Here is a 72,089-nt window from a genome sequence, read left to right on the forward strand (position 1 = left end):
GGTTGCTTAATTTTTTGGTTGCCGGTGTGTCGTTTTGTGCTTTTGTTGTTGTTTTAGGGGGTTAGTTTTGGTTGTGATCTTTTGTGTATGTGTGTATGTGTGTGTGTGTGTCTTTTTTTTCATGTCTTTCTCCTTTTATGTCTCTCCTTTTGTGTGTTTGTCTCCTTAATTCACTTTAATTGTATGTGTCTGTATATGGTTATGCCTGTGCCGTGTGTGAAAAAAATGGCTTAAAGGAATAAGAAAACATTACTACGGTAGAATTTTGACCAGCAAATAATTTGATGGGTTTTCTTAAAGTATGTGTGTGTGTGTGTGTGTGTGCGTGCAGCATATGACGAGGCAAGATTCTTAATTCGTAACCGATCGAGGTACAGCTTTTTAGAAAGGCTCTAACATAATTAAGTACGTCTAGTAGTGGAGGGGTTATTTTCATTGGTGAATTCTTGAACCATGAACAGGAAAAACACCCAAGGTAACCCTATAGGTGAAGTGCACAACTCGTCAAGTACTAAAACGATCGTAACAAGAACTTGAGACGTTTCATAATACGAGTCCCATTATTACGATTTTCGAAGGCTATGCACATAGATGATTACAGGGTATTCATGGGTGGGTTTTCCCGTTTGTGTCGCCGATCGAGGTCCTGAAAAACTATCACCATGCACAAAACACGACTACTACCATCATCATCCTGAGAAAATTCTGCATCACACTAGCATAAAATTGTAACAATAATGTAAAATTACACATACGAAAATCAGAGTTAAGTGAACTATGGACTACACCTTTTCTTGCACTTATTTCCCTTCAACTCCTTAATACTCAGCTCAGTCAGCTGGTTTTCCTCAGATCACTTTTTTAAGCCCTGATCCTAAATCTCCATGCTTTTGATGGTGTGGTACGTCCCGAAGTAAAAATATGCATTGGGTCAAAATCGCCTTCGAACATAAGCCGCGCCGTGACGGCGTTCATTCGCCTTGGCATTTGTTTACTCAAGTCAGACTCGCGACTCGCCGCTCACGCGCAGACCGCTGTAGGGAGGACCAGAAAATGTGCTACAGTTGTGATGGTATTTTTCTCCATGCAAATAGAGTTAACAGGATGTTTGCGTAGCCATATGTAGGTATGTGCCTACATGGGTTTCTCATGACGTGAAGGAAAGAGGAAGAGAGAAAAGGATAAGAAATAGGAGAGAAAGAGGAAAGAATTAAGAGAGAGAGAGAGAGAGAGAGAGAGAGAGAGAGAGAGAGCATGTACCCATGTAGGTAAGTACATACCTACATATGGCTACGTTACACGCAGAGGTCGTGTTGGAGTATTGGAGTAAATTCTGGCACCCTAATGATTTTGATGAATTTCGCCAAAGGCGACACTGATACACCCACGGCAGGTAAACTACTCAGCAAATATTGTAATGTAAATATATATTTTTTTTAAAGCCCATTTTTTGCTTGATTTCACAGGGCTTTCATACAAGAACGATTTTGGATGAGGAGAGGCTGCCGGACAGCATTTATATTTTCTCTCATTTACCAATAAATAAAACCACGCGAACGATCAGGTACATTTTTATTAACAATAGTGTCACTTATATTGAAGCATTATTGTTACAAGCCCCAGAGCAACTTTGGTAATTTACAATAAATTAATAGCTCAAGCTTCGTAGGCCGTGACCCAATACCCGCTGGCTGGCAACTCTGAATATACCTCATTAACGAGTGATTAGAGAGGTAGAAAACAGTGCAAAGATGGAGTGATGGCGAGCTTTTTCAAGGCCGTGGCTTTTTCACCTCAAACCCACTAGACTGGACCCCAAACCAGTACACTTTTTTTAAATATATTTCCACAGACGAAATGTGTTATGAATGTGCGTTTTCATGTGTGTTTGTTTGTGTGTAGTGTGTGACGAAGCTCATATGACTAGCGTGACAGAGTAACTCACCTGACTTGGGCACTGCTTGCATACACTTCAAAGTTCAGAGCAATATTGCCGTTTTGGGTACGAACGTACCAGATTTGGTACTTTTGGGCATACAAAGCATGGGTTCCACTCACTGATCTTTTAATACAAGATAATTAAATAGCTTCTTAGACCACTTAATTACCTTTTCTCCCAATTGAATACATTCTTAGACCACTTCATTACCTTTCCTCCCAACTAAAAACATTCTAAGATCACCTAATGACCTTTTCTCTCAATTAAATAATTCTAAGACCACTTAATGACCTCTTTGCCCAATTAAATACATTCTTAAACCACTTGCTTACCCTTTCTCTGAATTAAATACATTCTCAGACCACTTAATTACCTTTTCTCCCAATTAAAAACATTCTTAGGCCACTAATTACCTTTCCTCCCAATTAAATACATTCTTAGACCACTTAATTACCTTTTCTCCAAATTAAATACATTCTTAGGCCACTTAATTTCCTTTTCTCCCAATTAAATACATTCTTAGACCACTTAATTACCTTTTCTCCAAATTAAATATATTCTCAGACCACTTAATTACCTTTTCTCCCAATTAAATACATTCTTAAGGGGCTCTCACACATTCCCGATCCCGGTCGCGACCGTCCCCGATGACTCCCGATAAGCCGATCGGGGCCTGACCGCCGACAAAATAGGCAATAATCCCCGGACCGGCGGCTTACCGCCGGTCTGCCTGCGGTAGACCGGCGGTTTACCGGCGGTAGACCGGCGACCATATACGATTTTCGATTTCTCCGACCGGCGACTGCAGCAGGTCAGTCGGCGGTAGACCGCCGGCCTACCGGCGGCAGACCTGCTGCACATCGACGAGAAAACACTTCCTTTGCATTTTAATATATTTATAATTACCTCATAAATAGCTTCATACCTAAATTCATTCGTGTGCATAAAACTATCTCTCCTTTCACCCATTCCTCTTCCTCCTTTTTTTCATCTTTCCACCCTCTCTCCCTTCTTTCCTCATTCTCCTCCATCCCTCCCTCTCTCTTCCTCCCTCCCTCCCACCTGTTCCTCCTTCCATTCCTTTCCCTTCTCTCTCTCTCTCTCTCTCTCTCTCTCTCTCTCTATCTATTTATATCTATCCATATATCTATCTGTCTATATATATATATATATATATATATATATATATATATATATATATATATATATATATATATATATATATATATATATATATATATATATATATATATATATATATATATATATATATATATATATATATATATATATATATATATATATATATATATATATATATATATATATATATATATATATATATATATATAATATAATATAATATAATATAATATAATATAATATAATATATATATATATATATATATATATATATATATATATATATATATATATATATATATATATATATATATATATATATATATATATATATATATATATATATATATATAAATATATATATATATATATATATATATATATATATATATATATAATATATTATACATATATATATATATATATATATATATGTATAATATATAATATAATATATATATATATATATATATATATATATATATATATATATATATATATATATATATATATAATATAATAATATAATAATATAATAATATAATATAATATAGTATAGTATAGTATAGTATAGTATAGTATAGTATAATATAATATAATATAATATAATATAATATAATATAATATAATATAATATAATATAATATAATATAATATAATATAATATAATATAATATAATATAATATAATATAATATAATATAATATAATATAATATAATATAATATAATATATATATATATATATATATATATATATATATATATATATATATATATATATATATATATATATATATATATATATATATATATATATATATATATATATATATATATATATATATATATATATATATATATATATATATATATATATATATATATATATATATATATATATCTATATATTTTTTTTTTCACCCATTCCTCTTCCTCCTTTATCTCATCTCCCTCTCTCTCTTCATCCCTCGCTCCTACCTGTTCCTCTTCGTTTTCCTCCTTCCTCCCTCGCTAATCCCCAGGTCAGACACAGGTGTTCACTCGCGGTCTACCGGCGGTCTGCCGCCGTCTGTCGTGGGTGTCGACCGGCGACATTTTTCCATACCGCCGGTCGACCGGGCGCATCGCCGATATCTTTGAAAATTTTAAAGTTGACCGGCGGTGGTCGGCTGCGTCTACGGTCCTCAGGGTCGACCGGCGGTCTGCCGCCGACAATCCCCGATCTTACAGCCGGTCGACCGGCGACCGGCTTATCGGGAGTCATCGGGGACGGTCGCGACCGGGACCGGGAATGTGTGAGAGCCCCTTTAGACCACTTAATTATCTTTTCTTCAAATTAAATATATTCTTAGACCACTTAATTACCTTTTCTCCCAATTATATACATTTTTAGATCATTTAATTATCATTTTTCCTAATTAAATAAATTCTTAGAACACTTAATTACCTTTTCTCCCAATTAAACACATTCTTGGACCACTTAATTACCTTTACTCCCAATTAAATAATTCTTAGGCCACTTAATTACCTTTTCTCCCAATTAAATACATTTTTAGGCCACTAATTACCTTTTCTCCCAATTAAATACATTCCTAGACCACTAATTACCTTTTCTCCCAATTAAATACATTCTTAGGCCACTTAATTACCTTTTCTCCAAATTAAATACATTCTTAGGCCACTTAATTACCTTTTCTCCCAATTAAATACATTCTTAGACCACTTAATTACATTTTCTCCCTATTAAATACATTCTTAGACCACTTAATTACCTTTCCTCCCAATTAAATACATTCTTAGACCACTTAATTACCTTTTCTCCCAATTAAATACATTCTTAGACCACTTAATCACCTTTTCTCCCAATTATATACATTATTAGGCCACTTAATCACCTTTCCTCCCAATTAAATACATTCTTAGACCACTTAATTACATTTTCTCCCAATTAAATACATTCTTAGACCACTTAATTACCTTTTCTCCCAATTAAACACATTCTTAGACCACTTAATTACCCTTTTTTCCCAATTAAATACATTCTCAGACCACTTAATTACCTTTTCTCCCAAATAAATACATTCTTAGACCACTTAATCACACTTTTTCCCAATTAAATATATTCTTAGACCACTTAATTACCTTTTCTCCCAATCAAATACATTCTTAAGCCACTTAACTACCTTTTCTCCCAATTAAATATTCTTAGACAACTTAATTACCTTTTCTCCCAATTAAATACATTCTTAAGCCACTTAATTACCTTTTCTCCCAATTAAATACATTCTTAGGCCACTTAATCACCTTTCCTCTCAATTAAATATATTCTTAGACAACTTAATTACCCTTTCTCCCAATTAAATACATTCTTAGATCACTTAATAACCTTTTTTATCCCAATTAAATACATTCTTAGACCACGTAATTACACTTTCCCAATTAAATATATTCTTAGATCACTTAATTACCTTTTCTCCCAATTAAATACATTCTTAAACCACTTAATTACCTTTTCTCCAATTAAATACATTCTTAGACGATTTAATAACCTTTTTTCTCCCAATTAAATACATTCTTAGACCACTTAATTACCTTTTCTCCCAAATAAATACATTCTTAGACCACTTAATTACCTTTTCTCCAAATCAAATACATTCTTAGGCCACTTAATCACCTTTTCTCCCAATTAAATACATTCTTAGACCACTTAATTACACTTTTACCCAATTAAATATATTCTTAGACTGCTTAATTACCTTTTCTCCCAATTAAATACATTCTTAAGCCACTTATTTACCTTTTCTCCAATTAAATACATTCTTAGACCATTTAATAACCTTTTTTCTCCCAATTAAATACATTCTTAAGCCACTTAATTACCTTTTCTCCAATTAAATACATTCTTAGACCATTTAATAACCTTTTTTCTCCCAATTAAATACATTCTTAAGCCACTTAATTACCTTTTCTCAAATTAAATACATTCTTAGACCATTTAATAACCTTTTTTCTCCCAATTAAATACATTCTTAGACCACTTAATTACCTTTTCTCCCAATTAAATACATTCTTAGGCCACTTAATCACCTTTTCTCCCAATTAAATACATTCTTAGACCACTTCATTACACTTTTTCCCAATTAAATATATTCTTAGACCACTTAATTACCTTTTTTCCCAATTAAATACATTCTTAGACCACTTAATTACCTTTTCTCCCAATTAAATACATTCTTAAGCCACTTAATTACCTTTTCTCCAATTAAATACATTCTTAGACCATTTAATAACCTTTTTTCTCCCAATTAAATACATTCTTAGGCCACTTAATTACCTTTTCTCCCAATTAAATACATTCTCAGACCACGTAATTACCTTTTCTCCCAATTAAATACATTCTTAGACCACTTAATTACCTTTTCTCCCAATTAAATACATTCTCAGACCACTTAATTACCTTTTCTCCCAATTAAATACATTCTTAGACAACTTAATTACCTTTTCTCCCAATTAAATACATTCTCAGACCACTTAATTACCTTTTCTAGCAATTAAATACATTCTCAGACCACTTAATTACCTTTTCTCCCAATTAAATACATTCTTAGACAACTTAATTACCTTTTCTCCCAATTAAATACATTCTCAGACCACTTAATTACACTTTTACCCAATTAAATATATTCTTAGACTGCTTAATTACCTTTTCTCCCAATTAAATACATTCTTAAGCCACTTATTTACCTTTTCTCCAATTAAATACATTCTTAGACCATTTAATAACCTTTTTTCTCCCAATTAAATACATTCTTAGACCACTTAATTACCTTTTCTCCCAATTAAATACATTCTTAAGCCACTTAATTACCTTTTCTCCAATTAAATACATTCTTAGACCATTTAATAACCTTTTTTTTCCCAATTAAATACATTCTTAGGCCACTTAATTACCTTTTCTCCCAATTAAATACATTCTTAGGCCACTTAATTACCTTTCCTCCCAATTAAATACATTCTTAGACCACTTAATTACCTTTTCTCCCAATTAAATACATTCTTAGACCATTTAATAACCTTTTTTCTGCCAATTAAATACATTCTTAGACCTCTTAATTACCTTTTCTCCCAATTAAATACATTCTTAGACCACTTAATTACCTTTTCTCCCAATTAAATACATTCTTAGGCCACTTAATCACCTTTTCTCCCAATTAAATACATTCTTAGACCACTTCATTACACTTTCCCAATTAAATATATTCTTAGACCACTTAATTACCTTTTTTCTCAATTAAATACATTCTTAGACCACTTAATTACCTTTTCTCCCAATTAAATACATTCTTAAGCCACTTAATTACCTTTTCTCCAATTAAATACATTCTTAGACCATTTAATAACCTTTTTTCTCCCAATTAAATACATTCTTAGACCACTTAATTACCTTTTCTCCCAATTAAATACATTCTTAGACCATTTAATAACCTTTTTTCTGCCAATTAAATACATTCTTAGACCTCTTAATTACCTTTTCTCCCAATTAAATACATTCTTAGACCACTTAATTACCTTTTCTCCCAATTAAATACATTCTTAGGCCACTTAATCACCTTTTCTCCCAATTAAATACATTCTTAGACCACTTCATTACACTTTTTCCCAATTAAATATATTCTTAGACCACTTAATTACCTTTTTTTCCAATTAAATACATTCTTAGACCACTTAATTACCTTTTCTCCCAATTAAATACATTCCTAAGCCACTTAATTACCTTTTCCAATTAAATACATTCTTAGACCATTTAATAACCTTTTTTCTCCCAATTAAATACATTCTTAGTCCACTTAATTACCTTTTCTCCCAATTAAATACATTCTCAGACCACTTAATTACCTTTTCTCCCAATTAAATACATTCTTAGACCACTTAATTACCTTTTCTCCCAATTAAATACATTCTCAGACCACTTAATTACCTTTTCTCCCAATTAAATACATTCTTAGACAACTTAATTACCTTTTCTCCCAATTAAATACATTCTCAGACCACTTAAATACCTTTTCTCCCAATTAAATACATTCTCAGACCACTTAATTACCTTTTCTCCCAATTAAATACATTCTTAGACAACTTCATTACCTTTTCTCCCAATTAAATACATTCTTAGACCACTTAATTACCTTTTCTCCCAATTAAATACATTCTCAGACCACTTAATTACATTTTTCCCCAATCAAATACATTCTTAGGCCACTTAATCACCTTTTCTCCCAATTAAATACATTCTAAGACCACTTCATTACACTTTTTCCCAATTAAATATATTCTTAGACCACTTAATTACCTTTTCTCCCAATTAAATACATTCTTAAACCACTTAATTACCTTTTCTCCCAATTAAATACATTCTTAGACCACTTAATTACCTTTTCTCCCAATTAAATACATTAAGCCACTTAATTACTTTTTCTCCCAATTAAATACATTCTTAAGCCACTTAATTACCTTTTCTCCAATTAAATACATTCTTAGACCATTTAATAAGCTTTTCTCCCAATTAAATACATTCTTAGACCACTTAATTACCTTTTCTCCCAATTAAATATGTTCTTAGACCATTTAATAACCTTTTTCCTCCCAGTTAAATACATTCTTAGACCACTTAACCTCTTTTCTCCCAATTAAATACATTCTTAGAACATTTAATAACTTTTCTCCCAATTAAATACATTCTTAGACCACTTAATAACCTTTTTTCTCCCAATTAAATACATTCTTAGACCACTTAACCTCTTTTCTCCCAATTAAATACATTCTTAGAACACTTAATAACCTTTTTTCTCCCAATGGACCGTTTTGGCTATATAGGCAGTGCCACATGTGGCCACTCAACTCCAAGCTGTCCTTTCCATAGAGTTCAAGTTATAGACTAGGGTGCGTATGAGGCTGTCTCCGGGATACATGGCCATGGTGCCACCATTGCCCCAAGCCGATGATTGCACACACTTCACTCCTAGCCGATTTCAGTTTTTCTCCATGTCAAATAGTAGAGTTAGGAAATCAGGTAGGAGTAAAGTGTGTGTAGTCGTTGGCTTGGAGCGGTGGCGGCACCAAGGCCCTGTATCCTGGAGGCAGCCTCAGACGCACTCTAGTACATAAGTTGTATTCTATGGAAAGTACTGCTTTGACAGTTCACCGAGTGGCCACGTGTGGCGCTGCCTGTATAGCCAATACGGTCCATTAAATACATTCTTAGACCACTTAACCTTTTTTCTCCCAATTAAATACATTCTTAGACCACTTATAACCTTTTTTCTCCCAATTAAATACATTCTTAGACCACCTAATACTCGTTTTCTCCCAATTAAATTCATTCTTAGACCACTTAACCTTTTTTCTCCTAATTAAATACATTCTTAAACCACCTAATAACCTTTTTCTCCCAATTAAACTCATTGTTAGACCACTTAATAGCCTTTTCTCCCAATTAACCCTCTTGCGCACCGTAAGTTTCCAATAAGTTTCTGTTCCACTCACCATGCATTTCTCAGGCCCGGTGCGCATAAGTTTCTGTTCCACTCACCATGCATTTCTCAGGCCCGGTGCGCATAAGTTTCTGTTCCACTCACCATGCATTTCTCAGGCCCGACCGGCCTTTTTTTGCCACTGCGATACTCTACATTCCCGGACGTATTTTACTCTCCCAGATATATCGTACCCCAATAAATTTGGTATCAATGGCTTCATCAAGACTTGTAGTAGAACATGCGCAAATAAAAATAGAGTAAAATAAACAATACAAACTCGTTTCAAGTCTCTGTATAGAGTATTGTAGACAATAAATCCTAAGAACCAACTCTTCCCCACATTGCTCCTCCTCCCTCCTCCTCATGCATCTACGCTCCTTAGAAAGGTTGCCATATGTTACCATTAAGAAACTTATCCCAACAAATGACGCTCCCTAATGTGACGCACTTTCAGTGAAAACTTAATTTTAAATCAATTTTAAAAACTTTTATGACGTGTTTCGCGTCATTGTGCGCCAGGACCTTTTACCCTTGATGATGCGGAACGCGTCATTGTGCGCGAGAGGGTTAACCAAAAAAGCAACACATTAACCTAAAATGAAATTAATGTTAACCTGAAAGGAAATTAATGTTAAACTGAAAGGAAGTTCATGTTAATCTGAAAGGAAATGAACATTAACCTGGAAGGAATGAACATAAATCTGAAAAGAAATGAACAATAACCTGGAAGGAAATGAACATTAACCTGAAAGGAAATGAACATTAACCTGGAAGGAAATGAACATTAACCTGAAAGGAAATGAACATTAACCTGGAAGGAAATGAACATTAACCTGGAAGGAAATGAACATTAACCTGGAAGGAAATGAACATTAACCTGAAAGGAAATGAACATTAACCTGGAAGGAAATTAACATTAACCTGGAAGGAAATGAACAATAACCTGGAAGGAAATGAACATTAACCTGGAAGGAAATGAACAATAACCTGGAAGGAAATGAACATTAACCTGGAAGGAAATGAACATTAACCTGGAAGGAAATGAACATTAACCTGGAAGGAAATGAACAATAACCTGGAAGGAAATGAACATTAACCTGGAAGGAAATGAACATTAACCTGAAAGGAAATGAACAATAACCTGGAAGGAAATGAACATTAACCTGAAAGGAAATGAACAATAACCTGGAAGGAAATGAACATTAACCTGGAAGGAAATGAACATTAACCTGAAAGGAAATGAACATTAACCTGGAAGGAAATGAACAATAACCTGAAAGGAAATGAACATTAACCTGAAAGGAAATGAACATTAACCTGGAAGGAAATGAACATTAACCTGGAAGGAAATGAACATTAACCTGAAAGGAAATGAACATTAACCTGAAAGGAAATTAATTATTTTAACCTGAAAGGAAATGAACATTAACCTGGAAGGAAATGAACAATAACCTGAAAGGAAATGAACATTAACCTGAAAGGAAATTAATTATTTTAACCTGAAAGGAAATGAACATTAACCTGGAAGGAAATGAACAATAACCTGAAAGGAAATGAACATTAACCTGAAAGGAAATTAATTATTTTAACCTGAAAGGAAATGAACATTAACCTGGAAGGAAATGAACATTAACCTGAAAGGAAATGAACATAAACCTGAAAGGAAATGAACATTAACCTGGAAGGAAATGAACATTAACCTGAAAGGAAATGAACATTAACCTGAAAGGAAATGAACATTAACCTGAAAGGAAATGAGCATTAACCTGGAAGGAAATGAACATTAACCTGAAAGGAAATGAACATTAACCTGAAAGGAAATGAACATTAACCTGAAAGGAAATGAACATTAACCTGAAAGGAAATGAGCATTAACCTGGAAGGAAATGAACAATAACCTGAAAGGAAATGAACATTAACCTGGAAGGAAATGAACATTAACCTGAAAGGAAATGAACATTAACCTGGAAGGAAATGAACATTAACCTGAAAGGAAATGAACATTAACCTGGAAGGAAATGAACATTAACCTGAAAGGAAATGAACATTAACCTGAAAGGAAATGAACATTAACCTGAAAGGAAATGAACATTAACCTGAAAGGAAATGAACATTAACCTGAAAGGAAATGAACATTAACCTGGAAGGAAATGAACATTAACCTGAAAGGAAATGAACATTAACCTGGAAGGAAATGAACATTAACCTGAAAGGAAATGAACATTAACCTGGAAGGAAATGAACATTAACCTGAAAGGAAATGAACATTAACCTGGAAGGAAATGAACATTAACCTGGAAGGAAATGAACATTAACCTGAAAGGAAATGAACATTAACCTGGAAGGAAATGAACATTAACCTGGAAGAAAATGAACATTAACCTGGAAGGAAATGAACATTAACCTGGAAGGAAATGAACATTAACCTGGAAGGAAATGAACATTAACCTGGAAGGAAATGAACAATAACCTGAAAGGAAATGAACATTAACCTGGAAGGAAATGAACATTACCCTGGAAGGAAATGAACATTAACCTGGAAGGAAATGAACATTAACCTGAAAGGAAATGAACATTAACCTGGAAGGAAATGAACATTAACCTGGAAGGAAATGAACATTACCCTGGAAGGAAATGAACATTAACCTGGAAGGAAATGAACATTAACCTGGAAGGAAATGAACATTAACCTGAAAGGAAATGAACGTTTCGTGTCTTCAACGGCTCAGACAACTCCTCAAATGACTCGGACGATGTAAGAGCTATCAGGGGTATTTTAGCCGCTATATAAGCCGAGTGGCTTAAAACTACTCAATCAAAGGGCAAAAAATGCCTAACGGTGCACTCTGGATAGAACGTAAAAAATAAAAAATAAATAAAAAAATAAAAATAAATAAAATAAAATAAAAATCCTGAAAGTGTCCGATTTACCAGATATCCGGCTTATTCGGGTCCGACTTAAGCGGGGTTTACTGTACTCAGATTTATGGAGGGTTTACTGTAATTTTATTTATGTAGCTAGACATTTCACGACCATCCTCCAACTGTTTATCAAGCTTCTTCATTAACACGAGTGGCTACATCCTCATCCATATATTTTCTTTTCATATTTGAACCGTCTTGGTGTAAGCACCCTGAGCACAACTCGGTTCCCTGGCTATCTTCCTGCTGCCATCACAAACACCAACACTCCAGGTGACACCAGCCATACCGAAATATCCAAATTGTGTTATATCAATACAACCTCCAGCTTCACCAGAACCCATGCATGCCTCTGCTCCACAGAACAGCACAGATGTAGCTTCACCAGAACCCACGCCTCTGCTCCACAGAACAGCACAGATGTAATGAGTGTCATACCTTGCCTCTGTACATTAATAAACACTTCAATCAATTAATTGGGTCCTACACCAGGGGGAGCATAGCCCTGCCCACCCCCACAACCCCCCCAGAATGGTTCCATTGACTCAAATTTCTTTACAGCTTCTCCAAGCCGCTGCCAAGCTTCCTCTGTCTACTTTCTCCACTCCACCCTTCCTTCCTGCCCAAAATCTAAGTAAATAAAACCGCTTTACTTCCCCTATAATTCCACCATCCATCTCTGTTGTCAAATCCATCTCCAAAACTTTGCCTTTGTTCCTTCCAACACATGGACACAAAATCAACCACTATTGAGGGATCTTAGCTATAAACACCTAACTCCACTCACATACCACAAAAGGCATCTTCCCACCTGCACATTATCTCCAATCATCTAGCCTGGCACCATCTTCGTTTAATCTATCTTCACTGTTGAGCCTCTTTTCTCCACTCATTGCCGTCAAGTTTTCCCATAATCTCCTACGAGGTTACAGTCGATGATACACTTCCAACTGTGCTGCTAAATCCTGAACAAACTCAGTATCTCCTTTGGCCTGCCTAGTGGGTGGTGACCTGGCACTTCCACCCCAACAGCTCTCCCCAATGCTTCACCATTCCCCCTCTTCTTCACATGCCTGAACCACCATAACCTATGGACTCTCAACATCGTACTCAGATCCTTCAATTCACATCTACTTGTCATCTCCTCACTGGACCATCTCTCCATGTGATCCCATCCATTGACTCAACATTCTCCTATCAATGCCAACCAATACATCCTCTGACTTCATTTAAGCTCATGTCTCAGAGCCATATAGCAATACTGATCTCATACATGCTTAAAATACTTTTCCTGTTTATAGTAAAATGCTCCTGTTTATTCTATTTATCTGTAGCCCTCCTATAACTGTCCCTCTCTTGCTCTCTATCCCTTGTTTCAGCTGCTAACTCTAAATCGTTCTCACACAATAGCTCCTGTGGATCACCTCTTCTACGATCCTTTGTTGCCTCATCAATTTTTATCCTAAAAGGAACAAACAGCACACCCCAGGCAGCAGAAACTTCTAACGGCACCTGCTCACTGCTGGGGTATTAGTCGAAGCATCCACAAAGAGGCAGCTTTTACACATGCCACCCCAAAGCCATTTATTGTTTTCATATTTTATCAGCCATTATACAAGTCAGTACTACATTTTTCCTAAGATTTAGTCAGCATGAGGTATTCACTAAAGAATGTTCTCTTATCTATTTGGTGCCTATTTGTCAATCAGTTTTTTAGGTATCTTAACAACGAACCAAAAAAAATTTACACCCAACTCTCCCACTGAAGGCAGCCAATGAATATGGATACCAAGCATTACTGACCATGCCCCAAGCAACTACTGCCATGTGTAGGCACAACGATGAATTGCACCAAACCTATCAGTGACTGGGGCAGACAACTATGTCCTCAACATGGAAGCAAACACTATCCCTTGATGTGATTAAAATGTTTCCCTCATCTTTTTCCATACATTCTGCCTACTTTGTTAACCCTCATTGGTAGTCATGCCTTCACCAGCACTTCTCCTTTATACTTCAAGAACTTAGTTGTGAACTTTTTTTACCTGCACCGAGAAAGCTCATCCAATATGTCATGTCCTCATGTTTCTTGCTGCTTTCCCACTTAACCCTTTCATTGCTAAACGCTCGCAGCGAGCGTTAGACGTATTTGCTGGTGCTGCTAAATGCTCTCTGCGAGCTCCACCCGCACTCAAATCTCCCGCGTAGGAGAGTGTTCCAACACTAATTCTCACAACACAGGATTGCCAATTGAGTGGGTTCTTCACTAAATTTGGTGGAAAATCATATCAGCCCAGCGCGGCAAATCTACGGACGAGTGACTGGTGGATGTTCTTGCCCAATATAGCGGCATCTTTGCATAGCTTCACCTATCACCTGACTGGTTCTTTGACCAAATAGTTGTAAATATTGCAGTTGGCAATGCTTCCTTGCCAGAATCTGAAGGAGTGATGTCCGCAGTTCCCTCGATATGGCTGATCATCCTGCACGCACCGACGTAAGTTTTAACATTCAACACTCCCTGAACGTGCATGTACGTTCGCAAGAGAGGCATACATATCCGACTCCTATAGATCTGGACCTCCTCTTTACAATGGTGTTTTTGGTTTTTAGCTGTGATGAATAGTTTTTGAGATACAGAGGTTAAAAGAGACCCCCCATTGGGCTCCCCGACTACGCCTTAGGGGATAGTCGTGTCCGCACCGTGCGCAAGGAAAGGGTTAAATATGTACGATGAATGACCGCAGAAGATGAAACATGTTGCCAGTAATTTTGTCAGATTGAAATGAGAATGAGGAGCTTATATGACAAGAACAAAATAACTTGAAAAGATGAGGAAGAACATGAGCAATCATTAGCTTGAAAATGAGGCTGTAGGCAAGCAAGAAAAAACCTGGAGCATGAATACTGCATGATGGACAATGAATAAGAACTTTAAGGATACGCAAGAGGAAAACAGCCAAGGACTGAAAGGGAAAAATTCTCAAAAGTTAATAAACCTAATCTGAAAAGAAATAAACAAACCCTAAAAGAAAGTATCTCTTAAATTCTTACCAATTATTACTGCTTGTAATCCTTGTTCAGATTCACTTGTCATTTTTCACTTGGTAGAGCTTTGGAATCCTTGTCTTGATTCACAGACTTTTCAGTAGTTTTCACTGGGTACAGCAACATGCAGAAGCTGAGGGGCTGCCACAACATGCTTTCATTCGATGGCAAATGCTCATGGTCCTGAAAAACTTTCATATTATAAAGTTCCATGAGAACCTGAAAGGGAATCAGAATTAGCATCCTAGCACCTAACATCCTAACCCTGACAAAATAATATGTTTCACTTTCCTTGACAGATGCTGTTGCTCCTGCGCTGTCCCTCGTTGTCCCGCGATGAGCTGTACAGGGGACTTACCTGAAAAGGGTATACAACATATTAACCTCAAAGTGACAAAATGTTTAAATGAATGTTTATCATTAAGAGTCCATTGGCTGGCTGAAGCCTGTGTATATATACAGTACCCTCCTGAGTTTCATGATCCTCGAGTTTTGCGCTTAGTCCTAAATTCTTGCCATCCTGACATTATCCCAGGAGTTTCGTGCTGCTTTGGCATGTACAGGTCTACCTTCGGTGTCACACGTGCTGCCTTAAAAGGCAGTGTCACACTGGCTATTTTCCTCCGAACGTTGGGGCTATGGGCAACCGCTGTTGTTCATAGTCTAACTGGGAGCGATTTAATTGTCAGTTGTTTGTACGGATGGAAAAGTTGTGGGTACAAATGTAAACGAACAGACAACGGAAGTGGCTGAGGAGTGAGGAGCAGCAGAAGATGGCCCACCAAGAGGCTTGTCAAGTGGACTGGCAGTTGCTTTGTTTACTATTTAATTGAAAATAACACCCTGTGCTGTGGAACCACAGTTCTAAACCTTTTTCTCCAGTCTTTGAAAATTGTAGGACTCCCGATCTTCACAGCACACTTCTATGATGAGGTTTGGAAAAACACTTCTATCCTCCCATCTTTGAAGCCATAATTGTGTCCACAACCGCTTCTTCCTTCCATTTAATTGCAGCAACAAGTCCATAACTTAGGTAATGGCAGCACAAGCCGCAACAGCCCTTACTTTACAGACTGCGCCATGTCGATACAGGGGAACTGATTTGTTTACATTGTGGATACAGGCAACCGACCTTGGTCATGTGCAATACACACCCGGAAAAGTTGGAGTTGCCGGTTGCCCCTACCGCCAACGTGGTTGGAGGAAAAAGGACCAGTTTGACACCAGGAGCTTTAGACTCCACAGTTGGGTGACCGTGTTGACCGTTTTAACATGTGCTGGGGCGGGATTTACAGAGATGTGCGCTAATGGCCGGCAGTAAAAACTATGAACTGTCAATTTAACAATCAACGTTAATATCACGATTCACAAAACTCAATTCGTCTTTATTTTAGCAGACGGCACCATGTTGATACAAGGTGACTGCCTTGTTTACATTGCGGATACAACCAACCAACCTTGGCCATGTGTGACACATACCCAGAAAAGTTGGAGTTGCCGGTTGCCCCTACCGCCAACGCGGTTGGAGGAAAAAGGTCCAGTGTGACACCAGCTTAAGGACAATCGACAACTCGCTCCCGGTTGGGCGTACAGGCAACCGCTGTTGCCCATGGCCCAAACGGTTGGAGGAAAACTGCCTGTGTGACACTGCCTCAAGTCAGCAAGGCCGCTGATTGGGAGAGCGCTGTCAATGACGTCATCGAAGTCTCAGCGAATCACTAGCGTGTTTTCAGAACTGTCAGCCAATCGTAAGGCAGCTCCCTTCAGCTGCAGCTTCAAAATCACCTGTTCTCTCTTCATTTTCTTTTTTTTTCCAAGGTATGTATTTTGAGATAACAGGGAGGAGAGTGGAAAAAAATGTCAGCTTCTTCACGGACCGAAACAAATAAGCGCTTTTTCAGTGTTTTCCAGAGCTGGGATTCTGTAGAAAAAATCTACCACCGGTATCGGTAGATCGGTAGATTTTTCAGAAATCTACCGATCGGTATAGATTCGGTATCGGTAGATTAAAAAACTCTATAATTATATAATAAAAAAATGCTTTTAAAGGCCCATAACACACTTTTTAAGTTATTTCTCTCTTATTTCGGTTAACTTAAGAATAGAAGTAAATTAGAGTCTTTTAATACCTTTTTTAAGTTCAAAAATACATAACTTATTTAATAAATGAATTTCTCCCTCAAAAAATAAACATCAAACTGAAAAAAAGTTAAATTTAAACAAACTAGACAATACAGCATTATTTATTAACTTTCACAAAATAAATTTCTTCCCAACACAAAATTAAGTTTGTGTCATCAATTTGGAGCCTAACCTAACAGAGCCTCACTCCCATGGCCTCTGCCCAGGACACGTCCTCAAGTCCACAGGGGGAAGGAGACGCTGCCTCCACACCTCACCTCTCCCCACGCTGCCTCACACGTGACACTGGCTTCCCCTCTTACAGGGTTCACACACCGCCACATACAAAACACTCACTCAACACACAGCATATCCTAACCTCTGGTTCGTAACAATATGATTAAATAGTTCACTGACTTGATCAAAACTTTTTTAATGTAAAATAAAGTTTAAAAAAGGAAAATCACTTGAAAAGTTAAAAGCACAAAACGATTAAGTGCTGCTGCGGTGGACTTAAAACACTGCCACTTAAAACACTAGGCGATGAGGCTGAGCACGTTGTCGAGAGCGCAGGAGCTAGAGCGTAGGTGTAGGCTACCGGCAGGCCAAACAAAACTTTTGGCGGAGCGAGAATATGCTAGGTCGTGGCTGCCTCTGATTGGCTGAGAACGCCCAGAACGGCCGGTGATTGGCTAAGCGTGATGACGTCAAAGTAATACCTGGAATTTCCTGCTAACTGCTTCCCATAGATGCGCTCGAACGTGTTGAAACTTGTCCGTTTCATTTTGCCGGGGTCGTCTTCTCTTAAGTCTTAACAAAACCGCTTTTTCAATCTACCGATACCGATTGACTGCCAATCATGCGATCGGTAGCGGTATTCGGTAGTTTCTTCAAAATACCGAATGATCGGTATCGGTAGCAGTAATCTACCGCCGGTAGTACCGATCCCAAATGTCAATCGGTAGTCCCAGCTCTGGTGTTTTCAATACCCAGTCTCAAGATCCTCAAGTTCAGTCCCCCCCAAAAAAGAATACCTTCAACTTACCATTACTGAAGTGATGGCCTGCATGCGCCTCCACACTGGCCAGCCTGGCGCCGTGGCCCATTCCAACTAGCCAGAGGGTCAGCTGTGTGAAAGAAGAGAAACTTCTATGTAAAATCCAATGTAAATTAAGACATTCATTTTACAACAAACTTCAAACAGTATTGAGGTAGGCATTCTATAACAAATTCAATGATGCACCAACTTCCACAATCACTGTAGCAACCCCAAAATATTCCACAATGCGACTAAGAATATCAACATCTTGTGCTACGATCAAAAGTTGGTCAACACTTTCTATGACATCACGGGGTCATATTAATAAAGAATTTTAGGAGACTCCTTGTATGAACACTCCAGAGATCCTCCAAATGAGCTATCTTTACTCCCAAGCAGATGAAGAAATTCCACTTTGTTTTTTTGCTAACATAAGGCAAAATATAGGCTGTATAAATATTAATGGTTTCAAAGTTTTGTATATTAAATCAGGTTATTTACAGGCAGTCTGGAGTTTGGCTTAACTGGACCACGATGTCAGGCAGGGCAGGCTGCTGACCCTCCCACCTGTGTTATCATACTGATCTCAACTGCCCTCCCCCTTTCTTCAGTCTACACCTTTTCACCAGCTCCAATTCAACATCTTCATTAAGAACATTATGCTGAGTATGAGAATTCCTTTGTGGGTGCTGTCCTCTGCCACCATTCCCGACACGGTGCTGTTCATGTTGTCAAAACTTAATATGTCACTAAATGACCCTGCAGGATACCTTTACCTCATGAGCCAGCTTACTAGTAAAGTCCCAATTCTGCATGTACTAATCAAAGGAATTAGGAGCCCAGTTGAGTAATCTTGCCTCAAGAGGAAAACCCCACACCCAGACCTCTTTATTAATACCAGCTCAGAACACTTTCCATGGCACTCTTGGTCATAAGGCCTCAGTCTCAGTCACAACTGCTTGTCTCATCAGCAAATCCACTGAGAATCATCAAGGTCCCAAAGTTGACTTATGACAGTGCCTCCCTGTCACTAATTTAGCAGCAACAAGCTTTCATTCAGATGAATGTTAATCTAGAAAGGAAAGTCCAGAACCAATGGTACTCTTTTCCTATGTAATCAGTTCTCCAACTTGGGATTCTGATATTGGCAACTTTTGTGGTACTGATTAAGCATGAAACTGCATGTGTATATCTAATTCAGGAAGTACTTTTAGGTTTCCAAATATAGGAGTAAAATATGGGCTATTGTGGTATAGCTAGTTGCAGAACAACTTTTTCTAGTGGCATCTCTTTATTCTGTGCCAACTCAACTATATACCTCCCTTGCCTTTCTAAGCCCATAATTCTCACCTTCTGATTCATATACCTAGACCACTTTGATCTACCCTACTCATTAAAACTTGCAATCAAAACCCATCCTATTTGTCTTCATTCGAATTCTGAACCTCTTCAGGCCCATCATTTTAGTAGGTAAAACTCACTTTAAATCCTGACATTTTGATATTCAAATTTCAGTCTTCAAATAATTGAGTATTTAGTCACTAAAATTAATATGAGAATTGAATGATTGTTGTATACAGTAATGCAAGACATTAAAGTTGGGTTTGAAAGCAGAATATGGTGGTTGTGGATTCATAATCATGCTTTTTGAATTTGAATAATTGTGGGAAACCTATGACATCCCATTTTTTCACTTTAAGCAGTTTCAATGAATTTTTATCATTTTGGTCTGTGGCTTGTAATACTTGGGTCTTACTTGCCCTACTAGATCATTATGGGTTGAATATCCTACCTTATAATTCTTGCATCTCCTGCTATCTGGAACCCTTCTGTTGGTGCAAGCAATTATCAGCGAAAATTTTAGGCCAGATCCACAGTGGGTTTGTAAGCTCACAAACCAAATGTGGTACCAAAGACTGAAAACTGACAATGTTAGATATTCATATAGAAGCTAACAAAATTTGAGGAACCTGTGCAGACATCTTTTTGGTATTGGGTGCTTGAAAGAAAGCCTGACAACCATAGATAATAAAATGTTTGGCTTGAGCAATTACAACCACTGTGGAATTGGCCCTGCAACATCAATAATTCTTACCTAAGTGACGGCAGGAGCCCAGCAGTCACAGCATAGTGTCATGTCTACGGAACAGTGGGGTTTCTGTCAATTGTTATACTAACATACTTCCGGCAGTCCTGACATGACCCTCTGCTGTGCCTGCCAGACTCCTGCAGGCGGGGTGGAGCAGCTGCAACCGTAGGGCCCGGTGCTCATCCCTGTAGAGTGGTGGGCAGTGACACGATACACCCCTCACCACCAGAGTCCACTTTTCACTTTGAACACTGTGATAAAATCTGTTGAGAGAATATGCTGTCAACTACTAGAGGTTAAGTATTGCTTCCGAAAACTAAAAGATTACTACAGTATGATTTATGTTGAAATGTATTTATCTACAATTTTATTTTATACCTTCTCTAACTTATCTTTTGGGGAAAAAAAAAAAATGGAGGACATAGATTGAAGCTTTACATGTACAAATTAGTGGGCATACCCTAATAATATTATGTCTGGTTACCTGCAAGCCCCGTTAATTTACCCCCCCCCCCCCCAAACCCACTCTTATGTACCTTGCCACATGCCGATCCTCATGACCCCATGGACTGACCCACACGTGAGGAATAAATATATTAATAATGAAACTGGCATGGTCATAACAGTACACAGGGCCGGATCAAGGGACTTCTGGGTGCCTAAAAGTTATTACTTCAAACTTTATATGGGCTGGGTCTCCGTGGCGCAGTGGTAAGCGTGCCTAGCTACAAATCCGCAGGTCCGGGTTCGAATCCCGGCCCGAGGTCCATGTGCAGCTCACCCAACTGTTCATCCTTCCTTTCGGGCTGGTCGGTAAATGAGTAGTTACCCGGAGAAACCTGGGGAAGGTAAACTGTGGTAACCTGATATCACACTGGCCATAATTTGGGTGATTGGTTCTTACCACACCCCACTACTTACCCTGCACTTCAGCAACTGTTCTTGGGCGAGAGGTTATCTAGCCTATTATATTAATCCGGGCCTGGCCACAGCTTCGGCGTAGCCCGTACGAGTCGAGTTTCAAAAAGCTTCGACGCCCCTTAGCAGACGACCATGGCTTCCACCGTGGCCGCCATTCACTGAACATGTGTTTTTTTTTTTTTTTGCATCGTCCACATGGCTACATTTTAAGCATCTTTGACCTTGGATTACCGACGAACAACTAGCTACGTATCCTCAAAGTATGCTGGTGGCCTTTCCCGCCAAATGACTGGACTTTTCCCGCCAAACCGTTGATCTTTCCCGCCATTTTCAGTCCCTAAGGTCCTAATGACTCCCGATTTAGTGTCCATATATTTTTTTTCGCTACATACGAGTGAATTGCTGGTGGTTTATATGTAACAAATGATAATAGCAAATCAGTAGTCGGTGAGTGACAGGCAGGGACCATAAGGAGACGAGCCAAGCCTTCCCTCCCTCCCCCGGCGTCCATTAAACTCCATTTCCCTATCCTGCCATTATCATCCATGCACACAACCTCGTATAAAAAAATGCAAAGAACCCTTATCCTGTTCACTTCCCGAACTCATCCACATCAAAATTATCTTTGGCAACGGACAATTAACCAGTTTTTATTACGTACCTCGAGGGGCCGTGCCCCGCTGAGTCCCTCGTCAGAGTGGGGCCTCGGTGACCGTCGACCGGCGACTCGCAGGGCGTCGAGCAGGCCAGCCCTCAGCCAATCAGCGTCCTCCACCTAGGCAGCGTCCTATTCCAGCCAATCAGTGACCTCCACCTATATATATGCAGTGTCCTATTCCCCGGAAATCTCTGCTGGCGACGATAACGAATTTATAATGTAGCCCTAATCGAAATTTAGTAATCTCCCAGAAGTCACTTTGGAGAATCACAATTAGTACAATATTCATCTCAAAGATCCATGGCTCAGATTTGACTTTGAACCAATGTTGCAACCATCACTCGTGGATTTAACCACACCTATCGAACAAACTGACAAAAGCGTAATTTTCAGTATATTTCTTATACATAGTATAATCACATAACATGACCGCTCTCTCTCTCCTATACTTTTCTTTCTTTGTTTTCGCCTAACTGAATATTGTAGCTCCTTTTCTTGTTACTCTGAATCAATTGTGAACCATCGTTCGAACAGTTCACCATTCGTTTCGAGCAAGCTGATGATGTATTTATTTTATATGCTTATTGTCGTGAATCACATAGCATGACTGGTCTCTTTCTTTTATTTGTATTTCCTTGCTTTTACTTATAACTTAATGTGATCTATTTTTGGTAGGCTATATATATTGGGTTGTAATAGCATATGGCACTCAGGTCATACGGTACAATAGACCATTCAGTGGTTGACACTTTCATTATCTCGTGCATTTCGTGATATATATATATATATATATATATATATATATATATATATATATATATATATATATATATATATATATATATATATATAATATTTTATAATATTTTATAATATTTCACCAAAAACTGACCATTTTCCACATGTCGAGGGGCTCATGCAGAGGTCGAACGGATTCGCTGACCACATTCATGCAGCTCGATTGTGCGGGGTGGTAGCATCGTTACCATATTGTCGTACTCAGCCACTCAGCACATCGTATTTCCCGGTTTCTGATTCACAAATATCGTAAACAAACACCAGTGAGTAACGCTTTTAACGATAGCTTTAACTGGAATCTCGTTATCTGTGTGGGTAGGAGAATTTGGGGTCCTGGAAGTGATAAATGCTATGATTTGCGTACGACAATGTGGCACGCTGGGTTGTGGGTGCCTCGAACGGGCTCGCCAAAAAACTCATTTCGCCAATTTTCACTGGCTAATCCGGTGATTTCCAACAACCGGTGACTGTAGCGAACTTCGCCAAGGTGTGAACGGGGCTTCAAGAAGAAAGGAGAAGAGTTAAATTTTAGTAGAAATATACCACGACAAACTAATATTAAAACTGTATAAAGAAAGAGAAATGTACAGATGAGAATGTACGATATTAATACAAAGGGTACGATAAGAATATAGTACATACACTTTGTCCCTTAGGAAAAGCATGAAGAAAGGAGGAAAATATAGTTCTAGAAGGAATATTCTTCTAAAAGGAGGCAGAACTCAAAAGAAAAGGCAACAGACATGAACTATTAAAAAAAAGGCATACAGAAAAAAAATGGCTTCAAAACTCTAGACAGGGTAATATATACATGAATAATAGAGAAAAGGGAAGTATATATAGAGAGAGAAAAAAAGGCGTTAAAACTCTAATAAAGGAATGAGGAAAGGAGGAAAATATATGCAGTTTTAGAAGGAATATATCACGAAAAAGAAGCGCTAAAACTTTAAAGAGACAGAACAATATAAAAAAGGCGTATATATAGAGAAAAATGCGTTAAAACTCTAAAGGAATAGTAACAGACATGAATTATATATATAAAAAAAGGGTGTATATAGAGAAGCGCGGGCTCCCTCCCCCCATCCCTCTTCCTCCCAAAGGTTGCTAGATTGTCGTACTCAGCCTCCTATGTTTGCCGATTTCCTACCCCAAAACTGCCTCCTCGACCCCAACAACTGCCTTCATATATAGTTATCGTTAAAATGGTTAATTATCGGTGTTTTGTGGCAATAGCTATGGCTCAGAAACTGGTATATACGAGGCTCTGAGTACGATAATCAGGTTGAGTCGGAGTCCTCCCTGACGTAAACAAACTCGGGGTAGCTGGCGGGCTTGGGCGTCCCTCATCACTCCTCGTCCTCGGCCTCACGCTCCTCTCGCCGCCCCGCCCCCCTCCTCCTGCACCATGGACGAGGAGGTCTCGCTCGTCCTCACCGTGTATGAAGGTGAGGTGATCATCCGCCCTCTTAATGAGAAAGGAAGGCTTGCTGGGGTTTGTCTTCCCGCTCTCCCCGCCTCCCCCACCCCAAGAGACCACATTGATCTGCTCACTCACCTTTCCTACCGCTCGTCCTCACAACCGACGAAGGCGATGCCGTGTTTGGGTGAAGTGGTCTTTCCTAGGTGGTTGAGGCCGTGCCCCGTGTCGTCATGCTGCTTAGACCAGGCCAAGCACACCTGACCCAGCTGTGTTACCCGGACTAGTGATTTGGGTTAAGATTCGTTTTAGGTCCGTGCTAGTATCTCATTACCTAACTTATGAAACATCAGTATCTCTTCATATATCTTTTCTACAAACCTTCAACAGTTGTGGAAACGCTTTGAAAATCCATTTCAAGGACTTTTTTTTTTACTCTTGAAAATAGGGGATAATGTTTACGAAAGCGCGTTGCCTCCTCTGGTGACGGCCGCGGCGACGCTGCAGCCGGTGTTGCGAGAAATACCTCCTCACTGAAATAAGTTACGTATATATGTGGGGGGGGTCCAGGTGGGGGCGCAGCCCTCCCTGGTTAAAAGGGGGGGTCGAGGGGGGTGCAGCCCCCCGTTAGTAGGTCGTAAAGCTCGGTTGGAGTAGTTTAAATATGCTCCCCGACCCTAAACCCTCTGCCAGCTATTTTATGGCTGCGGCGGCTGCAGTGTCGCCGCAGCCGCCACCAGAGGAGGCGACGCGCTTTCGTAAACATTATCCCCTATTTTCAAGAGTATAAAAAAAGTCCTTGAAATGGATTTTCAAAGCATTTCCATGACTGTTGAAGGTTTGTAGAAAAGATATATGAAGAGATAGTGATGTTTCATAAAGTAGATTATGAGATACTGGCACATACCTAAAATGAATATTTACCGTGATTTGTGATGAATAAGGAATGCAGCAGTGGGCTGATGCTGAAGAAGGGGCAGCCACCTTTTGTGAAGTTAATACTTACATTTTGGATTCTTTTTTGGTCCCTGAATTCAGTGCAATGACTAAGGTCTTCTGAAAAATAGAAGGGGGGTCAAAGGGGGTGAAGCTCCCCCTGTGAAGGGGGTCGAGGTGGGCAAAGCCCACCCATTAGGTAGGTTACATTAAGTTGAGTTAGGGTAGCTTGGTTTAGATTTATTTGGCATACGGTGTTGGCTGACAGAAATATGAAGTGCATGATGGGATGGGGCAGCGGCAGGGGTGGGTCCACCATGCTGGCCGGTGTTAATGGGTAGGAGTGTATTACAAATGTTTTCATATTCCATTTCCTACTTCATAAACTAGTTTCCTGAAGTCATATATGTCTTGGGTCTACCACTAACCCTAAAACCACATGGTAAATCATAGAATAGAGCGTAGGGATCAAAACATACCCATGTGGAAATATAGTATGTACTATCTATTTTAGCACCCATTGCATTCTGGAGTTTGACACTTTCTGAGTCATATTCTTTAGCTTTGTTTATAACGATTTCCCGCTTAAATGGGTAAATGGGGTTGGGGTTTGTGTGTGGGAAAAACCTCCTCTACCCTTTTTAGGAGGTTGTGTTTTTTATTTTTTTATTTTTACAACAAAGGAGACAGCTCAAGGACACAAAAAAAAGGAAACAATAATAAAAAAAAAGCCCGCTAGTCCCTGCTCCTAAAAAGAATCCAAGGAGGTGGCCGAAAGAGGGATCAATTTTGGGAGGAGAGGTGTCCTGATACCCTCCTCTTAAAAGAGTTCAAGTCATAGGCAGGAGGAAATACAGATGAAGGAAGATTGTTCCAGAGTTTACCAGTGTGAGGGATGAAAGAGTGAAGATGCTGGTTAACTCGTGCTTAAGGGATTTGGACAGTAAAGGGATTAGCATGAGAAGAAAGTTGTGTGCAGCGTGGCTGTGGGAAGGGGGGAGGCATGCAGCTAGCAAGTTCAGAAGAGCAGTCAGCGTGAAAATAGCGATAGAAGATAGAGAGAGAGGCAACATCGCGGCGGAATTTAAGAGGTAGAAGACTATCAGTAAGAGGAGGAGAGCTGATAAGACGAAGAGTCTTAGACTCCACTCTGTCCAATAGAGCTGTGTGAGTGGAGCCCCCTCACACGTGAGATGCATAGTACTCCATACGAGGGCGGGCAAGGCCCCTGTATATGGATAGCAATTGTGTGGGGGAGAAGAACTGGTGGAGACGATACAGAACGCCCAACCTCGAGGAAGCTGATTTAGTGAGAGAGGAGATGTGAAGTTTCCAGTTAAGATTTTGAGTTAAGGATAGACCGAGGATGTTTAGTGTTGAAGATGGTGACAGCTGAGTGTTGTCGAAGAATAGGGGATAGGTGTTTGGAAGATTGTGTCGAGTTGATAGGTGGAGAAATTGAGTTTTTGAGGCATTGAAGGACACAAGGTTCCTTTTACCCCAATCGGAAATGATAGTAAGGTCTGAGGTTAAGCCTTCTGCAGCCTCCAGTCTGGAGTCATGTAATTCCTGTTGAAAGAAGTTGAATAATGCAAAGTGGAGTCATCAATGTATGAGTGGATAGAACAGTTTGTTATGGAAAGAAGATCATTGATGAATAACAGAAAGGGAGTGGGTGATAGAACAGAGCCCTGTGGAACACCACTGTTAATAGGTTTATGGAAAGAACAGTGACCGTCTACCACAGCAGAGATAGAATGGCCGGAAAGGAAACTGGAGATAAAGGAAAAGAGAGAGTTTAATTTGTAAGTGTAATATTTGTCAAATTTTTTTTGAGATATGCTTTGCAATGTGTTGTTTTCAATATGGTGGTCAAGGCGGTGGGTTACTTTGGTGGCACCCGAATCTGCTTTTCTCATAGTTTTGTTGTATTGCCTGAATTCCTCTTCATGTTACTTGCACTAGACCTTTGCATGTCACGAAGCACATAAGAAATTAATCCAGACCAGGACAGGTTTTCACCAGTGCTTGGGATCGAACCTATGACCAGCGAAATGGGAATGCCAGTCCATAACCAGTTGGCCATGAGTAGGGTGACCACCCGTCCCTTAAAATACGGAATCGTTCTGTATTGGAGAATGAAATGGTGCGTTCCATTTTGAACCAATATGGAACGCCATTTGTTCAGTATTTGTCTGTCTGAATGGGCAAGCAGATAAAATTCAGCATTTTAAAGCTGTAGTGATGGCATTTTTTGGTTAATCTAAAAAAAACAGGCCGTAAAATTATGTGTTTGTCAAGGGTTCACTGGTAGCCTGGTTACATATAGTACCAGGTCTTTCTCTGCCTCTGTGGTGGATAGTGGAGTGTTTCCGATGTGTTATTGGTATGCTGGATATCTCCTCCCAAGGTGCATGACTACATTTTTCTTCCTTGAATTGTAGGAGCCACTTTTTGTTACATTTCTATAGCTTGATGTCTTCTTGTAGGAAATCTGCAGTCAAAGGGTTAACTATACTTTGGTTGAAATTCATGTTAATGGTCATTTGATCTCAGTGACTCCCAACCCTGCAGTTTTGGGAATTGTGGTCACTAATAATGCTGATAATGTTTGTTTTCTATATGCATTGTAGCTAAATTGCTTGCCCTCAGTCATATATCAATACAGTAAGTCCTGTATCTGAACATGCTTCATATCCAGATATTAGGCCTTGGCTCTGTTATGTCTGTATCCAGATTTACTTGGCCGTATTCAGAAGTAAAGTTCTAGCATGGCTGGTTGGGCTGGTCACAAATGAAAAAAATTGTCCGGTCAGCTGCTGGCCTCTCTTGACACACAGATTTATTGGTGGTTTTTATTGTTCATGCATTATTTTCCAAGTGTCCACTATCCACCACAGAGGCAGAGAAAGACTTGGTACTATATGTAACTGGGCTACCAGTGAAAGCCAAATCTGTGCCAATCGCAGCAGACTGGTTAAGGGGGAGACAAGTCCCTAGTCTAAACTTCTTGCAATGTAGAAGCTACAGCTCTTTTCATTACCTCTTCTGACACACTAAAACACAGACACGTATTCTAAATACCCAAATATCAGAGACAAACCATATTCATTAAAAAAAATGGTAGCTACATATATGAATATACATTGAGTATTTCTATGTGTGTTTTAATGTCTAAATACTGCAACTTAGAGATCAAGGGACACTTTGAAATTAAAGGAGAGGACTGTCATGAGTGGAGATGGTGATTGAGTGAAGTGATGCACCCCCGGGTGTATGTTCCCCGGTGGCTAGTTAGAGCTATTCATTGTACATATTGTGTCAGTATGGTCTGTACGAATATTGTTCTGTATTCAAATTTTGTCTGTATCCAGATGGTTTGGGCTCTTATTAATTCGTCTTTGGGAGGTATAACTGTATGTACACTGTTTGCATTATAGATGCCTATATTGATGTGATTCTAGTTTACATTAGATTATATTTTTTTCAAGGACGTGGGCTAACCTCACAGAAAGGATGGAATGTGCAGGTGGTTTCCAGATTAGAGGAGGTGGAATTGTCCACCAGTCCTGTACCACTCACCACACAGCCCAAGTTTGAGGAAGAGATATCTTGGAATATCAGCTTGGGTATACTTTCAAGGTATGTATATGTTATTTTTTATTTGTTCACGTAGTGCTGTAATGAATGTATGTAATGTATTAAATACATTAAGTTGAAAGTGAGGACTTGTGCCTAGAAGCTAAGGCCTAAACAAAGTAATGGTGAGTAAAGTATCAAACATAAAAAAAATATAGGTGTTCTGGTACACCTGTACTAAAGAGAAAGTAATTCTATGACACAATTTTTTTTCTTCTTATTAGATTTGCAGATAACAGGAGTATGTAATGTCTTCAGTGAGGCTTATGGTCTGTGATATATATACAGAAATTAAATGTAGTGGTAGGCATCCAGGTTTATCAGCATTTTATGTGGTTGTGATCAAGTGTGTTTCACTGTTTTGTGCTTGTAAAATACTTAAGGGGCGTGCCTATGGGTCTCCTCCTGCGCATATGGTACGTCCAATAGCTTTGAAATTGTAGTATGTTGTTTGTTGATGTAAAGAAATGATATTCTGCGAATTTCATCAAAATCGGGTGAAGTTTAGGAGAGACTCAAACAAAGCGTGTTTTTCATTTTTTTGTTTCACAGGCTTTATTTTTCAGTTAATCGCTTTGAAAAAAATACCATAGAAACATTGTTTACTTATCTACATTTTGTTGGAAGTGAATTTTTGATTTTTTGTTTTGTCTTTGAAGAAAAAAAATTACAATTTTTTGTCACTTATTATTTTCTCCACTCTGTGTCCCGTTTTCTTTTGACATTTTTGAAAATCCATTTCCAACAAAAAATTGCCCTTTAGTTGTAGTTTAAAATGATACCTAACAAAAGCCATTCAGACGTTTTACCGATTTTGTGAAATTATTTGAAGGTTAAAAAGATACTTTTCGAGATATTGGCTCCTAAAGATTTTTTTTAACATTTCTCCCTGTCTTGCCATTTGTATTTATCTGATTGGTATGAAATTTTCACATATGACTGTATATACCTTGTTGACTTACCTCAGAATGATAAGGCATCTGGTCCCCCTTTCTAAGAAAGTATTACTCACTCGCAGGTGAGGGTGTCAGTAGGCGCCACCTTCCTCATTGTGGCCAGGTAGCGCTAGTGCCGTGGGAGTGCCTTGCTTCTACACTACTCTCTTGCTTGTTTTCTGAGGTTTGGCCGCTCCATAAGCCCTCTTGATGTTGGTGACTTTTCTGGTTGCCTTGCGCTTGTACATCATTTGTCGGGACGTTTTTTTGGCTGGAGAGGAGAGAAAAGTACGACATACTTTTCCCGTCTGTCTCTCGCTTGGCACTGGCGCGGTGGCACCTCTCCTCCTCCCCTGCCTCTCCGCGCGAAGAAGAGAGGATGACAGATGACAAAATTTACGAAGAAATAAAATATTCTAATGCAATTTTTACGTATACACGAATGATACGGTTGATACCGCATATGTTGACAAGAGCGTCTTATGACGCGCATGTCCGACTATTACTCTAAAGCCCCCCCAATGGGGAGGGGTTTTAATTTTACGAAAACAAACCTCACCATATGGTAATTTAGGGTTTCCCGGCCACGCTGAGCGAAAAATATGTACTCGTCCGATTTTAAATATATTCGTCAAAAAATACCCTATAGGCGCGCTCCTTAAGGATGTGGACATGCGTCCTTTTCTTTAATAATGATTCAGGACTGATTCTGGTCATTGATAGGAATTCTGAATGTTTTTTTGCAACACACACTTTTTCACAAAGTCAAGGTAACCTATATGTGGCCAGAATCCATACCTCCTCCAAACGTGACAATTCAATGCAAGGTTATCCTTATGCCACTTGCAATGTTACATCTCTTTCATTTTTGGGTAACATTAAAATTGTTGTTTTTTCTTGTTAAGCATAAAGTGAGTCATAAACTCCTTAGCGACGACTATGACGCTGGCGTCATATAATTTTTTCTGACGTGGGTGACGAGCATGAAGCCAGCGCCGGAAAACGAGAAGCTCTCTGGAAATTGAACGGCGCGCGTAACAATGTATGTGTCGATCCTAAGTGACTAACTGGCACCTCTTTTGCCCTAAGCTTAGATGACTCCGTGCTAAAAAATAGTCTACAGTTCCTGCCTACGCATCATGGCATCTGCAGAGCGATTATATTCCCTCAGCCGTCCTGTTTCGGCAGTCTTCTTTAGTTTCTGCTCATCATGTGCATACTGAGCGTAGTCTTGACACCTCCACTGATTTACCTGATGTTCTAGATGAACAATATCTTGTTCACAGGAGTGTTCAGAGGAATGGGAAGCAGAAGTTGGATTTTTTTGGGAATCATGGAATCCCAGCCAAACGGTCAGTCCAAATGATAATCCGATTTCACAGTTGAATTATGCGGATGATGTTCTGCAACTTTTATTCAATGAAATTCATTCTAGATTGAAAAACTACAAAAATTATTTTTTCGAGTTTCATTGCAAATTTGGCTCTCTGTAGTCAGTAATTTTCCTGGTAAAAGATTATAAACTATATTTTTGAGACTCCATCACGATAAAATGAGCAACTTTTCTTCCATAAATTTTCCTGTACGTCGCACCAGTAAAAACTTGTAATTTTTTGGAATCATGGAATTCCAGCCAAGCTGTCAGACCAAATCATAATCTGATATCACAGTTGAGTTATACGGATGATTTTCTACAACTTTTATTCAAGGAGATTATTTCCAGAATGAAAAACTTTATTTTTTTATTTATTTTTTTATTTTTTTTTTGTTTCACTGCAACTTTGGCTCTCTGTAGGCAGAAAATTTCCTGGTCAAAATTATAAACTTTATTTTTCAGACTCCATCTCGATAAAAGGAGCAACGTTTCTTCAATAAATTTTCCTGTACGTTACACCAGTAAAAAGTTGGAATGTTTTGGGAATCATGGAATTCCAGCCAAACAGTCATGGGAGATCACCCAAGAAAACCTATTGCGTCACTGAGGGGTTAATAGGAATGATATGGCACACTTTCACTATGTTATGAGCATGTTTGTTTCCCAGCTAATAAATTTGATCTGGCCAGGTTGAGGAAGTTAGGTGTCTCATTGGTGGTGGACTGCATAGCACAGCAGCAGGAGAGTGGTGAACAGTGTTCTCTTGGCCATGCAGTCCTGTCGCTGACTTCACTGGACCCAGGAATCAAGGTATTTCTGTTTTCTCTTTATATAATCAAGCAGCAATATTATTATTTGTAAGTAAAGCTTACACAAGCCAAGGGAAATGGTCTGGTTGGCATCACAGTTATTTTATCTTGGCAGGATGAGCTGCTCCTCTCTAAATGACGTTTATGCAAACAGTCATCCCATGACAGTCATTGTCTCAGCATATGTGACTTTAACAATTTGCCTGGATCCCCATGAATGTTATTTTTAGCTGGAACTTAAGATCTCAAGAGGTACTTAATGGGGGTGCTTATGATTCTATAATGTCAGTCAGGCAACATGTTTTGGCCTGTTCTGTCTAAGACAGTACCACATGTGTTCTTGCTGTTTCAATCATAAATTAGGGACTGTAATGCATGCTCAATAGTAATAAGTCTTAATTTCCTTGCTTTATTTTGCTCTACTAATGGTGCTGTTATATATATCATCATCTTCAGCCATTACAAATCCACTGTAGGAAAATGTCTTTTCCCAGCATTCTCTATCTTTCTCTGTCTGATGTTAGTACTCCATCCTGCTCTGCCAAAGGCTTTAATTTTATCCCTCCACTTTAAATTATAAAATAGAGTTGTATTAATACTCCACAAGCATAATCTCAATACAACCACAGGAATGAAAAATAGAGCTACACTAGTAAGCATTGTCTCTTCCCTCATGTGAACTCTCAACACCATTATATGTATGGCATCAATATCTGTTCAGAAGGATAAAGATTCAGATCTTCAGTTTGTTTGTGTTCCCTGTCCTAATATATGGCTGCAAGATGTGGGCACTAAATAGCAACTAGAAGAGGCAAATTCTGTAGAATCATGGTGTATGGCTAGAATAACTTTGTGTCTTGTTGGAAATTACTCCGTGAGCCTGAATTGATGCCTATTACTTGCATAGTACATGCATGCCAACACTGGCTTAATGGTCATGTGGGTTGTTACCTAGAAGTCAATCTTGCTTATCGGGTTTTGACTGTAAGAGACCATCCTGTGTGGAGAAAGTCAAGGGGGCACACACAAAGCTTGTGGTTCGAGCAAGTCTGTTGATCCTGCCAAAAGTCACTTAGGATGGAAATTCGCCCTGCATGGAGACTTGCTTGAAGGGACTGCCAGGGATGGCATTGTAGGGTGGGCAAAGTAATGGGCCCCCCAGTATGTGCCTCTGTTGATTGATTTCTCATATACATCAATTGATGTTTGTGTTACTCAGATATATTCAATTTCAAAATTTCCACAGCTAATTTATGTACCCTAAACAGTCAGAGCCCATGTGGCACAGTCTTGTGGACGGGCCCCACAACAGACTCCGATCCCATCCAAGCCTTCTGCTGAATCTAAATCTCCATGATGAAGGTGCTGAGGTAAGGTGCAGCAATGTTTAACATTAATCAAGAAATTGATTAGCAAAAGTTGTTTTTATTCATGAATTTTACTTTGTTGTGGAGAAAATCAAGTTTTATGCTGTATCATTTGCCTTTCCATATGGTTTGATTTGCTAGATTTACTGAAAGTGATTCAATTATGTTGCAGGTGGTGGATGATTTTGCAGTAGTGAAGCCCAAGCAGAAGATTGTGATGGAAAGAGATGGCAGTGTTGCCTCATCATCTAAAGAATCAGACTACTTGAATGCTGCACAGGAAACTGATATTTTTACAACATTCAGAAGAGCTGGGGATGGAAGTGGTCGTGCTGCAACTCCTTGGAGTTTGAGATCCGCTGAAGAAAAAGATGAAATACAATATATGGAAGAATCAAAAATAAATACAAATGATATAGTAACACTTGATGAAAGTCAAGGAAGCAGTGAGTGGAAATTTAACAGGAACAACTTAGAGAGCAGGAGTGGCCAGTTCAGTGTAAAGTCTTATGATATATCTAATGTACAAGAACATGGCAATTCTCTTCATGGACACTCAGTTCCTTCTTCTCACCTTAAGAGTAAATCATTCCCCAGTCAGAACCATTTTGATAAGAGAAGTCTTCAACAGTCTACTTCAAAAAACTCATCTGTGAAGGAGAATGGCCATAGGGTAGATCTACAACTCTCCTCCAGCAAGAGTAATGACTTAGTGGCCCTTCCCAGTACCTCTAAGGGAGCACCACATGCACCCGAGAAGCTCCTTGCTGTCCCCCTTCTCAACGCACAAGGCTCATACTTCCAGATTGGTACAGCTGGTCTACCAGATGAACAGATGTTTGAATACTCAGTCACAATTGTTTTTGCAAAGTACCTTGACCAGGTAAGTGTGTTAATTAGAATATATTGTTTTCCTAAGACTATTTTCATGGCATAGATCTTGTGATATTTGTGATTTTAAGTCAAAGTGTATTATGTATTCATCAGAGTAATTGTATTGTATTGTCATCTGTAAATGTTCTGTGTCTACATGAAGCATTGTGCTACAGTACCCTATAATATCTTCTATCACAGCTGGTGCCCCCAAACATGGAGATTCGTGATACCGATAATATTGTGTTCTGCTACTCATTACTGACCCACTTTGTGTGTGGAGAACCCATTCAAGACTTGGCAAACCCAGATTTTCAAGCGGAGAATGCAATGGGTCGGATATGTTCCACTGTTCATAACCTAAGTGAGTACTTTATGCAACACCTAGACCTCCCCATCAACCTCACTGTGGGAGATGTTTGTCTGGCATCTGCTAATGTCAGACTCTCACAATTTGCTGGCAGCATACTAACTGGGGGCTTGCCTGTGAAGGTTGAGGGTAGTTATCCTTTGGTACCTAATTTGTTTAGTCCATTGGGATGGAAACCAAGAGGAGAGCCTGTTGTTGGTATTATTGTCAACTTGGCCTCAGTTGAAGAAGAGCTCTCTGTACTGCCCTTCCCTTCTATGGTAAGGGACATTTTGAGCAGTGACAGAGGCTTCCACCCTATGCTGGATGTCCCCTCAGCATCATCGTCTGACTCTCAAGAGGATTCTGAGATTGAATGGGTTGATCAGAAGGATGGCCTGAGTTCCAGAAACAACAGGACTGTAGCCAGACTTGGGCACACAGGGAGACACAAAAAAAGGCATAAAACATGGGCCCAGAAAGGAAGGCAACTACACATGGCAGCACTGGAGGTGGAGAAATGGAAAGAAAATGAGCAGGAGTCCTTTTGGAAACAGGTGAGTAATTTTCTTTGGGTTTTGGTCTGATCAAAATGAGTTCTGGATGTGCATCTTTGTAGAAGCAACAGGTGATTGTCTGGTGACCCATGAATTACGTGTTCCAGTGGAGTGCAAGGGAGGCTGAGCTACAGCAGCACCTGGCACAAGAATGGGAGTCCCACATGAACTCCATGGAGACTCAACTGCAGCAACGGCTAGAGCAGTGCCACACTTTACACCAACGCCTCACAGAAGGTCTTCGTGCCCTGGAGACTCAGGAAAGGAGTGTCAGTCTTAAGGAGGAATCGGTGAGTGTATCTTTGTGCAAGATAAATTGATTTGAAATTTTTTTTTTCATTGCTCTAATTTTCAATCTGAATGGTAGATATAATAACCTCAATCTTGTCTTCATCTAACTAGTATTTTCATGGTTATAACTGTGTTTTTTCAGATAAAAACACAAAAAGAAGACTTGAAGTTGAGAAAGTCTGAACTGAAGCGTCTTATGAAAGAAGTTGGTAAAATTTCTAACAAGGAGAGGGAACGGGTAGAAAAAGGAGAGGCTGTGAATCTCCAGCAGCAGCTGTTTCATGAGAAGCAGCAACGAAGGCTGCTCCAGAGGGAGGTGTGTACTTGGTATTGTTTATTGACCATTATACTAAAATTATATGCAGCTTTAAACCCCTAACACACTTGAGTCTCATATGGCTGTCTTGCTTGGCAATTTATAATCTAGTAGGAGACTAGACAACATTATTTGGTGAGTGTGGGGCTGTGCTTAGCATCCAGCACATGCCTATAGACTTTTTCTTGACAAAACTTCTACCCATCCAGCCTTTTATGAATATTTATAGCTGCCCAAGTTTCTTTAATCAACTGATAGATTTTGAGTGTAGCTCTTCAGTCTTTGTCTCTGAAGCAGATTTCTTCATGATTTTTATTCAATATATAGTTTAGGCACGCTGAAAGTTGAGTATTTAATCTACCATGAGGTGTACCTGCGTCCTCCCTTGTGCACAGGTGAGGGATCTTGAGGCAGCCAAGAGGACGGCCGATAGCACAGTAGATGCACTCAGACTTGGGAGTCAAATAAAGGATGAAGATATTAATGTTCTTAAGAGAGATAAGGTGAGTTACTGTATATATATATATATATATATATATATATATATATATATATATATATATATATATATATATATATATATATATATATATATATATATATATATATATATATATATATATATATATATATATATATATATATATATATATATATATATATATATATATATATATATATATATATATATATATATATATATATATATATATATATATATATATATACCTCTGCTTCCCAGAGAATTTCTACTTAGAGTACACTTGTGATACAAGTCTCTTTCTGTTCCCATCAGAGCATGGTGCATTTTGACAAAGGAGGAATCTAGTGCTCAAGGGGCGAACAAGCCAATTACCTAGTTTTTAGTTACAGGCTTTCAAAGTCAAGCATAGCAAAAACATAATGAAAAACACACATAGCACTAACGTCATGCATCAGTAGAAAGTTTTCAGCCAGACAAATTCAATGGAATCAGTGTTTGTGTGAAATTGTGTTAAATATTAAAAAAAACAGAAACATGTAAATTTTTTTTTTTATTAATGCATGTTTATTATCCAATTTAATCCAAAGTTGGAAAATTAAAAGAACATGATGTAACTAACAGCCATTTTAAATTTCCCCCCAAAATTTCCATATTTAGGCGTTTTATGAGTGTTTTACTAGTTGTCTTCACTCTTTGAGCCCTGATAGAGCTGACTTCATTCACTGCAGACTGGCAAAAACACGCTACTCTCACCACCCTTCTACTGGGCCATGAGACCGATTTCCCATTTTCATGTTCACAGAGGGTTGCACAGTGCTTCCATCTATCGGAAACCGTCGAAAACTCAAAATCCGCCATGTTGGCGTGTTCGCCCCTCAAGGTCTAGACGCCTCAAATGATTTGATTATAAATATGAAGAGCACTCAACCCCCAGTGTGCTTCCATGTGATGATTAAGAGCTTTATCCCTTACTGTAACTTTTTATGAATTGCAATGGAATACAGATGTTTACTCTTGATCATTATAAGATTTCAGTTAAGTCAATGGATTCGTGATTTGAAATGTAATCCAGAATGCTTGCCTTTCTAGATATTAAATGTTACTATGCTTTTTTATTGAAGGTGTCATCATGGGTGGTTATGAAATGTCCATTTTCTCCTGCCCAAATATTGATCCCTGCACAGTACATTCTCCTCTGCCACTCCTCTCTTTTACAGATTGTTACATATTACAGTAAACTTTCCTTTCACCATATTGCATCAGTCTCACTCACACTTATCCAGAATGAGCAGCAGTAAATTCAGTAAAAAGTTTTGGATATGACTTTTGTTATGTTGGTTTTTATCAGTGTTATATCATTAATATATTTCACAGGAGCGGTTACAGGAGGAGCTTTCAGCCTGTCGCCAGAGGAAAGAGTATTACAAGATGCAGTGGGTCAAGGCTGTGGGTCAGCTACATCAAACCAGGGCTGATGTGAACAACTACAGGTAGGCAGGCATTTTCTCTCATACATGCACACACAATCTTTCCATCTGCTTGGTCATTTCAATTGTGGTCATTGTGTGTGTGTTCATGTGTGTGAGCATGTTTTTTTTTCCTTTTTTTTTTTTTACAACAAAGGAGACAGCTCAAGGGCAACAAAAAGAGTGTAGAAAAAAAAAGCCCACTACTCACCGCTCCCACACCAGACAGAAGTAAAGAGGGTCCAAAAGAGAGGTCAATTTTGGGTGGAGAGGTGTCTTGATACACTCTTCTTGAAAGAGGTCAAGTCACAGGTAGGAGGAAATACAGATGAAGGAAGGCTGTTCCAGAGTTTACCAGTGTAAGGGATGAAAGAGTGAAGATGCTGGTTAACTCTTGCATAAGGGGTTCGGACATTATAGGGATGAGCTAGAGTGGAAAGTTGAGTGCAGTGGGGCCGTGGGAGGGGGGGAGGCATGCAGTTAGCAAGTTCAGAAGAGCAGTCAGCGTGAAAATATCGATAGAAGATAGAAAGAGAGGCAACATGGCGGTGGAATTTAAGAGGTAGAAGACTATCAGTAAGAGGAGGAGAGCTGATGAGACAAAGAGCCTTAGACTCCACTCTGTCCAGTAGAGCTGTGTGGGTGAAGCCCCCACACACGTGAGATGCATACTCCATACAAGGGCGGACAAAGCCCTTATATATGGAAAGCATCTGAGCGGGGGAGAAAAACTGGCGGAGACGATACATAATGACCAACCTCGAGGAAGCTGATTTAGTAAGAGAGATGTGAAGTTTCCAGTTAAGATTTTGAGTTAAGAATAGACTGAGGATATTTAGTGTTGTAGAAGGTGACAGCTGAGTGTTGTCGAAGAATAGGGGATAGGTGTTTGGAAGATTGTGTCGAGTTGATAGGTGGAGAAATTGGGTTTTTGAGGCATTGAAGGACACAAGGTTCCTTTTACCCCAATCGGAAATGATAGCAAGGTCTGAGGTTAAGCGTTCTGCAGCCTCCAGTCTGGAGTCTCGCAATTCCTGTTGAGAGGGTCTTCTGTTGAAAGAAGTTGAATAATGCAGAGTGGAGTCATCAGCGTATGAGTGGATAGGACAGTTTGTTATGGAAAGAAGATCATTGATGAATAACAGGAAGAGAGTGGGTGATAGGACAGAGCCCTGTGGAACACCACTGTTGATAGGTTTAGGGGAAGAACAGTGACCGTCTACCACAGCAGAAATAGTACGGCCGGAAAGGAAACTGGAGATAAAGGAACAGAGAGAAGGATAGAATCCGAAAGAGGGCAGTTTAGAAAGCAAAGAGCTGTGCCAGACTCTATCGAAAACTTTTGATATGTCTAGTGCAGCTGAGAAAGTTTCACTGAAACGGCTAAGAGAGGATGACCAAGAGTCAGTTAAGAGAGCAAGAAGATCGCCAGTAGAACGCCCCTTGTGGAACCCATACTGGCGATCAGATAGAAGATCAGAAGTGGAAAGGTGCTTTTGAATCTTCCGGTTAAGGATTGATTCAAAAGCTTTAGATAGACATGAAAGTAAAGCTATAGGGCGGTAGTTTGAGGGATTGGAACGGTCACCCTTCTTAGGCACAGGCTGTATGTAGGCGTACTTCCAGGAGGAAGGAAAGGTAGATGTTGACAGGCAGAGGCAGAGTTGACCAGGGAGGGTGTCAGCATGGAAGTACAGTTTTTGAGGACAATAGGAGGCACTCCATCAGGCCCATAAGCCTTCTGATGGTTGAGGCCAGAGAGGGCATAGAAAACATCATTCATTCATCATGCATTCATGTGTGTTTGACACGTAACTTCTTTCTTGTTTCTTGATCTATGGACCCCCTCCTATCTTTTTAGCCATAGATATGCTATTAATGATGATACAGTGTACATATGTTTTGTGCTTTGTTTAGTTATAAGGTGTAAGATGACAGAAGCATTGTATTTATGTATTTGTTTTGATATTACAGATGTGCTTTTAGTTCATACAATTAGATATTATTTCTTTTTCATTTCTGTGCTGTTAAGAGTGGACATCGAGAAGCTATCCCCTAAGCAACACCGTATGCAGCCTCAGGCCAAGAACTCCATCCAGTACAAAGATGAAAGGCAGAGTGACCGAAGACAGCTGAGAAGCCTTCCTCAGCGTGCTGTTACTGACGAGCCAGGGAAGAAGGGCAGTATTATGACACCATTCACAGATTCCAAGAAGTTTGTTAAGGACCTAATCAAGGAGAGAAAAGGACTTAAAGACATGGTGGCTAAGAGAAGACGGGTGGAAGAGGGGGATGAATCGAAAAATGAGGTTAAGGTGCTATCCTCTACTAATGATGTAAGAAAGATGATGCATTCCTTGGTAGACAGGTAATTCAGCAGTAGATAATACAAACTATAGTAATGTGTATCTTGGATGTTTATATTTGGTTTAGGCAATGTGATCTCTTTTGTTTAAAATTCCACATGAATCATTATTTATGGTTTTTGAAACAAAATTTTCATTGAGGAAAGTGACCACATTATCTGGCAATCTCCAACCATGACATAACATTTACCAGTACCTAATTGAAATCCATACCATTTTTGGGCTGCTCCTGTCAGGACAACAAGGGTTGTGTCAAATACTTACCAAGAGCAGAGTCATTCTACTTCATAAATTTTACGTTTTAATTGACCATGACTGAAATTGGATTGCAGCATAGCAAAATTAAATTTTTACCAAATTGGAAGGATGATAGCCATTTCATTCCATGAAATTGAGTGGTATGTCTAATCAGCAATATTTCTAATAGCACAAAAGCAATGCAGGCCTTATCAATATATTTTGTCACACACACACACACACACACACACAGATACAAGGACAGTAGAGTATTAACCATTTCAGTGCACATTTATGAATTTATTTATTTAAATCTTGATTTTTCACTGAAAAACTTTTTGATGTATTTGATGTACTGACATGTGCAATATCCAAATATTGAACTATCAATTCCAAGGTGAGGGTTGTCTTCAGTTTCCCATATCCATTCCAGCTTTTCTTTGTACTTCCCCAAGGCCAGGGGATCCTCATTCTTTATATCTTTTTCTGTTTGCTGATATTTGTTAAGGAATTATAAATGTGAAGCTAATTTGCCTAATGGAGACTGCTGAAAACTTTGTCAGGAAAGTAAGAAGAACAAAGCAGGAGCTCAATGTGTAAGTAGATTCAAGTGTGGCGTATTGATGCTGTTTTTGAAAAAAACAAAAAAGTTGAGTGGAGGGACAAATTATTAGTTTGATGGTACACCCTTCACCTCACAGGCTACTTGGCTGAAGGTGGTATCACTGATACTGAACTAACTGAGCATCTACCTGTGCAAATAAATAATTACAGTTGGTTCTTAAATTTTTTTCTTTATCTTGAATTTTTAGTTCCTTGTCTATGCATGGTCAGTTTTTGATCAGCCTTCTCTGCTCTGTCCTGTTCCTCATTTCTTGTTGGTTATTGATGGAACTGACCATTTTGAATTTGGACTTCTTTGGGGTCCAAGAAAATAATATAGAAAATATATTGCAGTCATGTATTGGCATTTTAGGACATAAGGTTTCAAGATGTTTCCCTTGACTAAATGACATGGAACTCCTGGGCCCTGTCAACTCTCAGTGGCACCCTTGAGGTAAAATTACATCCAAGCCTGATGAACAGGTCTTATCCAGAAACATGGAAACTTTTGTCCAATCAGCCACTGAATTGGAGTTGTTTTGCTGGCTGGATTAATGAGCATATCACAAAGTCTGTGCTTGATGCAGACATAGTCTCTAAGAACTTCTAGGACCAGCCATCTGTTCCTTGTGGTCACTTTGCTCATTTTTGGAATCAAGTTTAGGATGATGACTGAAGGAGGACTTTATTTATACAGTCTAAAGTATGCAGGTTGTGTACGGTGAACTTAGGAGAGCTCTGTCCCTAGCATCCAGGTCTTGTTCTGAGCTAGTTCAGTACTCTAGGATGTAGTAGCTTGCTGTGTTATCATTTTCCATCTTGTAAACATCTGGCAAACTATTTTTTGTTACATGCAAAAAATGAACCAGTCATAACAAAATATGAGGGTAAATTTATAAATGTGCATTTTTTCTTTGTCTGTCTTTGTAGATTTATTTTGGATAAAGTAATATGATAACCTACATAGATGAGGTGGTTCCAATCAGCCATGTCGAGGACCCACACCACTGTCAAGAAGATTGGCCTGTAGAATATCTTTGGTGTGGTACTCATTTATGAAGCTGAGAGAACCTTTTTCCAGTCATTTTTGTTGTTCATGAAGGAAGAAAATGAAAACTTACAATATCTATCCTGAGTATCATTTCCTTAGTTGCTTAAACAGCACATTTTACAATGGTATATCATAATCATCATTGACCCTCTTCCTGTGGTGGCATGGTGGAAAGTCAGAATGGCTATTGACCATTATGATTTTTCAAACTAAAATAGTTCAAGGGAAGGCCCAGGCCTTAACTCTAACCTCTTGTATTATATTTATGTCCTTTTGTAGTTAAATTTTTAGGCACTGGAATATAGTCTTGCATTCTTAATCCTGTTTCAAGGGTAAAATAATGATACAACCTCCATAAAATTATTGACTTAAATGTATAAAGAATGCTTACAAAGAGCAACACATCGTGTCAAGGCCATATAAAACTTGTACTTGTGTTTAGCATCAGATGATAGAAAACACCCTTTGTATTAGTGGCATTCCTGAGTACTTTGTTTTCAGAATATTTAGCAGTTATCATTCACAGATGCTTTCCAAAAATATGAGTGGAACTTAAATATCTGTACAACTGTGTGGGCTAGCCATGGATTTTTTCACAACTTGACATCTTTATTATCGATATACTTTATTAGGTTTTCTAGGCCAAATAAATAATTTTCATCCTTATTTCCAAAGGAATGTAGGACATGTGCAAAGTCAATCATTTTCACCCTAACTTTGGGCCATGCCTCCGTGGACACAACGGTTTCACCATTCATAACATCTGGGGGCACTGAGGTTAGTTGGTCTGCATCATACACCACCAGGATTGAGCTTCCCCTGAGCATGTAGCTGCGCTGAGACTCAACCCAATGGTGAATGTGTTGCAACTCGCGCACTATGGAATGTCGGAGGTGTGTGGCAATGCCTGTGGTGCCCTGGCAGAAGTTATCCAAGCCTGAAGCAGGGAATTACATTATTATTACATGTCCAAATAGCTTGAGAACTTTACCCTCCTAAGTTTAATGATGTTCATTTAACATAACAGATTAGCTTAAAACTTTGTTGCATGCTTATCATGATGATAAGGTGTTGTCATTTTATGGTAACCACCCACATGTCCTTTCCATATCCTGATATCAAACAGCCTATGCTGAAAAAATTATCAATACTGCAACATACAGGTAGGTAATTTAACATTGTCGTGTGCTTCGGCAAGCTTGCCATGTCTGTGTGCTAATTACTATAGTCTGTTCAAACCAAGTGTTCCTCTAGTGTCTAAGCAGCATTTGTAACACTGCACCTTATTGGCTGGCCTCCTCTCTTGGCTCTCACCCTGATTGGCTTGTTTCCTCTCTCGGCTTCATAGAGGTGAGTCAGTCACACATGCTCTTGGTGTTATATGTTTTTATATTATTTCCCCTAGTTCACCTCTTATACAAGGTAGGCAATTTCAATTTGCACCATTGAATGAAGTAGTGATTTTAGATCCTAAATATGCTTGTCACAACTCAGCAAAAAAAAAAAAAAAAAATAAATAAATAAATAAAAATAAATAAATAAATAAATAAATAAATAAATAAATAAATATATATATATATATATATATATATATATATATATATATATATATATATATATATATATATATATATATATAAGTGAAAGAACAGATCTGAAATGTGTATGCTATTTTTACATTAACTGATATTTGCAAAAAAACATTGAGTCAATGCTGATATAAACCATTTCCTGCTATAAAGACGAGTCTTGTGGACATGATGGTATAACCAGACCAAAGATAAAATATGATGTAAGCGAAACAGATTCAATGGTGCAAAGTAAAAATGTCTATCTTGAGTAAAATGTGAGCTAATGCAAATAATATAAAACATTTATCACCAAAAGTATGTGTGAGTGACTGCCACCTCTACGAAAGAGGAAGCCAGCCAGTTAGGGAAGAGCCGGGGGAGGAGGCCAGCCAATCAGGTGCAGTGTCACAAATGCTGCTTAGGCGCTGGAGTAACACACTATAGGTCAGTAAGAGGATCCAAAATTGTCTTTCCATAAGGAGTCCATTACTAATGTAAAATTACTGAAATCTTTATGAAAATCAACTTTTTAAAATTCTCTAATTTTAAGTTTAAAAAAAATGTAGATTGGGAAACTTGAATTACGATTTATTTATTTATTCATTTTTTTTACTGACCTTGAAGTACCTGTTGTGTAGTCCACTGTTTACAATCCTCTTGGCTCATCTTAAAATCTGCATCAACCTGCACGACCCTCATACCTGTGAGGCGGAAGCCCAGCTCCTGCAGCATGGCATGTTTCTTCTGTAATGCATAAGATATCATAAGATTATTCTTCACAGTTCACTGTGGGATGGTTAGTTAATTTGATTTTTCAAGATGATGTTATCCTGTGCAGTTTGGAGAGTGGCTTGAAAGTGATGGTGAGCTGGTATGTTTGTTCTTTTAACCACTGTTATAGTTGTTTGCAGGATAAATGGTTATTATATGCTTTAGATGCATCTAAAAAAAAAAAAAAAAAAAAAAAATAAAAAAAAAAACCCGAGTATGAAATCCATGAGTGACCTCAAACTAAAATTTTCCTGGAAATTTAGATTAGAGAGAATAGAAGGGAACAATAGAGATTATTGTCAGCAGCCTCAGAAACCTGTGTTTTGCTTAGGGTGAGAAGGTGGGGCTTAGAGGAGAGATGGTGTGTTCCACAGAGAGGAGATTAGAGTTAAGATTGTGAATGTTGCAGAAGTTAATGAAGAGAAAGCTGGAGGAGCTGTCAAGACACCTTTTTGGGTCATTACCAGATGTGAGATCTGATCAGGGGACACTTCCAGATAGGGAGTTTGAGGCTTTTTTTTATTTTACTTTTAGCTGTAATTTTTAGGTATAATTTAGTAATTTTCATAAGAAAAGGAGGAAATTGTGTATCACATGCATGGAGTTCAGTGTGGAAACTAAGAGAATTTGTCGTCAGACAGCATGCTGAATTACTTTCTGGTGTTATTTGTGACAAAAAGTATTTGATAGGCTTGCTGGGCCCCTTGCCTCAGTATGTACCTAACTGGGTGTGGCTTATGCCCATTGTGGCAGGTGTTTGGCTGTCTACTCCCAATGTATATTCTCAATATACTTTGATTTATTTAGTAAAGCTGTAAAGATTTTGACAAAGCAGTATTTCTTCCATAATTGCTAAATGTCATACACTAGGATTTAGGTCTTGATGCTGAAATTATATTTACACTAACCACTTAAGTCTACCATGCTGAACTCCGGATATACTAGTTACTCTTTAATAGTAGTCCTGAATTGTCTCAGGTCTTATTATTTATCACTGCATCTCAGAGAACAGAATTTTAAGATAGAAAAATCTGATGGATGACACTAACTTCTGCAGTAGACAGGATGTGCCATGCTCAATACTTCACTACTAAAGAATAAAAAATACATGTTAGTGATAAGTAAGGAGCCCAAACTTACCGCAGCCTTGCCAGGGTAGTGGCAAGTACGGCCTATTTTGATGTCTGCAACACACGGTTGCCTTAATCCCCATGTCAGGTCCCCCAGTAACAGGTGCAGCTCATCTGTGGGACCAAACAACAACCACATCTTTAGGTAAGGATCAAGGAGTAACTCAAACATTCTTGAAATTTTATTAGGAAATAATTCTCAGAATTTTATTCTTTTATATAATTATTTCATTGTGTGGTATAAATATTATTTCAATACATGCATATAATGGACAAAGCAACAATAAGATTGGATATTAGAAACCTTTATCTGTCTGTGACTATCTGTTTCTCTCTTGTCCCTTTCACACTCACCTTTGCCATCAGGTCCTGGAACACTTTGAGAGCCGTGGAAGGCTGGCATGAAGGGCTTCAAAGTCACATCGTCTTGATGGGTTGAGGTGGCAATGCGCTGATATAATTCTAGCTCATCTCGACACACTGGCTGGAGCTCTGGGAAATAAAGGGAAGCATTGAAAATTTTTGCTGGTCTAGATTTTGCTGCAGAAATTTATCCACTTGTCTTTAGTGATGGGTTGACTTGCCTTTTAAAAATTTTGATGAAACATTAGCCCTGCATGGCACTGCAACACACATCCTAAGGGTCTTTCGAAACTGTTTTGGCAATCAAATATTCTTATGATAGGAGGACCAAAAAGCCTCAAACCCATCTTACATGTTATATTATTTAGAGTTAAGATGTTGGTTGACATGATCAGCGTAAAGGATATCAAGGCATCTGAGTGGGTTAGAACAAGTAGGTGAAACTTTCAATCTGTCTAAAGTGCAAGCTCACCATCCTCAGAATAATCTTTTTTCCTGGTGACCTCCACATCAGGATTGAAGGTTGGGTTGGCATTTAGCTTCAGGGGCTTCAGAATCCTCCCTTTCCCATCTTTTAGCACATCTGGTGAAGAAAGTTTATTTTAATCTCTGATTCATATGGTGGCTTTATTCTGTATATAGCATGTGGTTATTTTTTTTTAGTATAACTAATGTTTTCTACATAAGGATAGGGAAGAATATTTCATCTTTCCTTGATCAAGAGGTCATATGATGTGGATGCACCCATCCTTGAGGTGTACCACTCCTGTTAATATATTCTGTAATCTGCTGAATTATAGTGAAAAATGAAAGACTGAATCATTAGTGTAAGATCAGGCATTATTTTAATGGTAATATAATTGAAATGATTCTTTAACAGTAACTGCTTCTGGTGGGCTCTACACTGAACAGGTCTGTGATGGAAACTTGTAACAACCTTGCTTTGCTTGTTAGCCTAAAGATGAAAAAATGCAGCCTTCTCTATGCTTCTCATATATTTAACATAAATGTAAATCATACATTAAAAATAGGGGCAATATAAGATAATCAGCATGAACTATTTTCTGATAAAATAAACATACAATCTTTGGGAACAATTCAGTAATGGTTTCCACTTCTTTGTACTTTGTGGTTATTTTTTAACGATGTTAAAGGAGAATTCTAATTTAGGATTTTGGAGTGCGAAACTTAGACGGACATCAACAGTACTTCCAGAAAAAAAACCGAGATGAATGAATGATGAATGTCCTGCAGTAAATTTCCTCAGATCCACTCCATTTGGGCAGGCTTTATGTTGTAATTTTGTAAGCTTCAACTTTATATTACACATGAGCAGAAAATTTTCTAAGCCCTTAGCTTATATCCAAACTTTAAAAAATAGCTGTTTCCATTAAGTAAATTAAGTAAACTGAGTAAAATTATAGATCATAAATATCCCAGGATGACTGTCATTTTGGAGGGGTGGTGGGTACTCACGTGACCGGCTGCCCTTGTGGTGGCCGCCCACTTGGAGGTCATAGGGTGCCAGGTCACTCATGGCGTCCCTTGGGTGAGCCCCCAGCACTCCACCTGACTTGTGTTGGGTAGATCTGGGGAGTCACTGCACAAGCTTCAATTATGGACATTCTCACATGACATTAATTTCAAGAATGCAGTGAGGACAGCTGGAAACAGTATAATTTTGGTAATCTTTCTAGATTTTTTATTTATTACTATTAGGAAAGTTTGAGTTTTAAAGGTAGCAGTATATCAGTGCTTGTAATGGTATCTGGTTTGGGAAATTTCAGAAAGTATATTGAGGAGGAGGAGAGGGTGACCTGCATACTCCTTCATGTTCAATTTACAAGGGAAGGGAAGGGAAGGCTGGCACTGGGAATCCACCTCTTTCAAACTTAATTAAAGAGAGGCTTAACATCAAGACTGGTGTTTGCTTATATTTATATAAAAAAGATAAGATATTAGGGTTAAGTGTGAGCTGATATGCAATCTTTTTTGTTGTATTTTTTCTAATTAGCTTTTTCATTTTTTTCAGATTATAGTGATGATGATGAGGAGGAGAATGAGGAGAAAACCCTGATTATAATGAATTCTAGTTAAGCCTAAGCTACAGATTTAGTACAATGGTATGTGGAAATTATTTTTATAATGTAAAATAAATTGAATATCAAATAAGACCTTTAAGCAGTAGCAGAATCATAAATAACAAGGTTTTATATGAGATGCAATTCTTAGTTCTATTGAGGCAGTGAAAAAAAAAGTAAAACAAAGTAGAAAGAGTTGTCATCCCAAAAAGGCCAGTAGGTAGCCTGCCCCCAGCTTCTCATGATACACCTTTAGTAAGGTGAAAACCTAAATCATGAAGGAAAGGATGCTACAAACCACTCCACTTCGTACTAACTATTTTGAACACTATTTACTGTTTGTGATATGAGTCATATTTATTTTATTGCTTTTATTATGTTTTAAGATTTTCTGATTTCTTTTTTGAATTTCTGATTGAGCAGAGTGTTAGTCTTGCTGGCTGTCTGTGGCACCTGCAGGGATAGGAACAATATTGGCTGAGACTAAGGAGTCTCCTTAGCTGAGACGGTTGGCTAAAAAGTTCAAGGCTGTTTTCAATGACGACTGATCTTTATCAGACCATTTGTTAGCGAACAACACTATCCTGATAACTGTGTGTGGGCTGCAAAGTGGACGAGTTCAGTAGTGGCTGCAGCAAGCCGTCGGGGCTGACAGTAAACACCAAGGAGGGTCTCAAGACTCCTTGGAAAACAGGGAGTGCTCTCTGACTCAGGCATCCACGCCTCAGCACACCTACTGGAAAAAGCTCTCGTTTAAGTTATTGACTTTTCCATGGGCTGCTCAGTAATCCTAACGACAGTTTTAAAGGGCTTCTGCACCATGAACGCGAAGAACACCAATGGAATTTTAATCTGCTTTGTGGCCTTCGAAACTGGTCCTGTCATTTTTAACTAGCGGGCCACTGGCTAGTGTGGCGGGCTGTGGATGACTTGTGTTGGGGGAGCGAGTGGCGGGAGCCAGAGACTTTCAGGCATATGGACTTAAAGACCCCCAGTCTCCCTGGTAAACAAACAGTGCCAGGCTCATGTCAGGGGAGCACATGTCTGGCATAGGGCGGAGTCGTGTCTCGGGTTTGGGTTTACAAATCGGAATATTCAGCGTGGCAGCCGCCGTCCCATACTCACCCTGGCTATAACGGCGTGAGAAGACGTTTGGGGGATCGCTGGGACTGGCGATGACCGTCTCTCCTTCTCCTGGACCTACTGGTGGACTGGGGAACACGTCCAGTGGCACTTCCCTCGCTGGCACCCCTGCACCCTGCACTCGGCAAGGTGTTAACTGGCACCCTCACCGCCAGCTGGCCGTGACGTCACCGCGCGGTTACATAATAATACATAGATGCTCAGCCCTCACAGGCCCCGTGGTTTGGACTCATAGGTGGTCTGTCCTAAGTGGAAAAGGGTATGTAGAGGGAGAGATAAAAGGTTTGCAGGGATGATAGAAGTAGAGATAGAAGGATAGGGAGAATATAACTAGAAATAGGACAAGGGGGATTAACGCGCCTCCCTCATCTCGCTTCCTGGCTTACGAAAGACTAGTGTGTTGCCATATGATGATAATTATGTATTCTACTAACGAAGCCCTCGTAAGAAAGAACGCGAGCCCTGCTTTTGGATTTTAGTAGTGTTGCGTCGCGGGTGATGGTTGCCGCCTTTCTGGCAACACTCAGTAGCAGTGCTCAAATGTGTCGCACTTTGTGTTCACAGCGTGTTGCATGAACGAAACTTATTATAGCCTCACCTCAATATCAGTGTCACGTTTGAGAAGACTTCGAAAACAAAACCTGTTATAAATTAAAACAGTAGAAGTAATGAATTCCTATTACGAGACCAAACTTCAGTGTAACTTTCTTCATATCTACGACCTACAGCAAACATTATAGAAAACAGGCACTGCTCAGATAGGTTGCGTTATATTGAGCATTCTAGGAAAAGAAAATATAGCGTCACCCTCGTAAAATAATCGCCTAAGTCATTTTTCAGCGATTTCCAGGTTTTTGTCTATATCAATTTTTTAACACGTGACGCCCGTTTTTGTATAGTTGCATTCGTCATTCAGGGTTTGAGTGTTCTAGAACTGGCCTTTTCATTTCTGCCTAAATATTAAGGCAAATGAGATGATGACAGTTCTTTTCCTATTTCCTGTAAAGTAGACAATAATGACTTAGGCGGTTTGCTTACGAAGGTGACGATATATGATATTACTACATTATACCACCTCGAAAAGCTGCTTCCCTAATCGGTTTAATTAAGGCAAAGAGATTATACAAATAAGTGTGGACGGTTCCCTTGCACTGACCTACAATCTCGCGGAGTACAATGGCGAGACGGAAAAAAAGCAAGACAACCCATTTATTTTAGCTTAGCACGCGGCATCACGAAGCGACGGATTAGTACAAAGCCACAGAAACTTCTCTTGATAATGTTGCGCCAACGGACAGATGATTTAATGAAGTAATGAAGGCCGTGGTGGTTCACTGGCGGAGGTTAGGATGATTTTAATCGGGATAGCAATAGAAAGATAAGAGAAAAATGCAATATGAGTAATGCATTATTAAAAAAAGTAGAGGAAGAATGCATTAGGGAAAAAATAGAAAAATAACAGAATATGAAGAATGCATAATAAAAAAGATAGAGGAAGAATGCATTATGGAAAAAGCAGAAAAATAACAGAATATGAAGAATGCATAATAAAAAAGAGATAGAGGAAGAATGCATTATGGAAAAAATAGAAAAATAACAGAATAGGAAGAATGTATAATAAAAAAAGATAGAGGAAGAATGCATTATGGAAAAAACAGAAAAATAACAGAATATGAAGAATGCACAATAAAAAGATAGAGGAAGAATGCATTATGGAAAAAATAGAAAAATAACAGAATATGAAGAATGCATAATAAAAAAGAGATAGAGGAAGAATGCATTATGGAAAAAGCAGAAAAATAACAGAATATGAAGAATGCACAATAAAAAAGAGATAGAGGAAGAATGCATTATGGAAAAAATAGAAAAAATAACAGAATAGGAAGAATGTATAATAAAAAAGAGATAGAGGAAGACTGCAATAGGGAAAAAAATAGAAAAATAACAGAATATGAAGAATGCATAATAAAAAAGATAGAGGAAGAATGCATTAGGGAAAAAAATAGAAAAATAACAGAATATGAAGAATGTATAATAAAAAAGAGATAGAGGAAGAATGCATTAGGGAAAAAATAGAAAAATAACAGAATAGGAAGAATGTATGATAAAAAAAGATAGTAAAGGAAGATTGCATTAGGGAAAAATAGAAAAAAATAACAGAATAGGAAGAAATTAATCCATTATAAAAAAGATAGTATTGGAAGAAGGCAACATGAAAAAAAACGGTATAGAAAATAACAGAAAAGGAAGAATGCAACAAGAAAAAATAGATTGAGAAAAAATGGAATAAGAAAAATGCCATAAAAAAGATTTGAAATAATGCAACAGAAATAAATGCTGGTAAAAATATAATACGCCAGAGATGAGCACCGAGGTCATGCGCAGAGAGAGAGAGAGAGAGAGAGAGAGAGAGAGAGAGAGAGAGAGAGAGAGAGAGATAACAGGAACGAAACTTAAAGGATCGTTGTCACTTTAATAAAAAAGAATCTGACATAGTAATAAACAAGCATGGAAGCGTCATATAGGCCTACTAAATATTCGCGTTAAAGAGGTATACTAGTCACACTAACTAACGCGTTCAACACACATCTACCATTCAATCTGACAAAGCTCGCTGGAAGACCTGGAACTACTCTATACCAACTTCTGTCTATCATTTCTTTTCTTCCTCTCTCCCTCTCATTTTTTTTTCTATTCTGTGTTGTTTTTTCATTTTCATTCAAATTTCCTGTGTTTCTTGTTCTTCATCACCTCATCCTCCTCGCTTCCTCCTCTTCCTCACTTCCTCCCATTCCTCCTTCCTCTTCTTTTTTTTACTCCTCTATAGGCTTTCAAAGTGTTTATTGTTCCTCACCTTCACCTCCTCCTCTTCCTCATCTACTCTTCCTCCTCACCTCATCCTTTTCCTCCGCCCTCTTCGTTTCTTACTCCTCTTTAGGCTTTCACATTTACGTTTACTCTTATCTGATATTATACGTTTAAATGCAATTCCTTGTTTTGATATTGTTCATCTTCGAAATGTCAATGAAGTCGAGGTAATGACGTATTCACATCTTGCCTACGAACTGAGAACACACACACCTTCATTGAAAGTCTAGGTCCATGTCGTCAAACTCTTCGAAGGGTTAGGCCGTCTATCTCAAAAGGCTATCGCAGAAGTTGTAGGGGTTTGCAAGGGTGGTTTCATGACCCCGGCGGTAGTTTTGTAAGGCTTGTGGACCATGAACGAGAAAAAAAAAAACATTGATGAAAACCCGTACCTATCTCCTCCCTGGCCTTGAAAACGTTCGTAACAAGAGCCCGAAACGTTTGATAATATGAGTGTTACAGAAAGGTTCTCCGCGTGTGGGGCGATGAATTGTTGTGGTAAATCAACGCGTTAGGTATGTAGGTATATACTAGGTAGGCTATACGTCTGCTGATGTATGTCCGTGAGGAAAGATAAATTATAATCATGCCAGATCGTCCTTCTTCTCGGGCCACAAGTAGTCCTATCTAGTACTGTAAGCGACTGCCTATATATTACGCTCTCTCCCTCCCCTCCCCTTTAATACCATGGCAATTGAGGCCGCGAGGGGCTTGAGAGGCTGACGTGAGCTGTGTGATCCTATATATTTAGCGGTCTTACCCTTTCGCGTTAAGCCCAAACCCTCGACTCATCTTAAGTTGCGAGGTTTTATACAGCTCATACTTTTTATTAATTTTTTTCTTTTCTTTCTCTTTCCTTTCTCCACGTTCTTGCTTCGTACAACTTTTTCTTTTTCTTTCTTTCTCTTCGTTTCTTTATTTTTTTTTTCCTTTTTTCTACGTTCTTGCTTTGTACAACTTTTTCTTTTCCTTTCTTTCTCTTCTTTTCTTTTTTTTTTTCCTTTTTTCTACGTTCTTGCTTCGTACAACTTTTCCTTTTTCTTTCTCTTCTTTTTTCTTTTTTTTTCCTTTTTTCTACGTTCTTGCTTCGTACAACTTTTCCTTTTCCTTTCTTTCTCTTCTTTTCTTTCTTTTTTTTCCTTTTTTCTACGTTCTTGCTTTGTACAACTTTTACTTTTCCTTACTTTCTCTTTTCTTTCTTTTTTTTTCCTTTTTTCTACGTTCTTGCTTTGTACAACTTTTCCTTTTCCTTTCTTTCTCTTCTTTTCTTTCTTTTTTTTCCTTTTTTCTACGTTCTTGCTTTGTACAACTTTTTCTTTTCCTTTCTTTCTCTTCTTTTCTTTCTTTTTTTTCCTTTTTTCTACGTTCTTGCTTTGTACAACTTTTTCTTTTCCTTTCTTTCTCTTCCTTTCTTTCTTTTTTTTCCCTTTTTTCTACGTTCTTGCTTTGTACAACTTTTACTTTTCCTTACTTTCTCTTTTCTTTCTCCACGTTCTTTCTTCGTACAGCTTTTACATTTTTCCCTTCTCTCCTTTCTTCTCTTTCTTTTTCTTTCTCCACGTTCTTTCTTCGTACAACTCTTACGTTCCTCTTCTCTCCTTTATTCTCTTTCTTTTTTTCCCTTTCTTCATATTCTTTCTTCGTACAACTTTTACTTTTTTCCCTTCTTTCTTTCCTTTCGTTTTCCTTTCTCTACGTTCTTTCTTTGTACAACTTATGCGTTTCCCTTCTTTTTCTTATTTTCCTTCTTATTTATCCTTCCACAACGTTCTTTCTTCCTTTCGAGTCGCCTACCAAAGCTGCGTGATCTTATTTATACAGCTTTTTCTTTTCTCTTCTTTCTCTTCTTTTATTTTCCTTTTTATTCCTTTTCTCCACGTTCCTTCATCTTTTCTGAGTAGCCTACTTTACCATGTAACCCGACATTCCTTCTCCTCATAGGCCTTAGCGCCCGTTTCAAATGTATAACTTATGTTGCAAGATACGGTCGGTCTCTTTGCTGCCTATAGTGCGAGGTAACTGTTAATGCTATATATTATACTCTCTCTCTCTCTCTCTCTCTCTCTCTCTCTCTCTCTCTCTCTCTCTCTCTCTCTCTCTCTCTCTCTCTTTCCTTACTTTACTCTCCCTCTTTTATTTTTCATATCCATGTTTGCTCCTTGAGAGACTTTGGTTGGATCCATGCTTTTTTTTTTTACTTTCCTTTTATGCCTTTTCAAGGATTTCACTACTACTACTACTACTACTACTACTACTACTACTACTACTACTACTACTACTACTACTACTACTACTACTACTACTACTATTACTATTATTACTACTACTACTACTACTGCTACTACTAACCTAAAAATAGTAATGATAATAATAATAATAATAATAATAATAATAATAATAATAATAATAATAATAATAATAATAATAATACTCTTTCTCTGTCGCTGCCAATTACACGTGACCATCATATGTTCACAGACTGATTCACTAATGGCAGTCGCATAAGAACAACGCATTATTATGGATCTTGATGTGCAGCAAAGCGCCGTTCATAAATCACTTCGGCCTAACGAGGGAGGCCGTCCAGAACACGCCTGATAACGAGCATTAAATCCCTCAGTGCAAGCAGATACATCAAGGAATTTATACTTAGGCTCCCTGCGTGGATCAATTATTATGTGGATTTTAATGTGTGTGTGTGTGTGTGAGGAATTTATCAAGGGGGATGTTTGCTTAAGGTAGCGTTTCGTGCATTATTCCGTCATTATTCGCTCCAAAAGAATGTTGAATGGAAGTGGAATATAAAAAAAAGAGAAGTATGTATCTGTGCAGCTATGTGGAGTTTGATGTGGGTGTGTGAAGAATTTATCAAGGGCCATATTTGAAGTAGCGTTTAATTCAAGGTGAGAGTCGGTTATTACTCCTTCGGAAAATAACGTAAAATAAAAAAAAAATAACTATGAAAGGGAAAGTCTCTGGATGGCGAGTGGCTCACGAGGGTTGAGAATAAACTTGAATTATCTGGCTTGGGTTATCCTGAGTCTAGATTTCTTAGTCAGCTTTCTCGTTTTTTCTTGGACTAGTTTTGTATATCTTTCTTAATATAACTCTTTTAGTATAGCTTTCTTGGTCTTTCTTGGTCTAGCTTTCTTAGTCTGTCTTTCTCGGTTTAGCTTTCTTGGGCTAATTTTCTTTGTTTGTCTTGGTTTAGCTTTCTTGCTCTAACTTTTCTTGTCTAGTTTTCTTGGTCTTTCTTAGTCTAGCTTTCTTGGTCTAGCTTTCTTAGTCTGTCTTTCTCGGTTTAGCTTTCTTGGTCTAATTTTCTTCGTCTTTTTTTGGTTTAGCTTTCCTTCTCTAACTTTTCTTGTCTAGTTTTCTTGGTCTTTCTTAGTCTAGCTTTATTGGTCTAGCTTTCTTTGTCTGTTTTTCCTTGTTTAGCTTTCTTGGTGTAATTTTCTTCGTCTTTTTTTGGTTTAGCTTTCTTTCTCTAACTTTTCTTGTCTAGTTTTCTCGGTCTTTCTTAGTCTAGCTTTCTTGGTCTTTCTTGGTCTTGCTTTCTTAGTCTGTCTTTCTCGGTTTAGCTTTCTTGGTCTAATTTTCTTCGTCTGTCTTGGTTTAGCTTTCCTTCTCTAACTTTTCTTGTCTAGTTTTCTTGGTCTTTCTTGGTCTAGCTTTCTTGGTCTAGCTTTCTTAGTCTGTCTTTCTCGGTTTAGCTTTCTTGGTCTAATTTTCTTCGTCTGTCTTGGTTTAGCTTTCCTTCTCTAACTTTTCTTGTCTAGCTTTCTTGGTCTTTCTTAGTCTAGCTTTATTGGTCTAGCTTTCTTTGTCTGTTTTTCCTTGTTTAGCTTTCTTGGTCTAATTTTCTTCGTCTTTTTTTTTGGTTTAGCTTTCCTTCTCTAACTTTTCTTGTCTAGTTTTCTTGGTCTTTCTTAGTCTAGCTTTCTTGGTCTTTTTAGTCTTTTTGAGCTACCTGTCTTAATCTTTCTTTATCCTTCTTAGGCTAGCTTACTTAGTCTAGCTTCGTGGTCTCGCTCTATTGGGCTAACTTTCTTGGTCTTTCTTGGTCTAGCATTCTTTGTCTCGCTTTCCCGATGTTTCTTGGTAGCTTAACTTCTTCGACGCACGCCATAATAATAAAATTTTGTAATACTGAGAAAGGTGTGGCTTCGAAATTCCCTCACGTCCATAAATTAAATCATCATTGTTTAATTCTTGGTAAACATTTAGCCGTGACGTAATGCCATGGACAGAGGAATATCATTAAAATTAACTCTCGCCCACTTTTATAAGACTGTCGTTGTTTTTTTATACTAATGTGATAGACGTAAATACGGTATGAATGAGTTTAGATGTATGGTAATGTAATGTAATAGAGGATAGAGGATAGAGGATTATCATTAAAATTACCTTTCGTTCCATTTTTTAAGACTATCGTTGTTTATTGGCGGTACACATAAATAAAAGCGTGGTGGATGAAAAGACGTTATATAGAAAAGTTTGTGCCAGCTGTGGTAGGCTATTGAGTTAATGCTTATTTTTGTAATGAGCGAGTTACTGTTGAGTCATCATTCTCCTACTCCTCAACTTTTCCATTTTGTTTTTCCTTCCTGTTCGTCGGCGGGGAAATAATCTGCTTGAGTTAGATCATTATCCTATTTAGATTCATATCCTACTAATCTCTCGTACTCACCATTATCCTATTTAGATTCATCCTATTCCTCTCTTGTACTCACCATTATCCTATTTAGATTCATCCTTCTCCTCTCTTGTACTCACCATCATCCTATTTAGATTCATATCCTACTAATCTCTCGTACTCACCATTATCCTATTTAGATTCATCCTTCTCCTCTCTCGTACTCACCATTATCCTATTTAGATTCATCCTACTCCTCTCTCGTACTCACCATTATCCTATTTAGATTCATCCTACTCATCTCTCGTACTCACCATTATCCTATTTAGATTCATCCTACTCATCTCTCGTACTCACCATTATCCTATTTAGATTCATCCTACTCCTCTCTCGTACTCACCATTATCCTATTTAGATTCATATCCTACTAATCTCTCGTACTCACCATTATCCTATTTAGATTCATCCTACTCCTCTCTTGTACTCACCATTATCCTATTTAGATTCATCCTTCTCCTCTCTTGTACTCACCATCATCCTATTTAGATTCATATCCTACTAATCTCTCGTACTCACCATTATCCTATTTAGATTCATCCTACTCATCTCTTGTACTCATCATTATCCTATTTAGATTCATCCTACTCATCTCTTGTACTCATCATTATCCTATTTAGATTCATCCTACTCATCTCTTGTACTCATCATTATCCTATTTAGATTCATCCTACTCCTCTCTCGTACTCACCATTATCCTATTTAGATTCATCCTACTCATCTCTTGTACTCATCATTATCCTATTTAGATTCATCCTACTCCTCTCTCGTACTCATCATTATCCTATTTAGATTCATCCTACTCATCTCTTGTACTCATCATTATCCTATTTAGATTCATCCTACTCATCTCTTGTACTCATCATTATCCTATTTAGATTCATCCTACTCATCTCTCGTACTCACCATCATCCTCTTGGCCCTCATTTTCCTTTTTTTTTTCCTTTCTGTTCGGAGTCTGAGAAAAAAAAATGCTGGAATTAATTCATCATCCTATTTAGATTATTCTCGTATTCACCATCATCCTCTTAGCTCTTAATATCCTTTTTTATTTTTATTTTCCCTTCTGTTCGTCAGTGGAGAAAGTATCTGATGTAATTAGTTCATCATCCCATTTATATTCCTACTCTTCTTTCGTATACTCACCATTCATCATTTTCTTAGCTCTCAATTTCCTTTTTTCTTTTGTTTTTCCTTTCTTTTCGTCGGTGGGGAAAGACCCTGGAATAATTACGCCATCACCTTACTTTCCTACTCCTCTCTCGTACTCATTCCCTTTGTCAACAGTATACATATATTGGAGATTATGAGATTATTGTCGCCTTATAAATCCACCTGCCATTGTGTAAAAGCCACTGGGACATGACTTCAAGGATAAGGATTTAGATTACGTCATTGGGAATACATAATGCTACTCACAACTCGACCTTTGCTTTATCTTCTTATCATACACATTCTACGTCATCGCAACGCCGTCATATCTATACTAAAATGGGTGAAGCCAGACATGCATTTCGACAAAGAGCAGATATATTGCAACACACTACCGCATACCAGACATTCCTTTCCTCTCAGGGCTTTTGTTACGCGCTGGGAAGGTTGTGGCACTGGTCTGGTAATATTACATGCGCATCACCAGCGGGCTCATATTTCTATTAAGGGGAGATTGTTGTGAAACGCGCCGACCCCATGTTCAAAGTTGCCTCCTCTTCTTTTCTTTGCTATTTTTCCCGTATTTTTCGTCTTCATTTAAATATTATTTCACTCAGGAAGGATAGGGGAGACGGGGACACCTCTTATGTATTTTAACTGTGAAGGGTTGATATATACCCCATGTTTAAAGTTCCCCCCTCTTCTTTTATATGCTATTTCTCTCGTATTTTTTTGTCCAGTTCGCTTCGTTTCAAGATTATTTCACTCAGGAAGGATAGGGGAAACGGGGAAACCTCTTATGTCTTTTAACTTTAAGGGGTTGTTTTACGTGCCCACCCTATGTTTAAAGGTGGCCCCTCTTATCTTCTTTGCTATTTCCCCGTTATTTTTCGTCCAATCCGCTTCATTTAAAAATTATTGTACTCTGGGGGGATAGAGGGATAAGTCCCCTACAATCTTCGTTATCGGAACACTGAAATCTCATCTAGAATCCGTATTGCCTAAGTGACTCGCCTTTCGCTATTCTTGCACTTGTTATTTCATACGTGTTTACAGTCGCTATGGGGGCCTTGTTTTGCATGGAATAATAATGGCGTCAACAGCTTATAGGCAGGGCCAGGGAGAGCCATCACTGGGCCCTGGTACTATGAGTGTCATTGGGCCCCTACCATTTGGCGAGCGAAGTGAGCCCATCCAGCTGGGGGGATCAGGATTTTAGAATTTGACTGGCCCCCTTTGAGGCCGGGCCCCCTTTGAGACCGGGCCCTGGTGTAAAGATACCAGCTTCACCCCCCTCTCACGGGCCCTGCTTATAGGCGTCTCAAACCAGCAGCGCCTTGGGTCCAGATGCGAGGTCACTGAGTACCAAGGATTCTAGAGTTTGATTATTAGCCTCTTCTAAATATAATGCTCTGTCGGGTGAACTCTGTATTCGCCATAGTAATCTCCGTGTCAGTCTATATAGGAGAGGACTCGAGTTGTTTATCGTTGTTGTTATATATCGTCACCTTCGTAAACAAACCACCAAAGTCAATATTTTCTACTTTACAGGAAATCAGAAAAGAACTTGGCTTAAGATTTAGGCAGAAATGAAAAGGCCAATTCTAGAACACTCAAACCCTGAATGACGAAGGCAACTATACAGAAATTGGCGTCACATGTTGAAAAATTGATGTAGACAAAAACCTGGAAATCGCTGAAAAATGACATAGGCGATTATTGTATGAGGGTGACGATATATCTGACGGGGGTAAAGTGACGAGTGCTGGGGTGGTGTGGTGGCGCCTCTTAAACGTTGCGCTACGCCTATAGGGAACGCCATTATTTAGCGGGCGGATGAAGTGCAGTACAAACGCGCACACACTTCATATCAGCAGAAAGCGATAACCTAACAAGAGCATACACTTCATATCAGCAGAAAGCGATAACCTAACAAGAGCATACACTTCATATCAGCAGAAAGCGATAACCTAACAAGAGCATACACTTCATATCAGCAGAAAGCGATAACCTAACAAGAGCATACACTTCATATCAGCAGAAAGCGATAACCTAACAAGAGCATACACTTCATATCAGCAGAAAGCGATAACCTAACAAGAGCATACACTTCATATCAGCAGAAAGCGATAACCTAACAAGAGCATACACTTCATATCAGCAGAAATCAATAACCTAACACGAGCATAAATATTCTAGGTTATCTTTCAGAAGGTAGAGCTTTGCAAAATTATAAGACAAATGCTAATGAGTGGGCCGGAGATATGAATAGTGCTTTGTGTTTTTATATTTGGGTGATGGCCTCATAGCTCTCTCTGTTTGTTTGTTTTGTTTTTTTGGGCTTGCCGGGATAATGCAGATGAAGTACCCGTGCGTAGAACCAGTGACCGGATGCGCAGAACTTTCCCTTCCTTCCGCAACTATAAGCTAAAGGGTTCTGCGCAAGGGAGGTAGATGCCCGGAAAGTCACTTCGCTCCCTTATACGTACAGGTCGTTAGCGCTAAGGGAGTGTCCGTCTGCTGAGTGTCTGGGTGATAAATTAGGTAAACACACACACACACACACACACACACACACACGTCACACTTTTATCTTCAACTCATTCGTTTCTTGTCTCCATCCATGGCTTCGTCGAAATCGTGACAAACCAGAAAGAGTGAGTGACCTGGAACATTGCCCTGACCTCCCTGACCTCCGCTGTCATGTGCATTGACGCGACCGGCCGAAGAACAGGATGTGGGGGTAAGAGGAGGCTGTGCATGGCGAACAAGACACACGTAATCATGACCCATCTCAGCCCCGGGACTCTATATATAACAAAGCCCAACAAAACCCTAATTATACGTGTATCTGTTCTTGGCAGGCCAGAAACGGAGTACCAAGGCTCGGGATTTTCTATCTGAGCACCGGCGGGGTTAATGAAGGAGGCGGGGAAGGGGTGAGCGACGGGTGTGTTGAGCGCCGCTGACTCGGGCCGTAACTTTCGAGGACAGGAAGGCGACGTGAAGGGAAGAAAGTTAAAGTGTTCAGTGTGCGTGCCTGGAATATATACGTGGCGGGGTGTGGGGGAGGGTTGTTCATACTGATACTGCTGCTGTTCCTGTTGTTGATGGTGGTGGTGGTGGTGGCGCTGTTATTAGTGCTGTTATTGTTTCTGTTGATGCTTTTCATACCGCTGTTGTTTTCGGAGGCCGTTGATACCAGGGAGACGTAACAGAAGGGTAGTGCTGGTGCTGTTGGTGGTGCTGTTGCTATTAGTGCTGCTGTGGATAATTAAGGTGTTGCTGTTATTAGTGCTGTTGTTTCTGCTGTCTCCGTTGCCGCTCTTGCTGTCTCGAGGCGCTTTGATATCAAGGAGGCGGGCTGAAAAGGAAGTGCTGCTGTTGTTAGTGCTGTTGCTGTTGTTATTGCTGTCCTGATGCTTCTGTGGGATGGGTCGAAAGGGTAGCGTTCGGGAAGGAATCTATGCCCAGACGCCCCAGATAGGTTTTATGCTAATGCAGGAATTTGGGGGGAGACATTTACATATTTGGGCGCGTCGGGTCGTTCGTGGCAATCCCTCGATAACGGGAGGTGACTGGCAGACGAAGACGGAGGGAGACGGAGGAAGACTCGCGGCAATAGCTCTCGGCGGTATAAAGAAAAGGGCGAGTCAGGCAGTGTCTTGTGTGTGTGGGATGTTTAGTTTTTGCCGAGAGAACGTTGGCGAGGATAATTAATAAGTTGTTGCTCTCTCTGGGTGCAAGTAAAATTATGGTTTACTCGAATTAGTTATTATTTTGATATGCTTGTTTGGGAGTAGGAAATTGAATGTGGTGGATATTGAATTTTATAGGAAGTGAAGTAACTCAGTGTTGGTCGATGATAATTAATAAGTTGTTGCTCTCTGGGTGCGAATACAAATATTGATTGATTGATAAGCTTATTGTTTTCAGACACAACAAAGGAGAAGGGAGGAGCATGCCATCCCTACCCCCAGGCAGTACATATTATAGGTAGTACAATGAGATGGAAAAAAGGTACAATTCTAGGGGCCAGCCACAAGGGATATATGGTTTACTCGAGTCTGTTATTATTTTGAAACATTTTAATTGATAGCTATGTTTCGGAATAGGAAATTGAATGCGATGGATATTGAGTTTTATACATAGAAAGCGAAGTTACTCAGTGTTGGTCGATGATATAATTAATAAGTTGTTGCTGTCTGGGTGTGAGTATGCAATTATGATTTACTAGAATCAATTATTATTTTGGAACGCTTTAATTGATATCCATGTTTGGGAATAGGAAGTTGAATGTGATGGATATTAAATTTTATATATTGAAAGCGAAGTTAATCAGTGTTGGTCGATGATGATTGATTTGACGTTGCTCTCAGGCAGTGTATATTATTATCATAGTTTGGTTGAGTTATTATTATACTGAAACATTTTAATATCCACGTATCGGAATAGAAAAATGGAATGCGATTAATAGATTTGTATAAAAAAGGGTTGCAAGTGATAGTATACTGTTTTTTGTCTTTTTCTTTCTTTCTTCCTTTTTTATTTTTTTTACAGCAAGGGAGGCAGATCAAGGGAAAAAAAACAAAAACAGTAACATCAACATAAAAAAAACACCCGTAAGGCGCTGCTCCGACAAAAAAAAAAAAAAGAACGAGTCCAGAAAACAGGTCAAGAGAGGTCAAGAGAGAGGTTAAGAAAGCGAATAGTTTGAACAGTTATATCGAAACATTTAAATTGCACGTTTGAGACAGAAAGAATTTAACACGAAGCCGAAAACAAAAGACGGTGTATATTATCGTATTGTCAGCTGTGTAACTTAAGTGTCGGTCTCTCTGCATACGAATAGTTTTAGAAGCAAACCCAAATAAAAAAAAAACCCTAACATCAGCCAACACGAACAAACAAACAAACGAAAAGAGAAAACGATAACTGGTTCTTCTCGGGTGTCAAGGCGATGGAACTAAAACAACAATAAAAATAAAACGTTACATCATCATTCTTCTTCTTCTTGTTCTTGTTCTTCTTTTTCTTCTTGTTCTGGTTCTTGTTCTTCTTGTTCCTTTTCTTCTTTTTCTTGTTCTTCTTGTTATTGTTCTTTTTTTCTTGTTCTTCTTTCTCTTGTTTTCTTTTTTATCATTATTTTCCCTTCTTCTTCTTCTTCTTCTTCTTTTTCTTTTTCATAATCTTCCTCTTCTCCTCCTCCTCCTCCTCCTCCTCCTCCTCCTTCCGTGGTGTCAAAGTGTCGGGGGGTATGTTTATCGGTCGTGGGTCGGGGCGTCGTCTTGGTCGGGAAGTCAGTCGCATGGATTCGTGGGAACGCTGGGGATGAAAAACGCCTCCAGTGAAAATAAAAACAAAACAAAACAAAACAAAATAAAAACAAAAGGACGTCCCTCACGATTCCGGGGTCGGTTCTCACTTCTCAAATGGAAAACTTTACAATAGTTTCTTTTTCTTTTATTCTTTTTTTTTCGTTTTTACTTTGGTTACGTAACACTCCATCTCTCCTTTTTATTTTATATTTTTTAGTTTTGTTTATTTGTTTACGACGACGACGAGAAGGTTACATAATTGGCTAGGATGACGCAAGCGGATGTGTGTGTGTGTGTGTGTGTGTGTGTGTGTGTGTGTTGAGAGAGATAAACGATAAAGGGAGAGAACAAGAAGAATGTACCGTTGATAAAGCGAGGAGTGAGACATGCATGGATGAGAGAGAGAGAGAGAGAGAGAGAGAGAGAGAGAGAGAGAGAGAGAGAGAGATACCGATACCAAGACCGAGACCGAGAGAGCGAGAGAAAGAGAATGGGTAATCAATTTTTATGGCGTTCCCGCATTCATTTCGCCGTAATTGTAGCGCCTCCTCGGCATGACAAGCGCCTTAATTTGAGTTTCCTGTCGTACCTTGAAGCGGCCGTGACCTTGCCTGGCTCTGAGAATGGAGGAAGAGGAGGAGGCTGAGGCATGAGAGGAGGAGGAGGAGGAGGAGGAGGAAGAGTTGCAGGAGGCGTGGGAGGACGAAGATGAGGAAGAGGAGGAGGACGTGGAGGAAGATATGAAGGTGGCGTGGGAGGGTGAGGACGAGGACGAAGAGGAAGAGGAAGAGGAGGAGGAGGAGGAAGAGATGCAGGAGACGTGGGAGGACGAAGAGGAGGAGGAGGAGGAGGAGAAGGAAGAGTTGCAGGAGGCGTGGGAGGACGAAGATGAGGAAGGCGAGGAGGAGGAGGAGGACGTGGAGGAAGAGAAGAAGGTGACGTGGGAGGGTAAAGACGAGGACGAAGAGGAGGAGGAAGAGATGGAGGATGCGTGGGAGGAGGAAGATGAAGAAGATGAGAAGGAAGACGTGGAGGAAGAGGAGAAGGTGGCGTGGGAGGTTGAAGACGAGGACGAAGAGAAGGAAGAGATGGAGGAGGCGTGGGAGGACGAAGATGAGGAAGATGATGTTGAGGATGAGGAGGAGGAAGAAGAGGAGAAGGAAGATGATAATGATGAGAAGGAGGTGGAGGGTTCGTAACAGGTGCGAGATCTCAACGTGGGAATGAGAATGATGAATGAAGATAGACGGGAAATGGTGCAAGGGGGAGCAACAACAGCAACAGCAACAAATAGGAGAGAGGATGCTGAAGACACTGAAATAACATAAGAGGCAAAACACCCACGAGGGAAGCCCCAAGGAGACACTCTAAGACTTGAACGAAAAAACAAAAACATAATTACAATAGTATTCGTATATGAGATAGAGAAATGGCACGGGATTAGCAACGGGAAAAATAATGCTGGGAAGAGGAAGACAATAATTAAAAAGAGAAGGTTTATGTGAAGGGAGTCCCAGTGAAATTCCAGGCTTGATAATGGAAAAAGGTAAAGATAGAAAAAGAAAATAGAGAAATCGCACTGGAATAGCAACGAGGAAGATGATGCTGGGGAGACAAAGAGAGTTAAAAAAAGAGAATGTTCATGAGAGATAAATTAAGCCAGGCTTTGAAACTTGAAGAAAGAGGGGAAAAAGATGGACTAGAAGATTAGAGTAACGAATGGAAAAGGCTGAGATATTGCACGGAAAGACCAAAAGGAGGAAGACGATACTGGGAAGACAAAGAAAGTTAAAAAAGAGAATGTTCATGAGAGATACATAAAGCCAGGCCTTGAAACTTGAAGAGAGAGGGGAAAAAGATGGACTAGAAGATTGGAATAACGAATGGAAAAGGCTGAGATATTGCACGGAAAGACCAAAAGGATGAAGATGATACTGGGAAGACGGAGAGAGTAAAAATGTTCACGAGGAAAACACCAAGACGTGAAGAATGAAAAAGAAGGACATTGAGGATTGTATTAATATTTGAGAGGGTAAAAAAATGTCATGGGGGCAACAAAGAGAGAAGAGAATGCCGGGGAGACGAAGTTAATAAGAAAGAAAAAGAAAAAAAGCCACGTCCACGAGGGAAGCTCCAGGCAAGGTCGATATATATGAAGGGAGGCGAAGATGGCAAGACGGAGGTAATTGCTATATTTGAAAAGGCTTAAATGTCACAGGAGCAGCAGCAGAGGAGGAGGAGGAGAACGGTTGAGAAGGAGGACGACGGGGAGGAGGAGGAGGAGGAGGAGATGATGTTGAGGAGACGAAAAAAATGAAAACCAAAAGAAAAGCATCCATGAGGAAAATCCGAAGGCAATCTTGAAATTTAAAGAACTGTAAGAAAAGAAAATAACAAGTGAAGGCGACGGAGAGAATTTTAGCCGCGGTGTTTGGTTAGGGCGGTCTGTGTTTTTTATTGTCCGTCTTTTCAGCATAAAACCAGTCAGTCCTCTACCTTTTTTTCTTTCATAATTATTTACGTACGTGTTATCTACCTTTTGTCTGCCTTGGAGCTACTTTTGCTCTACTTTTTAATAATATCTAACTTTTACCTAACTTTTATCTATCTTTATTACTGTTATCATTCATCTATTATTTACCTCTTTTACTGTTTACCTATTATGCACTTTTATTTACCTTTAATCTACGTTTTAATTAGTATCTACCTTTCCTCTAACTCTTATCTATCTTTTACTATTATTATCTACTTTTTCTCTACCTTTTTTATTATTATTATCATCGTTCTATTTACACGTTCTATCTAACCTACTTTTTGCTTACTATCTCTATGAATGACACGGGACAGCAACGGGGTGATGGTGGGGGGAGGGGGGGAGAGGATGCTGGGGAGACATAAGTAGAACAAGATAAGCTTCGAGGCCGTTCACGAGGGAAGCCCCAGAGAGACAGACAGACAGACCGGAGATGAATAAAGGAGGTATATTATGAAAGAAGATGAAGAAATAAAGGAGAAATATGTTAAGGAGATAAATAAATAAAGTAGATAAATGTATGTGATAGATAAATATAAGAAGGCAGAATTAAAACGGAGGAGAAAAAAAATAATGAAGAAGAAAACAAAAGACGAACGGAAACAGTAGAAGGTGTTACGTACGTTGAGGATATGAAGATGGCATTGAAGAAAAGGAAGATATTATTAGATAGAGTCAAATAAAAGATGAATAAAAGGTATAAAATAAAAAAAAAGCAGATCAAGAACAGATACAGAAGCAGAACCAAGTATTACGCTGGAGACAAAGATAACAATAAAAATAATAATACTAAAAAAAGAGAGAATAGAGAGGATATCCATTCGGGTGAGATTTCAAGGGAGGAGGAGGAGGAAAAAATCAAAACAAAACAAAAACAAAGGAGAAGGAAAACCACTGTAGCCATATTAAGAAAAGACCTACACTGGAGAGGCACGAGAACAGGGACAGGGATAGAGGGTTTTAAGAAGACAAAAAAGAAAACAACAACAACAGCAACAATGTTAACAGGAAACGCCACGGGATATGAGTGAAACGATCCCTTGAGGTTCTGTGGCGTGCTGGGTGTGTGTGAGAGAGAGAGAGAGAGAGAGAGAGAGAGAGAGAGAGAGAAGAGAAGAAACGAAACGGAAAAAAGAAAAGAAAAAGATAATAAAAGACAAGAAAAAGAAAAGAGAAGAAAATAAAGGGAAGGAAAGACAAGAAAGAGATAAGAAAAAAACAAGGGAAGAAAAGAGAGAAAAAAAAGAAAGATAGAAGAGAAGGAAGGAGAAAAAGAGAAAGATAAATAAAAGTTACTAAGAAAAGTGCTGAAAAGAGAGAGAGAGAGAGAGAGAGAGAGAAACAAAACAGGAAAAACACGTACAAATAAACAAACAAACAAAGAGGAAATGAACCAGACGACAGTGACATTCGGCAAGGGCAAGGCCAAGGGCAAGGACGGGAAGAGGAAGGGCAAGGGTAGAGAAGTAACCCGAACTATGCATAAAAAAAAAAAAAAACAAGGCTGAATATATGTTGAGTCATCGGTGTACCTGTGTGTGTGTGTATGTGTGTGTGTGTGTGTGTGTGTGTGTGTGTGTGTGTGTGTGTCGTGATTATATATTTAACTTTCTGATAGTAACCAATGACGCTTTTTTTTCTTTCTTCCTTCTTTTTTTCCTTCCTTCCTTCTTTCCTTTCTTTCATTTCTTCTTTTCTTCCTTCCTTCTTTCCTTCCTTCCTCTCCTTTCTTTCATTTCTTCCTTCCTTCCTTTTCTCCTACCCTTGTTCCTTCCTTCCCTCTTTCTTTTTTCTTTCTTTCATTTTCTTTCTTTTCTCCCTTCCTTTCCTTTTTTCCCTCCCTCCGTCCTTCCTTCCCTTCTTCCTTTCTTCTCTACTTCTTTCCTTCCTTCTTACCTTCTTTCCTTCCTTCATTCCTTCTTTCCTGTCTTCTCGTCCATTCGTCCTTCCTTAGTGCTTTCCTTTTTTCTTTCTTCTTTTCTTCCTTCCATCTTTCCTTCCTGTCTCCTTGTCCTTTCGTCCTTTCCTCGTCCTCCTCCTCCTCCTTCAGTTATCGACCTCTTCCTTAATTAACTGTCTGTTATTCTCCTGCTTCTCGTTCTTCTTCTTCTTCTTCTTCTTCTTCTTCTTCTTCTTCTTCTTCTTCTTCTTCTTCTTCTTCTTCTTCTTCGTCTTCTTCTTCTTCTTCTTCTTCTTCTTCTTTCTCTTTGTTCTCTTTGTTCTCCTCTTCTTATTGTTTTGTTCGTCTTTCTTGTCTTCTTGTTTTTTTTTCTTGTTCTTGTTTATGTTTTTGTTCTTGTTCTTGTTCTTTATGTTTTTGTTTTTTCTTTTTCTTCTTCTTTTTCTCCTTCTTCTTCTTCTTTCTCTTCTTCTTTTTCTTCTTCTTCTTCTTCTTCTTCACTTCCATTCCTTTCAAACATCTATCTTCTTCCTCCTCTTCATATTTTCTCCTTATTCAGTTTCTATCTTCGTTCAAGGGCCTCTCTTCTCCTTTTAGTTTCCTCAAATATTTATCTCCTCCTCCTCCTCCTCTAATCCCACTCCTTCAGACAGCTTAAATATATCTCAAAGTATCATATGTTTTCGAAAATTAAACAGCTTGAACAACCTCCTCCTCCTCCTCTTCTTCTCTTCATCCTTCTTCGTCTCTGTCCATTCCTTCTTTTCGGTTTTCTCTTCCTTCTCCTCTTCCTCGTCTTTCTTCCTCCCCAACGCCTCCTCGTGTGACAGTTTAGATATATCTCGGCAAAGTACCGCTCGTGGGAAAATAATTAAACATCGGTAAATTTCTTTCTCTTCATCTCTTTTGGTGTGTGTCTGTTCTTTTGTTGATTTTGGTTTTCACTCCCGTAAGAACTTCTATAAATATGTTTCCTCGTTTCGTTCCTCTTTTTCTTTCTCTCTCGCGCTCTCTCTCTCTCTCTCTCTCTCAGTGTTTATTCCTTTCTTCAGCGCTTTCATTTTGTATCAAGTTTGTTTTGTTTTCTTCTCGTTTCTTTTCTTTTCCCTTTCTTATCTTTTTCTTGCCTTGTCTTGTCTTGTCTTGTCCTGTCTTTTCGTTTCTTTCTTGAACTTTCTCCTTTCTTTTCTTTTCCTCTGAACATAAGAGCGTAAGGAGTCTGCAAGAGGCCGGTTGGTCTGTACAAGGCAGCAGCTCCTGTCAACCTAATCCCACCTAACCTCACCCTTCATGAATTTATCCAACCTCTCCTTGAATGTAACTTTCGTATTGACACTCACAACATGACTGCCGAGCTTGTTGCACTCATCCACCACTCTACTCTTAAACCGATTCTTGTCTATATCTCCTCGTCTTTTTGCTCCTCTTCCTTCTCCTTCTCCTCCTTTTCGTTCTCTCTCTCTCTCTCTCTCTCTCTCTCTCTCTCTCTCTCTCTCTCTCTCTCTCTCCCCTACGTTACCTCCTTGTGCCCCTCTTTCTCTCCCTTCTCCTTCTTGTCCTCCTCTTCTTGTTTCTCCTCGTTGTTTTCATCCTTTTCCTCCGTGGCCTCCTTGTCCTCCTCCTCTTTTTCCTCTTCTTTGTCCTCCTCCTTGTTCTACTCTTCCTCCTTTTGCCTTCCTCCTTGTCCTCTTCTCTTTCTAATCCTCCTCCTACTCTTTCTCCTCTTGCCCTTCTCCTCCTCCTCCTCTTTCTCGTTTTTCCCTTCTCCTCCTCCTCCTCCTCTTTGCTCTCCTTCGAAGTGGCCTCCTCATCCACTTCAATTTCTCCTCCTCCTCCTTCTCTTTCTTCTTCTTGTCCTCCTCTTTCTCCTCCTTGCATTCCTCCTGCTTCTCTTTCTCCCCTTTATCCTCGTTCTCCTCCTCGTCCTCGTCCTCCTCGTTCTTCTTCTTCTTCTTCTTTTTCTCCTCCTCCTCCTCCTCCAGCCCGGTGCCTTCCCATTCTCCTGAGTGGCCAAATGTTAGGCTTTCAATATTATCTCGTTTGGGTGACGCTCTTTGTTAGCGACTCGAGAATTTCCTCCTGCATCGTTAACTTGACCTTTCAGCGATGTCAGTCATTCCCAACCTCCTCCTCCTCCTCTTCTTCCTCCTCCTCCTCCTCCTTCTCTTCCTCCTCCAACCTGCCTCACCAACCCAATCCTCTTCCTGTCTCGTCTCGTTCGGTTTCGGTCACTATTGTTGTATATATTTTCTTTTCTTTTTTTCTTTTTTATGTATTTTTTATTTTTGTGTGTGTGTGTGTTTCTGTATGTTTGTGTGTGTGTGTGTGTGTTGATTTTGTTGTTCCTGTTGTTCTTTTGTTTGTTCATAATTATTAGCCTATTGTTATTATTTTTTTGTTATCCCTTTTATCTTTTTCTTCTTTTTCTTCTTGTTCTCGTTTTTCATTTCTTGTTTATCATCATCATTATCATCATTATTCTCATCCTCATCTTTATTATTATCATCATTTTCGTCTTGTTCGTTTTCTCGTTCTTCTTGTTCTTTATTTTTTCATATTTTTATTGTTCTTGTCCTTGTTCTTCCGGTTCCTGTTCTTTTTCTTTTGTTTCTATTCTTCCTTTTCCAGCTTTTCATCACCATCTTCCTCCTCTACAACTTGGGCCCACATCATCATTACCTCCATCACCTTCCTCTTTTATCACCCCCACCATCACCATCATCTTACCCTCCTCCTTACATATTCCAGTCTCGCTCACGCCCTCTCTCCTCTTGTCATGTCAGTGCTCGTGTTGTTATTCTTCAAGGAATGAGGAAGCGAGGCACGGTAGCAGTTCGAGGAGGAGGAGGAGGAGGAGGAGAGAGATTAGGCTTTAGAGATGGTAGGGTACATAAGGTTCATTCTGGTGTTGGTTTTGCTATTTTTCTTCTTCTTCAGGGAATGAGGAAGCGAGGGACGGTAGAAGTTCCAGGAGGAGGAGGAGGAGGAGGAGGAGAGATTAGGCTTCAGAGATGGTAGGCTACATTCTGCTGCTGGTTTTCCTATTTTTCTTCTTCTTCAGGAAATGAGGAAGTGAGGGACGGTAGAAGTTCGAGGAGGAGGAGGAAGAGGAGAGAGATTAGGCTTCAGAGATGGTAGGCTACGTAAGGTATACTCTCATTCTGGTGCTGGTTTTCCTATTTTTCTTCTTCTTCAGGAAATGAGGAAACGAGGGACTGTAGAAGTTCGAGGAGGAGGAGGAAGAGGGGAGAGATTAGGCTTCAGAGATGGTAGGCTACATAAGGTATACACTCATTCTGGTGTTGTTATTTTTCTTCTTCTTCAGGGAATGAGAAAGCGTGAAACAGTAGTAGTTGAAGTAGAAGGAGGAGCAGGAGGATATAAATTTGGCTTCCAGGGGTGATGCAGTAGGCTACGTAGGGTAATAATTCTCTTGCTGGTATTGGTGTTTGTGCTGTTTCCTTCATACTATGCTTATATTTCCCTCAGTATGATTTATAAAGTGCGTTTTGGTGTATTGGTGATCAGTGTGACGTGTTCTGGAGTGTGAAGGAGAGCCAGATAGTTAGTGTTTTTAATTCTCTCTTCACACTCTCTTGTTTTTCTTAGTTTTCAGTGTGTTTTAGTGTATAGGTGATCAGTGTGGCGTGTTCTGGAGTGTGAAAGAGTCAGATAGATAGATAGACACGCTGGTGCTAGTGTTAATGTTGGTAATTCTTCCCTTACTCTTGTTTTTCTTAGTTTTCAGTGTGTTTTAGTGTATAGGTGATGAGTGTGAGGTGTCCAATAGTGTGAAAAGGTAGATAAATAGATAGACAGATAGACAGACGCTTCTCCACCCGAAACTGACCTCTCTTTTGGCCACTCCTCTATACACACTCTTTTATAGGAGCGGTGATTAGCGGGATTCTTTTTTCTCGCTTTTTATTTTCACCCTTGAGCTGCTTCCTTTGCTATAAAATATGATAGATAGGTAGATAGATAGATAGATAGACAGATAGATAGATAGATAGATAGATAGAGGGAAAGAATGTGTTTGTGAGAGACGGATTTGATCAGAATATTTAGAATCCAATCGCATCTTCACTTAACACTTCATTTCCTTTACATTTATTCATTTATGCTTCGTTTTTATCTTTTAATGAGAGAGAGAGAGAGAGAGTGGAATGACGGGACACTCACTTTCTCGTAAAGATAAGAGTTAGGTCCTGCCAGCCTCTCTCTCTCTCTCTCTCTCTCTCTCTCTCTAATGCTTTTCGTTCTTATCTTCTTTATTATCGTTGTTC

At 38.9% G+C, this 72,089-nt stretch overlaps 3 protein-coding genes and 2 long non-coding RNA genes across 9 annotated transcripts in view; 1 reads left to right on the forward strand and 4 right to left on the reverse strand.

The window, feature by feature from the left end:
* The window catches only part of LOC126998480 (mucin-5AC-like), a 35,348-nt gene extending 35,343 nt beyond the window's left edge, over window positions 1–5 (reverse strand). Inside the window, exon 1 of the mRNA XM_050860213.1 lies at window positions 1–5. This exon is cut by the window's left edge and continues 127 nt beyond it. The gene's annotated coding sequence lies outside the window, so the exon portion shown is untranslated.
* Window positions 6–1,265: 1,260 nt separating this feature from the next.
* LOC126998481 (uncharacterized) lies at window positions 1,266–10,491 on the reverse strand. Of its 3 annotated transcripts, XR_007752896.1 has the most exons (7): window positions 8,144–10,491; window positions 7,939–8,061; window positions 6,500–6,622; window positions 6,294–6,417; window positions 5,717–5,839; window positions 4,733–5,675; window positions 1,266–2,393 (listed from the first exon to the last, which is right to left on the reverse strand). It is a non-coding gene; the product is annotated as an uncharacterized LOC126998481 (long non-coding RNA). The 3 variants fall into 3 exon arrangements; XR_007752895.1 differs by lacking the exon at window positions 1,266–2,393 and having other exon boundaries at window positions 4,016–5,675; XR_007752897.1 differs by lacking the exons at window positions 1,266–2,393; window positions 7,939–8,061 and having other exon boundaries at window positions 4,016–5,675.
* Window positions 10,492–12,066: 1,575 nt separating this feature from the next.
* LOC126998482 (uncharacterized) lies at window positions 12,067–21,091 on the reverse strand. The gene is made up of 3 exons (XR_007752898.1): window positions 20,839–21,091; window positions 18,750–18,831; window positions 12,067–15,941 (listed from the first exon to the last, which is right to left on the reverse strand). It is a non-coding gene; the product is annotated as an uncharacterized LOC126998482 (long non-coding RNA).
* Window positions 21,092–24,487: 3,396 nt separating this feature from the next.
* LOC126998483 (centrosomal protein of 120 kDa-like) lies at window positions 24,488–42,356 on the forward strand. The gene is made up of 11 exons (XM_050860215.1): window positions 24,488–24,654; window positions 29,054–29,204; window positions 32,201–32,321; window positions 33,589–33,690; window positions 33,860–34,570; window positions 34,762–35,466; window positions 35,574–35,756; window positions 35,900–36,073; window positions 36,469–36,576; window positions 37,932–38,047; window positions 40,056–42,356. The coding sequence occupies exons 1-11, from the start codon at window positions 24,615–24,617 to the stop codon at window positions 40,393–40,395; spliced, it is 2,751 nt and encodes a 916-aa protein (XP_050716172.1). The 5' UTR covers window positions 24,488–24,614; the 3' UTR covers window positions 40,396–42,356.
* Window positions 42,353–49,488, reverse strand: LOC126998484 (uncharacterized). 3 transcript variants are annotated; one of them, XM_050860216.1, is made up of 7 exons: window positions 49,322–49,488; window positions 47,592–47,715; window positions 46,588–46,698; window positions 46,107–46,244; window positions 45,763–45,866; window positions 44,469–44,595; window positions 42,353–43,217 (listed from the first exon to the last, which is right to left on the reverse strand). In XM_050860216.1, exons 2-7 carry the CDS (start codon window positions 47,650–47,652, stop codon window positions 42,874–42,876), a joined length of 885 nt encoding a protein of 294 aa, XP_050716173.1. In that variant the 5' UTR covers window positions 47,653–47,715; window positions 49,322–49,488; the 3' UTR covers window positions 42,353–42,873. The 3 variants fall into 3 exon arrangements, with proteins under 3 accessions (XP_050716173.1, XP_050716175.1, XP_050716174.1); XM_050860218.1 differs by having other exon boundaries at window positions 47,592–47,704; window positions 49,322–49,483; XM_050860217.1 differs by having other exon boundaries at window positions 47,592–47,779; window positions 49,322–49,478.
* Window positions 49,489–72,089: the final 22,601 nt, after the last annotated feature.

The sequence above is a fragment of the Eriocheir sinensis genome, chromosome 14, assembly GCF_024679095.1.
Source record: "Eriocheir sinensis breed Jianghai 21 chromosome 14, ASM2467909v1, whole genome shotgun sequence".
Lineage (NCBI taxonomy): Eukaryota > Metazoa > Arthropoda > Malacostraca > Decapoda > Varunidae > Eriocheir > Eriocheir sinensis.

What these genes read in the sequence shown, in the direction of transcription:
- LOC126998483 (XM_050860215.1), top strand. Translation starts at nt 24,615, where the DNA reads ATGGACGAGGAGGTCTCGCTCGTCCTCACCGTGTATGAAG. An exon ending in AGGAGTCCTTTTGGAAACAG is followed by an intron (nt 35,467 to 35,573) that starts GTGAGTAATTTT and finishes TACGTGTTCCAG; the next exon opens with TGGAGTGCAAGGGAGGCTGA. An exon ending in GAAGGCTGCTCCAGAGGGAG is followed by an intron (nt 36,074 to 36,468) that starts GTGTGTACTTGG and finishes CCTTGTGCACAG; the next exon opens with GTGAGGGATCTTGAGGCAGC.
- LOC126998484 (XM_050860216.1), bottom strand. Translation starts at nt 47,652, where the DNA reads ATGAGTGACCTGGCACCCTATGACCTCCAAGTGGGCGGCCACCACAAG. An exon ending in TCCAGGACCTGATGGCAAAG is followed by an intron (nt 45,867 to 46,106) that starts GTGAGTGTGAAA and finishes TTGGTCCCACAG; the next exon opens with ATGAGCTGCACCTGTTACTG. An exon ending in TACACAACAGGTACTTCAAG is followed by an intron (nt 43,218 to 44,468) that starts GTCAGTAAAAAA and finishes TCCCTGCTTCAG; the next exon opens with GCTTGGATAACTTCTGCCAG.